At 37.5% G+C, this 71,938-nt stretch overlaps 5 protein-coding genes and 1 pseudogene across 5 annotated transcripts; 4 read left to right on the top strand and 2 right to left on the bottom strand.

Annotated features, from left to right (window-relative positions):
* Positions 1-1,221: 1,221 nt before the first annotated feature.
* Positions 1,222-5,684, top strand: LOC133709586 (uncharacterized). The gene is made up of 7 exons (XM_062135378.1): positions 1,222-1,481; positions 2,167-3,636; positions 3,731-4,414; positions 4,491-4,568; positions 4,652-4,727; positions 4,840-5,153; positions 5,287-5,684. The coding sequence occupies exons 2-7, from the start codon at positions 2,326-2,328 to the stop codon at positions 5,512-5,514; spliced, it is 2,691 nt and encodes an 896-aa protein (XP_061991362.1). The 5' UTR covers positions 1,222-1,481; positions 2,167-2,325; the 3' UTR covers positions 5,515-5,684.
* A 2,710-nt stretch (positions 5,685-8,394) lies between these two features.
* Positions 8,395-11,062, top strand: LOC133710043 (rRNA-processing protein fcf2-like). The gene is made up of 6 exons (XM_062136017.1): positions 8,395-8,574; positions 8,808-9,035; positions 9,154-9,214; positions 9,940-10,008; positions 10,147-10,262; positions 10,818-11,062. The coding sequence occupies exons 2-6, from the start codon at positions 8,809-8,811 to the stop codon at positions 10,924-10,926; spliced, it is 582 nt and encodes a 193-aa protein (XP_061992001.1). The 5' UTR covers positions 8,395-8,574; position 8,808; the 3' UTR covers positions 10,927-11,062.
* Positions 11,063-13,308: 2,246 nt separating this feature from the next.
* On the bottom strand, positions 13,309-16,437 carry LOC133709493 (pyruvate dehydrogenase (acetyl-transferring) kinase, mitochondrial). The gene is made up of 6 exons (XM_062135265.1): positions 16,075-16,437; positions 15,385-15,643; positions 15,114-15,294; positions 14,770-14,917; positions 14,468-14,681; positions 13,309-13,905 (listed from the first exon to the last, which is right to left on the bottom strand). The coding sequence occupies exons 1-6, from the start codon at positions 16,321-16,323 to the stop codon at positions 13,847-13,849; spliced, it is 1,110 nt and encodes a 369-aa protein (XP_061991249.1). The 5' UTR covers positions 16,324-16,437; the 3' UTR covers positions 13,309-13,846.
* Positions 16,438-44,231: 27,794 nt separating this feature from the next.
* Positions 44,232-46,355, top strand: LOC133711218 (uncharacterized; annotated as a pseudogene).
* An 8,089-nt stretch (positions 46,356-54,444) lies between these two features.
* Positions 54,445-58,777, top strand: LOC133708068 (novel plant SNARE 13). The gene is made up of 10 exons (XM_062133518.1): positions 54,445-54,862; positions 55,959-56,051; positions 56,525-56,618; positions 57,046-57,083; positions 57,316-57,413; positions 57,643-57,722; positions 57,821-57,877; positions 57,957-58,049; positions 58,146-58,220; positions 58,311-58,777. Exons 1-10 carry the CDS (start codon positions 54,786-54,788, stop codon positions 58,410-58,412), a joined length of 807 nt encoding a protein of 268 aa, XP_061989502.1. The 5' UTR covers positions 54,445-54,785; the 3' UTR covers positions 58,413-58,777.
* Positions 58,778-59,173: 396 nt separating this feature from the next.
* On the bottom strand, positions 59,174-64,403 carry LOC133708066 (probable sugar phosphate/phosphate translocator At3g17430). Its single transcript, XM_062133517.1, has 10 exons — positions 63,948-64,403; positions 63,299-63,602; positions 63,010-63,117; positions 62,073-62,104; positions 61,915-61,965; positions 61,331-61,392; positions 60,975-61,236; positions 60,092-60,357; positions 59,904-60,004; positions 59,174-59,786 (listed from the first exon to the last, which is right to left on the bottom strand). The coding sequence occupies exons 2-10, from the start codon at positions 63,392-63,394 to the stop codon at positions 59,631-59,633; spliced, it is 1,134 nt and encodes a 377-aa protein (XP_061989501.1). The 5' UTR covers positions 63,395-63,602; positions 63,948-64,403; the 3' UTR covers positions 59,174-59,630.
* Between the last annotated feature and the right edge of the window lie 7,535 nt (positions 64,404-71,938).

Raw genomic sequence — 71,938 nt, forward strand, 5'->3', positions numbered from 1 at the left:
AGCATCTCACCAAAATTGGAAACCTCTGACAAGTAAAACCTTTGCACTTAGCAAGGACGAATTAGGGCTTACCAAATAAAAAACAACACGCATTTATTTAGTTTCTTCCAATATTTTAATTTACTTGGTGATATTGAAGATGTCGCAGTTATCAAACACTCCTTATTCGTTAACAAGTATGCAACAAATGGTAATTAAACATATATAACTTGAGATTTCATATCCCAGCTATGCATGATTTTCATACAAATCTGATGAAAACAAGTCAAAAACCAAATAACAAGTTGGCCAAGAAACTTGATGGATAGTGTGATAGAGGTGGGGAATGAATCAGACTGGGTTTTGATTTCTCAAATAAGGAATAAAATGCTTTATTATTAATCCTCCAAAAAAAGGTAAAAGCTTGATCACCTATGAAAGCCTGGAGCTCCTAGCTAGAGACTAGCATCCATGCCCCTACAAGCAATGCAACTCGAGTCGTAGAGCGGTAAACAGAAATGCAAACGATGTGCTCATGGCGGCTTACGGTTCTAGCAAAATGGAATCGATCTCTCCTAGTCCTCTCACTACAAAACTATTAGCCCTCAAAAGAAGGCCTCCAATTTGCAATATGGATAGAGGCATTGTCCCTGTTATTGTTAAAGTAGACTGAGCTGAAGCTGCAGCATGCTAAACTCGTGAATTTCATTTACAGCTGCTAGACAGGAATTGGTGCTCTTGTAGAGGATATATATATATATATATATAACTTGTTGTCTTGTTGATGCCTTCAAGTAACATCAAATTTTATGCCCTCCAAGTGTTTAATAAATATCCTCAACCTATGCGTTACATTTACAACCCCGCCATGCTTCACCTATTTCATTTCTTAACCTATAGAACTGGATGCTTATTGAAAGCCTCGTTGGATTGAGTTAAAAATATTTGGGACATTTTCTTTTGGTACAACTTTTGGGACATTTTCTTAGAGGTAAAGCAGCAGAAGCCTACCCCAAAAAAAAAAACAAATAATAATAAAATATAAAAAGGGGACAGCTGTTTAAAACTGAGTGAGCAATTGACTCACTGAGTCAAACTCACAAATATTTTCTGTCTGAAATAAATAAAAAGAAAATAAAAACTTAAAAGAATAATCTCAGGTTTTACATTTTTCCTCAACCAATAACAAGTGGTAAAATTAAAAAATTGAAATTTATAATGCTTTCATTTGGCCAATGAAAATCCACCAAAAATAAGAGAAGCCCTAAAATCGGACGGGTTGAGCAGTCGAGTCGAAACCCATTCCACTCACGATTCCGAACGATCCCAGCTCGTTCTTCGCTTCTTCCTTTTCCCCCTAATTTCAATTTTTCCCACCAATAAAAACCCTAACTTTCCTTCAAATTTTTCCATTTCCGGACACAGTCGAATGCCCCCAATTTCAAATTCACAGCCAAGAACTCCCAAATACTTCGAAATTCGGTTTTTTTTTTCTGCCTCAGGTATGCAAAATCTGATCAATTGCATGTTATATTATCCTGTTTGAAATTTTCAGTCTTGAATTTGGGTGTTAGGAAACGAAAGATTTGTTCTTTCAGGCAAAAATTGAGTGCAATTGGGTTTAATATGATCTGAGCTAGCTACCTACATGCAAAGATTGCTTCTTTTTACCTTTATAAGTTGGTTCAATTTTTGGGGTTTGTTTACTTTTTCAGCAACATTGTTTTTTGGAGTGCTTGATTTAAGTTTTTGAAAAAAAGTAAACCAGCTCAAAAGGAGTTGCATTTTCTTGTGAAGTTTTCATTTTGAACAGTTAATGACATTGTTTTTGGGCAAAAGTTGGATTGGCATGTTGGTACCAACAACTAGTGTTAAATTGTGATACCCCATTCTGTTTATGAGTGGATTGTGTTCAGTCCCACATTGGTTATGGACTGAGTTAATCCGGGATATATTAGTGGTTACGGCGTGTTGCATTAGCAAGATCTTTTTCAGATGTTTGTGTTGATATAGCAAGGTCCTTTCCAGAGTTGGGAGAGCTATTAAATCTGAATTTACAGCTTGAATGGTTTTATCCTTGTCTGGACAGGATTTCTTGTGTATTTCTCATTGTGCTTGATGTACATTATGGTGCTCTTAACCTAATGACCGCATGCATAACCTTATTTCCACATACGTCTTGTGCAGATTCCTACTTCCCAATTGCTGTGGTAAACACCGACATCCACTTTGCTGGTGTCAGTTGGACCATGCAATGTTGTAAGATAGAGATATCGACTTCTGTTAGTGGTGATCAGATATGGTAGTTTTTGGCGTAAGTTCTTAAATATTGAAACTGAAGTCCCAATGCGCTCCTCTGGACTTGTTGACCCAGGATGGGACCATGGCGTTGCTCAGGATGAGAGGAAGAAAAAGGTTAAATGCAATTACTGTGGAAAAATAGTTAGTGGTGGAATATACAGATTGAAGCAGCATTTAGCCCGACTTTCTGGAGAAGTGACATATTGTGATAAGGCTCCAGAGGATGTATACATGAGTATGAAAGCAAATATGGAAGGATGTCGTTCTAATAAAAGACCTAGGCAATCTGAAGATGTCGGGCAAGCATATTTGAATATCCATCCTAAGAATGATGAAGAGGAGGTCGATGTTGGTTATAGAAGCAAGGGAAAACAGTTGATGCGTGACAGAAATGTAGTTGTGTCGTTGGCTCCTCTAAGGTCATTAGGATATGTTGACCCTGGGTGGGACCATGGTCTGGCTCAGGATGAGAAAAAGAAAAAGGTGAAATGCAATTATTGCGAAAAAATAGTTAGTGGTGGTATTAACCGGTTTAAACAACATTTAGCTAGAATTCCTGGAGAAGTAGCACCTTGTAAACATGCACCCGAGGAAGTTTATCTTAGAATGAAGGAGAATATGAAATGGCATCGTACTGGGAGGAGACAGAGACAGCCTGATGGAAAGGATTTCTCACCTATTGATATGCAGTCAGATAATGAAGACCAAGAGGATGACCAAGTGGACTCTGCTCTGCATCACATAAGCACAGAAAGATTAATGGATGGCGATAGACGATTGGGCCAAAATTTTAGAAAGACTTTCAACGGACCTCCCTGTACTGGTTCTGAGCCATTATACAAACGATCAAGGCTAGATTCCCTTTTCTTGACTGCACCTAAGAATTTGTCACCGCAATATAGACAAGCAAAGGTCAGAACAATTGCAAACAGAATATCCCGCAAGGAAGTTACTTCTGGAATTTGCAAATTCTTTTACCATGCAGGAGTTCCTCTACAAGCGGCAAACTCCAGATACTTCCATAAGATGCTTGAATTGGTTGGCCAATATGGGCCAGGTGTGGTAGCACCTACAAGCCAATTAATATCAGGTCGGTGTCTGCAGGAAGAAATTGCAACCATCAAAAACTACCTTGCTGAGTATAAGGCATCCTGGGCAATCACTGGTTGTTCTATAATGGCAGACAGTTGGCTAGACGCAGAGGGTAGAACACTGATCAATTTTTTAGCTTCTGGCCCAAATGGTGTATACTTTGTTTCTTCAGTTGATGCCACTGAAATAGTTAAAGATGCTTCAGAATTGTTTGAGCTGCTCGACAAAGTGGTTGAAGAGATGGGAGAGGAAAATGTAGTTCAGGTATTTAGTTTCAATATTTTTCTCACCTAATTCCCCATCCCAAGTTGTAATCTCTAGCTATTAACTTTGCTTGCTTCTAATCCCTCTTCTGCAGGTAATCACTCCAAATACTCCTAGTTATAAAGCTGCTGGGAAGATGCTTGAGGAGAAGAGAAAGAATTTGTTCTGGACTCCATGTGCCACCAATTGTATTGATCAAATTCTTAAACATTTATCAGACATACCTAGTGTAGCAGAGTGCATTAAGAAGAGCCAGAAGATTACAAAGCTCATCTACAGCCAAATTTGGTTGTTAAATTTTATGAAGAATGGCTTTACTCAGGGGAAGGAACTTTTGAGGCCTTCTATTACCCAGTTTGCCTCTAGCTTTGCTACCTTACAAAGCTTGGTGGACCATAGGATTGGTCTTAGAAAAATGTTTCGATCAAACAAATGGATTTCATCTCAGTGTTCCAGAGCACGTGAGGGGAAAGAGGTGGCAAATATTGTATCAGATGCAGGATTTTGGAAGAATTTACAGGTCGTTAGGAATTCTGTGGACCCAATGATGCAAGTTCTTCAAAAGGTTGAGAGTGGTGACTGCTTGTCAGTGTCGTCTATCTACAATGATATGTCCACTGCAAGTCTTGCAATCAAATCCATTTATGGTGAACATGAGCCTAATTGCGAACCAATTTGGGATGCCATCCAAAATCATTGGGACTCGTTAAACCACCCTGTATTTGTGGCAGCTTACTTCTTAAATCCATCTTACAGATATCGACCTGATTTTATGGCGGTAGGAGAAACACCGACTGTTTGTCAATTTCACCGTCGTGCTGATTTCTTTCCTAACCCACATTTTAATTGTGTAGCATAATATTCGTGGACTTACTGAATGCATTGCTCGTCTGGAGCCAGACAGTGCAAGAAGGATTTCTGCTTGTGCACAGGTAATAATTTTTTCATTCTGAATTTTTGTGTATCATAAGTTGTTCTGTTATTATATTCACTCATTCTGTGACACAACATCCAGATTGCTGATTATAGTTCTGCAAAAGCTGATTTTGGAACTGAGTTGGCAATTAGTACAAGAACAGAACTTGATCCCGGTAATACATTATATTGCCACGTACTCATTTGAGAATTCCAGATGTAGATGCATGCCTATTTATCTCAATCATTATTCCTTTTGGTGATACCTTTTCTTTTATGTTGTATTAGCTGCATGGTGGCAACAACATGGGATATGTTGCTTAGAGCTGCAGCGGATAGCTGTGCGTATATTAAGTCAGACATGCTCATCCATTGGATGTGAGCATAACTGGAGTATATTTGATCAAATGTACAATCTAAGAAGTAGTCACTTATCTCAAAACAGATCGAATGACCTCATGTACGTTCACTACAATTTGCGTCTTAGAGAACTACAAGTAAGAAGGGGAAACAGTTCAATCTCCCTCGACAATCCTCTGCTAGAGCATTTACTAAAAGATTGGATTGTAGACACAGGGAGAACCAACTTTCCAGAAAATGAGGTACTCCATGCTTCTATTTGACTTATCCCGCAGAGTGATATAATAACTCAATTTGAGTTGGATTTTTGTGAAGACATGGTAGCTAAGGAATCCTTAATATTTTCTGAATCAATTCCTTTGTCTTCCTTTGTAGGAAGTTCTATATAGTGAAATGGAACAGGTTGATGCATATGAGAACGACATGATTGACTATGAAGGTGGAACCCCAATTGCAGAGTCTAGAAACGGATCAGTTGAGCTGTTAAACTTTGCTGATCCAGATGTCGATCCTGTTGATGCATGTATTGCCACAGATGATGATTGTGATAATGATGATGATAATGGTGATTTGAACTATTATGATAATGACACGAGTTATTAGTTAGATTATAGTAGACCTCACTAACCCAACAGTAATGGTGGTTAGGCACCTGCCTTAGTTCTGTAATTATATTCGAATATATTAGGTTTGAAGTACTTTACGACGTGAGAAAGGCGTCTTTACATGTAATGTTAAGCAGGTTATAGATGCATCATTGTTCACTAACTCAACTGTTTTTCATTCATAATGGTGTGGCTTTGCGAAGACATGTATATGTGGAAATGAAAAGAGGAGAAGAGGAAAAGAATATCAATCCTGAGTTCCTGGCTATTGAGTTCAGATTCTCACTAGCTATCATTGTTCTCTCTTGTTATTGCAGTTTTGTATTCCTGCCTGTGTCTTGGTTATTACTTGGGAGAACGTTTCACAAAAGTTCAGTTCAACTTCTGGAACATCTTCGGCCATGTTCGTATTTTGTATGTTGTCTGAAACTTCCATGGAGGCCGATACACGTTGGAGAAACACCCACAACTATATTGAACCACGTCTCGCAGGAGGGAACCAAAGTGGCTTCAAACAAAATCAAAGATTTATCCATAAACATTTGATAAATTCTGTAAACGAAGAAGTTAAATAGAACTTACCCAGAAACATTTGATAAGTAAATGAAGAAGTCAAGTTGAACTTACCTAAGAAAGTAAGAATATTAGTAACATTTCTGTTCTCAATACGTCCCAAGTGAATTAGTCAGGGGAAACGATGGAGAATTTTCACTGTGGAGTTTAGCGTAAATCAGATATTAATGGTGCTCTGTGTAACCCTTTTTCCTTTTGTTTGTTCAATGTGAAAAGTCTCAAAATCATCTGTAGAATTGAAATAGTAAGATCAGAATATCTGAAATGAAAGCAGGATGTTCAATGTGAAAAGCCTCAAAACAAGATTTATTTGCTGGACTTGTTCGTGTACTAAACAATTGAGGACTAAGAGAATGAGAACCCCTCTCTTAATCCACGTTTAACAAAGTTGATGAAAATCAGTGTTATTTAAGATTACATATATGAGTTGTCTACTGCATTTTTTTGTTTTATATTATTGGAAATTTGGAATGCTTTGATTATTGATCTCATTAAATATAAGGTTCCTGACTACAGGTTCAAACTGTACAGAGCATGAATGCCACTACATTCTATGTTTTGTTATATTGATCTCATTCAATAAAAGTTTCTAACGAAGCTTTTTTTCTTTGACAGGTAGAATGATTCATTCTATTAAATGAATCAACCGCAACCGTTGAAATAGTACATACACCAAAGTAGACATAGGCGTACGCCTAAAGTAATACACACACTACTTCATGAACAATAACGCACAAAGTCTAAAACCAACAAAAGACATTTTCGCCTTCAAAGGGACATATAGGCTACCATTCACCTCTCGCCGAGCACGCAGTTGTGGTACAAAAGATAAATATTACTTCTAAGAAGACTGACAGAAGATCTTCAGGTAGGCTAAACTAGACAAACTAGACATACTAGGACACCACTAACCAAAGAAGAGTGTATAGACCAGGTCAAGCCCATATACCTCACCGAAGATAGTGGGACTAGTTAGAAAGACTGACAAAACAAAACTGCCTAACATAGTCCAAAGGAGAAAACCAGCCCAAGGCAGATCCAGCAAAGCTGACCTGGCCAAATCCAACCCACCACTAGCAACACGACCAGACATCGGCTCAACCACCTTCGTCGCCATTACAGAGCCGCCATCATCCCCTTTGACACCACCACCAAAGCACCACTAAGTACACATCAACTCAAACCCAATTGGGATTGAGTCGCCAGCGCACCAAGCCGCGCTACAAGATACCGCCTTCATCGAGGAACCACCGACGCTCTAGAAACCTGTGCCGCAACCGCCTTCACCACCAGCAAGATCGACAAAGCTGACCAACTCTTGCAAAACCAACAAGCCACAGACGAGCCTGAAAACAAAACACCACCTATCCGGCAGCCACACCACGGATCAGGGCGGCTAGAGCCGGACAACGATAAATAGTCTTTTTTGTACGGTTGATATGATATCCTCCTATAAATAGTCTTCATCCCATTTGATTTTCCAACAACAGACCCGAGTTGCTGCACTCTAACTCAATTTACCCTTCCAAATCATTCAATTAAACATTTTTTTTTTTTAGAATACATTCAATTAAACATTTAGATAACCAATTTTCTAAACAATGTCAGACAATTCTTTTTTTTTTTTTTTTTTTTTTTTTCAGTTTCTTCCAATATCGTAGTTCCGTTTGGTTACAAATAGATATTGAAGATTTCCCATAGTTATCAACTTATCTCATCTTTACCCGTACATAGTCCTCATATAAAGCTGATGACAACCGAAAAAAAAGATGTTAAAAGAAGAAAGTTTTCGATGAGAAAAATCACATCCAGTTGGAATGAAAATGCCTCTTTGAGACTGCGATTGCCAATGAATCAATGCGGATGTTATGTAGACACAAGTGCAACTAAATCATGGCAACAATAACTAAAGAAGGCATATATAGCATGACGAAATAGACATTAGGCATCTCTATATGGTGTTATAAGTTATAACATGGTAAAACACAAGACTTAGTATTGATAGAGTGGTGATAATGTCATATCACGTGATGTTCATCACACTAATTAAATTCTAAAATACAAAAAAATAGTACTTTATATCTAAATTAGTTAAAAAAAAAAAAAAAACTCTAAATAACCATTCAATCATCATCTTACTCAAATTTAATTAATAAATCAGATATATCACGTGACACAATTCTCATCCAAAAAATCGACTCATTTCAATGAAAAACAATAACAGGGGTGACTAATGTCACATGTGACACTGCCACAAACCTTTCCCTACCAAAAAAAATAAAATTCAGCTGTTCTTGACGAAAACCCCAAGATACCCTCGATCACCCCTTTTACCTAAACCTGATGCTTCCTCTTCAACGTTAACTTCCTCCGCCTCTCGAGAATTAACGATTTCTCTCAGCTCCGCCGCCTCCGCTCTCTCTCTCAGTTACCGACCACCTTTCGGGAAGCGGCGTCGTTGGCCTCTTCTCCGCTCACTGATTCAGTAAGATTCTTCTTTGTAGTAATTTGAATCCATTACTATCACAATAACCTCCGGAAATCATCTTATAAGTTTTCGGATTCTAGTTATTCTTCTCCCAATGCAAATTCTGCTAGTTATTCTGTGCTTCTAGTGTTGGATGAAATGGACTTCGAAAGTTGATTACTTGTTAATAGTTTCGGTTATAATTGGTAAATTTAAACACTTTCTTATCCATATTTGCATTGTGTTTTTAGAATGGCGGATATCAAAGCAGTAGTTGGTCTCTCATGGGAGCCAAAGATTCCGAATTTTTCATCGGCAACCAAACCTAGACTTGGAGTTGATGCAAAACCTCAAGAAACCAATCATCTTTGGAAACCGGCCACCCAGCTTGTGGATGGCCTCTTTGTGCCACCCAATAACCCCAAAACGCTGAACAAGTTGCAGAGGAAGCAACTCAAAGACACCACTGGCTCGAATTGGTATGTCAGCCCTTTGTGTGATTTGGGTCTTGTATTATCTTAGAAACCATTAGGGAATGCACAGTGATTGTAGTTGTTATGTTTGCCTGTGTATTCTGATAACCTATATATTATTCAGGTTTGACATGCCTGCACCAACCATGACCCCAGAGTTGCAGAAAGATCTCCAATTACTCAAGGTACGGTAGTATAGCTGCTGTTTTGTTTTCGTTTGTTAGTTTCCTTTACACTTTAAGTTGGAATTGTGCACATCCGTTGTTACTTGGCTTTGCCGCCTTTGCGCTTGCATTGTTATGTGTTTTCTTATTATCGGACCATTACACTTCATCAGCTGACTACTTGTAATTATAGATACATGTCTTCTGAGGTATTTCAGTAGATCAAATAAAATCCCCTCTCACGTTGAAGTTTGCATTTGATGTTACAAAGATGGTCTTGCTTTTAGTGTCACTCCTTGTCCATTGGATTTAACCAAATTTTGGCTTTAACCAAAATGAACCTTCTCGAATGTTAACACATTCTATAGTAAGTGGCCTTTTTCTTACCTATGGCTTTTCTAGCATCAGATGGCTTTCAGCAACATTAAACAAGGGGGCAGTTTGTTGGCCTAATAAACTCCGATATTCACTTTTGCATTTTTCCATGAATCCAGTGTTCAAATTCATCCCACTATTGATATCTCTTTGAACTTGCACCTTTCTATGACTCCAGTGTTCAAATTCATCACACAATTGATCTCTTTGAACTTACTGATGATGTGCACCTTTATACGCTTGTTGAGATAAGTGGTTCCTTTGTTGACTTCTGTTTGCAAGAATATTCCAGTTTACCTTGTCCACTTTATGCTTCAATTGCTGTTGAAATGAAGTTTAGTCTTGACATTTTGATTGGCTATTTGTTGTAGTTAAGGAGTGTCATGGATCCAAAGAGACACTACAAGAAGGGGGATTCGCAAACTTCCAAGTATTTCCAGGTTAGAAGCAATAATAACATTGCAATTAGCCAGTTTCAGGAATGTATTAGTGAATTTGTCTAATTAATTTCTTTTGTATTGAAGGTAAATTAATTTCCTTAATAATGTTATAACACATGAATCCTTCGTATTCATCAGGTGGGAACAGTGGTAGAGTCCTCATCAGAATTCTTCTCAGGTAGACTAACAAAGAAGGAAAGGAAGGCAACCGTTGCAGAGGAGTTGCTTTCTGATCCTGCCCTTGCAACCTACAGGTGAGATAGCAATACATATGACGATAATTTTATTTGTTCCCAAAATTTGCTCCTTAAAGCTTATACCCCTTAAATTTGATGGTATCCTCTCTTTTTTTACATTTTCAAGCATAGAAGTTGTATTTTAGTACTAAAAAAACGAAATGAATAAATATGTTCATTGATGAGTTGTCTCTTTGACATAATTTATGTAATTTATCTGCTGGAAATTCTCAACAAGGTTTCATAAGATCTTTTAGATGCTGAAGTTTATATCACTTTGATATATAAGGATAAGTATCAAAGTTCTAAAGACATGCTCCTTTTGATCCGTTATAAGGTATAATTAACTAAATATAATTACTGAAGAAAACAAGTGAAAAATGGTTGCTAATGCTTCCATGAGTTTTATTCATGTAGTAATCTGACTAATTGAGGAACTTGGGAGAACTAATGTGATACCCAGCTTATTACCATCATATATCTCTGACAGAATAATTTGATGTCCGGCTTTTGTTTATTCCACATGTCACTGTTTTTTAATGATGCTGTCTATTTTATGAATCCACCTTTCAGGAAGCGGAAGGTTCGTGAGATTGAAGAGAAGAATCGACCGGCTGATAATGAAAAATGGAAGAATAAAGGGAAGACGTCCTATAAGCGTGCAAAGCAAAGAAGGCACTAATGTATCTCAATTTTACCAGATTTTGAAAATTTATTGACACATTGTTGATGTTAAATTGTACCAATGTGGAACCTGTAGTTCAAACATTGTATGGGAAGCTTTTAAGTTATAATGATCATGTGTGGTTCATTTGCCATTTTCAACCTTTTACACAGTTCTATGGAGGAAATTTCGGGCTGGAGAGAGGGAGAAATCCTGTTACAGTCAGAGAAAGTGAGTCGGGTCGGGTAACCTATTTTATAAACAGATTGTTTTGGATTCGGAATTAATTGGTTGGAATTGAATTTACATATTTTGACATGTCTAATATCTTGACATGACAACCCTAGTCGTCGGCCAAAATGTGTTCTTTATTATGTATAGATACTTGTGGGACTCATTTGCGTTGAAGGCCATTAGCCTAGGCCAAATCCGCCTTACCCCATCATGGTATGCCATGTGGTCATATTGTTGCCGTTTTTTTTGTTTTAGTTGCGTGAGTTTTGATCACTTTCATATCAATTCACGATTCATTGCTAGGAAATTTTCTTACACAGTCTTATTTGGTGTTTTCATCAGTCATCACATTTGTTTGTGGATGAGATGACAAACTTGGTATAATTGTTGAATGAAAATAGTATTATATCCTGTGAAAAGCTGCTTCCAAAACATTTGTTATTTTTATGATGACTGCAAAATCTTCAATATCAGTATGTGATTAAGTGGAACTGAGGTACTGGAAGAGACTGATGGCCGATGAAAACATAAGTTTCAAGGCTAACTTCGTTCCATCGGATTACCTTTTCCTTCACTGAGAAAAAGGTTCAGCGCCACTGTGTCCGTCCATTTCAATCGCGCTGGAAAGGGAAATATCGTGGCCGAACCCGAGGATATAATGGCATGTCATCCCCTTGGCCAAAGAGCTCGCTAGAAGATGTGCAATTTTTCTGTTGAAAGCGCCACCCATAATATGTGTAATTGGAACTTTGTAGCGTCGTAGGTTGATGTGTTGTTGATGAAAATAGGAAAGAATTGTTTGAAACAAGGGAAGACATCCTATAAACGTGCCAAGCAAAGAAAGCTCTAATTTATCTCAATTTTACCAGATTTTGAAACAAGTCAATGACCTATAATAAGGTCACTTTAGTTCTATTATTTTGTTTATAGTAGGAGGAAGTGCTATAAATTTATCGGTGTTATTTCAATGTCAAAGGCTTAGTGCTCTTGATAAAACAAATAGTAGATGGGAATTTTTCTTGTGAATATGACATGAAAATTTATTTTCTTCCATGTTATTTTGCTTGTTCTCCTTCACTTACAAGATTAATTATTCATTCACTTGTCTTGATCGGCGCCATTGGCATCGTTAACCCTTAATTTGATTTTGGCATGCACATTTTGAGACAACTAGAGCTCTTCAAAACTATTGAGCTTGGAATATATATCACATTTTCCCCTTAATTTAGAACTGAAAAATCACTCTGATTGATTCTGAACCTCTGTCACAGAATCTGCGGAGTTCTTTGGTGAATTTTTCTACCATGTTCATCCTTGACTCTGACCAAGTTGGCAAGTAACCAAGGTAGTTTCTTAGTAGGGCGTGCATGTTTCAAAACAGTACATTGTTAAAGGAAATATACCAGAATAATGTCTTACGCAACAATGCCTAATACAACAGAACCTATCATGCTAAGCCTTCTTAGTCGTACTGTTGCCATTACTTTAGCTGCATGAGTTTCGTGATCAATTCAGATCGGTTCACAGTATAGTTATTCCTAACTGAATATGATCTTTTCTCATTAAAACATTTTCTTTCCTTTTCTATTTTTACAGACTTATTTGGTGTTCTCATCACATTTGTATGGGATCATAGGTAAGAATGAGGTGACAAACTTGGCATATGTTTTGGATGAAAATAATACCAAACTATATATGATGAAGTACTGCTTCCGAAACACTTGTTAGAGAAGTAGTGAACTACAATATTGTTTTGTCACCAACTAAAATTGAGATATTGGAAGATATTAAAAGATATGAAAATTTTCTTTTCAAAGCACTAGTCACATGTTATGTAATTAGAACTACGCGTAGCATTGATGGCATTTGTATGATTTGATGTTACTAAAAATAAAGACAAATGTGTGATTTTGTTCGAGTTTTTCAGTTGGGTGATGAAAATGGCATTTAACATTCATAGACAGATCTTGTTTCTTATCAACTTTGTATGAAATAGTAATTTATCAAATCTGTAACAAATTCAAAAAAAAAATGAAAATAAATGTCTTGCTAATTCCATTTTTTCACCTTCAAGCATAACTCAGAATAAGATTCCTATTCCAGTCTGCAGCAAATTCCATTTTTTCACCTTCAAGCATAAATCAGAATAAGTTTCCTATTCCGGTCTGCAGCAAATTCCATTTTTTCAAATTCAAACTCAACAATATACATCAAATCTCTAGCAAATTCAAAATACGCATTTGAAATGAATAGAATTACTATTCAAGTCGAGATTCCCAAGGAAAAGATTGAGGAAATTGAAATCCTCCAACACTCCTACTCCTTTTATGTTGCTTACATGAGTAAAGCACTTGATACCATAACATCAACTATGCCGAGTTACATATGCTATACACACATATAACATTGGGGTTACGATGCTTAGACCGTTAGATAGCTAGGCCAGTAAAACAACATTCAGTATTAGAACAGTCTCGTCTAGGACTGCCACATGACTTGCTGTATTGATTAATCCTCATGCACCTTGTGAGGTAGACAGACTATACACAAGAAAACTGCCAACTTATATTAGCATAAAGAAAAATCGACAGCTACTTATCCTCTATAATACAACGTACGTCATTCTGCATATAAATATCCCATGAATAATTAATTTGACAATTCAACTGTATCTTCCACATAGAATGGAATCATAGGCGGCTCATCATGGCAAAGGCTCCTGTGAATCTCCCAACCGAGACAAATGGAGGTATGCATCAGTCCCTGTATGATAGAGGACACAAATATATAAATGTAAGAAAAATTCTCAATGGATGAAGTAAAAAAAAAAAATATGACGAGTGATTTGAAAGAGAGATCATGAGGCAAGTAATCCTCACAGATAAAGAATCAGTGACAAAGACACGTAAATCTATAATTGAAAGAAGAGACAAGTAAAAACAAACAGATGACCAATGAATGACATAGACAAGTAAATTCTGTAATTATATTAGCTTTTGCCTTTTACTGAAAGATCTCCCTTCAGAATTCAAAGTGGAAAGCTGCAAACTAATAATAATAGGACTTCGATTGAACCATTGCTAAGCAAGTCAACAGGATGGAACATGTCGATGAAGCAAAACAAAATGACATGTGATTCTAAGAATAATTAAGAGGCAAGTAAAATCCATTAATATAGTCTATCCAACGGTTTTTATTCTTATTGTCAAAAGAACCCCTCAAAACTCGGGAGGAAAAGATGCAAAGAAGATGGCAAGGCTTTGACTGTGAAGTACTCAGTGTAGAATAATATGAATGCAACCATATTGAAAACTACTCAACTCACCGTATCCTTCCATAGAGATTATTTGCAGATCTCCTCCAAAATACCTAGCATACAAGCGGCTTATAGGAAGCCCATACCCATATCCAGCCATTGTAACTGAATCAGTAGTCCCAAGATCTGTCTGCTCATCCACATGGTTCGCTGCAGTGCTATAAAGATATGTGAAAATTTTGGGGAGTCCACTTCTTGGTATGCCACCGCCCTCATCTGAGACCTATGGATTCAGCCACACAAATTGATAAGCATTTTGGTCAAGTAACATACAATTGAATAGATAAAGAAATACTACACAATAACAATACCTTGATCGTAACATCTTCAATTCCATCAGCAACTATAATTCTAATAGGAGGTGCAACTTTGTCCGAGTCCATAAAACGCTCTTGGACAGCACGCAGAGAATTCTTAACCAACTCAAAGACCATAAGATGTAAGTGTGTAGGAACATATCTGTTAAGAAAACCACCACAACTTATTACTCTAGAGTCTTCAGAATATTATTTTGGCAGCTGGTCGGTTACTTATAAGTGAAGAAGTGGTCATATCATGGAGTAGGTTTCATGATACTATCAATTAGATAAAAACGGGAGCGATAAGGATGATGCTGATTAGAAACAGTCTGAACCAAGTAAGAAAATATACTTACGGGAAGGTAAAATCAGGATCCCCATAGATGTTGACGTTAGGTGCACTGCCATACTCATGAAAGCAAATCGAGCGAGCATCCTCACTGGCATTTCGTGCTACCTCCAGTGGAGACATTTTTGTATGTATGTAACCCACACAATGAGGAGGGGGATTGGGATTGTGCAACTCAACATGCTGGCCTGAGTTTAACTAGATTTTAGAACCCGTTAAAAAATAGTGAAATAACTAGGGAAACCAACTTAAAGATCACAGTCAGAAGGAAAACTTACCGATCAGCATGCGAATTCCAATTCTCGACATGTAGAAGCGGTCCAAAAATTGGTGAATCTCATCAAGATCCTCATAGACAATCTTTGGATTTACGCCTTTCTTCAACTGTTGAACACCTAAAGCCATCATGGGAACGACATTGTTGTGTCTCACCTTGATCGCCTTGATCATTTGTGTAAAATCCTTCTCATCATTTTCATCCTTGATGTCAGGAAAGGATCTCAGGTCGCGAAATGAATCCAAATACCAGTCTCGTACCTAGAATAAATAAATAAAATCACACAAACGTGAGTACATCCCTTATATCCTTGCAAATTGATGCTAAGCCTACCATTTTATCACCTCCCAATACCAAATTCCCCACCTTCCCTACAAAGTACCGAATCTCAAACAAGTACATTCAAAGGAACTTTCCCCTCATAGTTGATTGTTTAAGATATCACAGCACAATCACAATACTGAGACCTCAGATAAACAAATACATGAGTAGTTTCGAAAGCTAAAGATTCATCCTTTTCAAAGGTAAACAGACATTCTAGCGAAAAAAAAAAAAAAATCATTAGATTGCAATAAACTAAAGAAAAACAGAGCATAATATAGGGGGAGCCAAAATCCTCCATTCCAAGCAAAAGCTACATAAATTAAACTAAACAAGACAGAAGCAAAATTAAAGAAAAGAGAGGTGGTACCTTCAAGACAGCAGGTTTCTCGGACAAGCCATAAGGCAGAGTCTCGAGCTCATTAGCCCTCCTGGCAATCCTGATAGGCAACTCCTTATGCAGAAACTGGGCCGAAATCAACAAATTCCTCAACGTCGGCTCCGACCCAAACTCCATCATGTACCTCAAACTCACCCCCGTCTGCTTCATACACCCCCATCTCTGCACCTCGTCGATCAAGCTCTTCGAGAAGGACTCGCACGCCTTCTTCACCGCCATGATGGCTAGCTAACGAGCCCACCACGCCCTCCTCCCTCCTCCCTCCTCTCTCACTCTGGAAAACAATGCCACACTGATGACATAGAAAAGCAGAGGCAGTGAATTGGGGGGGGGGGGACCTCGGGGATTCCGAACCTTAGGTTCAGATATTATTTAACCAGAGGAGGTTCCATCACCGAGAGTCACAACCAACCCCAATTGATTTTTCTGTGGCTTTGCTTTGTCTGCCGAAGCGACATGTGGCGGTTGCGTCAGGTTCGGTGATTCGGTTTTCCCGTTTCGGGTTGAATAGGAGGGACAAAGAAACGTATGGACCCGTTTTATGAGCTGGAGCTCCGTGTGACTGTGGATTTATTATTTATACAAAAGAAAAGAGGATAGAGGGTGCCTAATTTAGGCAACGCATTATCTGCCTTTAATATTAGTTTCTAATTATTTATTTTTAGTATTTTTTATAATGATTTTAAGTTTCCGTTTTTTTTCTTTTGCTAATTTGTGGTTGCGCGTACGTATGTATAATCGTTCCTTTTGGAGCAACACTAGGAACTAGGAAGTCCATTATTGTAATTGTCACACATCCCTTGAATTTTTTTGTCCAAATATCGACATTTTGGTAGCCTTTGAAAAACATATAAACTATGTGAAGCGTTTTTTTTATATGCTCGTGACTTTCTTGAAATTCAACAAAAAACGGTTGCTTGTGTTACTCTTCTTAAATTTGCTCTTAATGTCGGGGATGTATATTGTCAAAAAGAAAATTTAGGTGGAACGAGATCCACAAGAGGATTTGGATTAGAATATTTGCATGAACGCTATTTAAAGATAGACTCATGAATTCACTTAAATTGTAATCATCAGATCCGCGATGATTAATAGTAATACACATTCTTCAACACAACATCGTGTATAAGTAACATAATTCTATCTCTTTTTGTTTAGTTCAAATTGAAATTTGAAAGGAATTCAAATTTTAAATTAGTTTATGTTTAGATCTATTTTTCGGTGTATTTTCTTGAATATTTCACCGCTTAAACTAATTCAAAATGTTTTAGATCTTTAATAGTAACGCTTACCTCAATAATTGCTTCGAGTCACCAATTCAAATTTTGCTATGACATTCGCGATTTTCCGGATTGGGTGAAAAATATATGGAGCTCCATCGTAGTGGACCCGTGGTCCTGTTCTAGTCACCAAAAGTGAATCTAATATGTGACCATAGATGTATTCAAATAAGATAAGGGCGTCACGTTTTTTCCATTGCGTAAATGGAATATGGGATTGAGATGGGTAAGACTAAGACATCTCATTTCAAAACAAGGAAAATAAGAAAAAAAGACCAAGACCAAGACATCGCACGCTACATTCTCTAATCATATAAGCATTGACATCACCCTTTTGTATAATATACGTAGGTTTCCAATTTTCTAATGATACACTTGCGTATGCTATATTATGCATTTTACCTATCGGGTACAACCTCATAAAAATTCTAGCAGGCCAAACCCAAAATCTATATATGATGTCAGTGAATATATCTAGGCCAGTCAGCTACTTCTGTTGTTTACGAATGCAACGCAACACCTCCATTTCCATTTCCTCCCAACTACGTCATCTTCATCCTTGCTAAGCTGAAAAGCTAAAAACGAAAGCGAAAACATATACTAAGATTGAGCCGTTCGCCTACTCATAATCGGTAACTTTGATTTGTGCCTACAAACTGTATCGATCTTCTGTGTTTCAGGTTGACTGTTTCTAGAATTGTTAAAAAAAAAAAAAAACATACGTCTAGAATTGTCTAGCTATATAACTTGCTTGCATGGGAAACTTAAAACAAATTGAGTTGATTGTATGACAAGATACTATCTGGCACCTACAAAAGGTAGTTCTGATTGTCTGCGAAACATATTTTTTAATACCTATAAATCTTTTTTTACCCTAAATGGTACTTCAACTATTGCGCCATTACCAAATATAATATTTCCATTAACTTTCCCGTTAAAGTCGCCTACGTGATATATTTTTTTTTTTTGGATAAAATTGTAAATGGTTCTCGAACTATTACAAAATATATTTTTTGATTCCTATAAAATTTTTTTTACCTCAAATGGTATGTCAAGTATAAGGCCTGCTCACCTAAGAGACAGTTTTTAAGGGACTATGAGGGACAAGTGAATCTGACGGCTGAAAATAAATGCACAATTTTAAGTTATTATAATTTCTGCTTTTATATTTAATACATGTGGTTTAGATGCATTTGTCCCTCACAGTCCCTTAAAACTGTCCCTTAGGTGAGCAAATCTGTGTCAAGTATTGCGTCGTTACTAAATATATTATTTACATTAGCTTTCTCGTTAAAGTGACCTATTAAATATGTTTTGGGTTTTAAGTGTTTATAATCAATATGTATCAAATGTTCTGTAGTTTAGGTTTAGGATCAAAATGTCTGCTCACTTAAGGGACAGCTTTTAAAGAACTGTGAGGGATATGTGAATCTGACAGCTGAAAATAAATGCACAATTTTAAGTTGTTATAATTTCTGCTTTTATATTTAATACATGTGGTTGAGATGTATTTGTCCCTCACAGTCCCTTAAAATTGTCCTTTAGGTGAGCAAACTTGTTATGGTCAATATGTAATGGATTAGTACGTATCATATGTTTGGAGTTTTCATCTTAGACTTGTGATCAATATGTATCATATGTTCTGTAGCTTAATTTTTAAAAAGATAACCAAGTGATTATGATCAATATGTAAATGAGCAAACGTATGATACATACTAATCCAGTACACATTGATTATAAACCTAAACTACATAACTTATGACACATACAAGGTTCCGCAAATCACACATGGAAAAGATTGTAAGTTCAAGTATCATCCTAAAAGGCACCTAATTAAGTGTCCAAACATTGTTAGTGGAAAAAAACTCAAACCATAATTAATAAAAGAAAAAACAAATATCCAAATTAGGAAAATGGATGAAATAGTTGGATAAGTGAGCTTTTCAAAAACTATAATTACTAAACTTTATCGAAAACCATAAGGTTCATGGGGCCTGAAATAGTAGGAAAACAGATCTATTTAAAAACCATAGTTACCAAACCTTATCAAAAATACAAATTACGAAAATGAATGGAATAGATGGAAAAATGGATGAAATAGTTGGATAAGTGAGCTTATCAAAAACCATAATTACTAAACCTTATCGAAAACCATAAGGTCCATGGGGCTCTGAAATAGTAGGAAAACGGATATTAAAAACCATAATTACCAAACCTTATCAAAAACTAGAAAATGTCTACACACCCGAAGGGTGTGAGAGTAGTGGGGTGTTATAATTTTTTTTTTTTTTTTTAAGAAAAAAAGTGGAGAGTTATAATTGTGAGAGTGGGGAGTTTGAAATAATTATTTTCTTTTATTTATGTTTTTTTATTGTTTTATTTTGCTTTTTACGTTTTTGTCCCTGATCTTAAAATGTGATCCATGATATTTTAATATTTGAGGGTTATAAAGGTAAAAAAAAAAATTAATTTTGGCTAAACGACACCTCTTCTCTTAATAATAACTAGCAACAGGCACACACGCGATGCGTGTGCAAACTCGATTTAGGCATTTCAGTATATGTAAGCCCACAAAAATCTATATTTTAAGTCACTATATGAGCTTCATTTTGTTTTTTCAATCCTAAGTCGCTCGCTTGTAATTTCAAATATTCAAAAATAAATATTAGAATTCGAATACGGGATACAACTTACAATTTAATTCAATCTAAGTAACAACTTGTAACATATCAATTTCCAATACACTGACATACAATCAATAAATAGATGTTATCAACTTAATAAAATGTTCCAATAAAAAAATTGTCAAAAGAGGAAAAATAAAAACAGCAACTATACAAATTTCACTTTACTGTTTTAGCCCAATCGTACTATATATCACCACCACTGAGTATCAAAGATGATCTCATATGACTATATGAGTAGTTCACAAAATTAAAGTGAGCTTGCAATAAAGAATGAGGAGATAAAAGTAGATTAGAATCCTAACTAAATTTGAATCAAAGTCATGGAAGATTTTGTCGAGCATGATGCATGGAATTGATAAATTGTAATAGTGTTACCCCTTGTTCCATAAACTCATTTGAAGCTGTGGCATCAAAGTGAACTCTCTTACTAAAGGATCCTGTAAGAAATTAATTTTGGCTAAACGACACCTCTTCTCTTAATAATAATATAGATAAAAGGAAAAATATACATCCGAATTAGGAAAATGGATGGAATAGTTAGGAAAATGGATGGAATAGTTGGATAAGTGAGCTTATCAAAAACCATAATTAATAAATCTTATCGAAAACCAGAAGGTCCATAGGGCCCTGAAATAGTAGGAAAACATATATCAAAAACCATTTTTTGAGTAAAAAGAGGTCAGCCCTTTATTGAAATTGAAAGATTACAACGATACGATGCAAAGATGCATCAACAATGAAAATAAGCAACACGAAAGGAAAAGATGCAAAAAGCATCTGAAATAAAAAGAAATATGAAAATCGCAATAGTAGCAACGTCGAAACGCCAGCTAATTTTACACTACGGATTGCAGCCGTGTAGTGAATTGAGTAGTCGGTGGTTTGACTACCCATCGAACTCCAATGCACAAATTGACAAAAGCCAACTTGGCGCTGGAATGAAGGCACTCTTCCACCTAAAGATCGAAGCCGGCCAAGGTTGTCAGAACATGGCCATGTTGGCAGCCGATCTTTTACGAACAAATACCATAGAAGTGGGTCCTGGATCCAATACCAGTAAAGCACAAGAACCCCATTTCATTGAGAAAAACAAACAGCCCACAGAAGATAATGGGGTACAGTCCAAGCCCCACATCCACCCGGATCCCAGATCCGAATTCGAATCCATTTGCCACCCGGATCCCAAATTTGGATCCAAAACTGTGGAGGCCCAAACACAGCAGCTCTTCTCCACCCAGTACAGGTCCGACCCAAGCCCAAGACGCCTTGAGCCCAGAGCCCACTGGATTGTCTCCCAGCACCACCCGTCGTCGGAGCAGGCACAATCCGGTTCCACCAACGAGACTCCACCTGCCTCCACCACCAGATGTAGCGCAGGTCCAGCCCACTGTGCCGCCGCGCTTCCATACCAACGGCACCCGGATCAAACCACAGCACCGCCATCGCTCGTCAGAAAAAAAAGACGACGCTCCACTCAACAAGCATCCGCTGAAAAGCACCAGACCAAACCGCCCTTACGACACGGATCGGATCTAGACACCTACCGTCGAGGAACGCCTTCAACCTCCCACGTTTGGGTCGTAACCGCCCCACATCGAAAGGAAAGATCATACGCTTCTCCCAGCAAAGCGTAGAAGCTCTCCCACCAGTGGTCGATTGTGAAGGTAAAGCCAACGCCGCAACCCACGAATGCGCTAGCCATGATTGCTCCGAGAACCTCAGAGGATGGTAAGAGACGGTCACAGCCGTACTCAATGGAGACGCCACCAAAGATGATGCCAAAATACCCCGCCGTTTAGGCTGAAGGGAGGTGCAGAGACGCCAGGCCCATTGGCGGCGCTCTCGTAGCCCTAGCAGAGCTCTGCTAGGTTTCATATATCCATATATCAAAAACCATAATTACCAAACCTTATCAAAATTATTTTTATATTAGAAAAACTCAAAACCAATCCAAACGCATTCTCCAGTTTTCCCTTCGTAGCTGATCTTTACCAAAACCTCTCTCTAGCCACGACATGCCAATTTGGCGATTCGCAGTGCAGGTGATCAAATTCTTTTTTATCATCGCTGGAGCTAGTCATGAACCCATTAACTTTTCCACATCCCAGAAATCCACATCTAGAAATTGACATCCCAATAATGAAAACTTTCACATGCTCGTGAACCGCCAACTGAGACAGTGAAAAATATGAACCATTGTTGAAGTCCAAACCCAGTAATCGTGCAATAATGTTATGAACTATGATAAGAAATTGGCATAGGGATTCCGGGTCAGTCATGAAATTGAAGAAAGGTGAAGGCTTTAGAAGACAGAAGAGTCCTCTTGCGACAGTGAGTGATCCATTGAACAGGATTCCACCCAAACCCGCCCAGCGATTTCCATCCAGTTACTCCCACCCAACCGCCTAGGATGTCTAAGCGCCCACCTAGGGCGTAGGCGCCCGCCCAAAATTAAACTGCCCACCCCCACCGATTATCCATTAGGCGAGGCGGATACTTATTGCCTAATGCCTAGGCGGTCTGGGTGCCCAAGTTTTAGAACACTGGATACATATGATACATATTGATCGTAAACATTTAAAACTCAAAACATAACCCAAATACATGGGCTTTAACGAGAAAATTAACGAAAGTACCATATTTAGTAACGATGCAATACTTGGTTGTCCGAATGATGACATATTGCAACCTCGTGGTCTCATGACCATGTTTCCTAGCCTCGTGGTGTACCAGAGATGATGTGGCTTCTTGTTAGATGTATGGAAGATATATTTAGGCATGATGGCCATACGTGTGTTATACGTAGCGGACGATGGCTCTGGTTTATATTGTTTCAATCTACTTATAACCCTTTTTCTTATTTCTCATGAATGAATTTCATATTATGATAAAAAATAAAGGGGGGAAATGATCATTTACCCAATTTTAGCTTAAAAATTGCCCACTTACCCAAACACTCTAAGAGATTGCCCACTTACCCAAACACTCTAAGAGATTATTTCCCTAATACCCAATTACGTATTTTCTTTTTCTTTTTTATTTATTTTTGGGATAATTTTGCCCTCTCCTTCTTTGTCACTTAGTGAGAGAAGTCATCCGAGACCTTGCCGGACTCCGGTGACCAGTGGCCGGCCGGGGACTCCGGTGGCCGGTGACCAGATTCCGGCGTCAAATTTTATTACCCCCCCCCCCCCAATAATACCCAGTAATCATATTATTGCCCCCCAATAATCTTATTATTTCCCCCCAATAAACATATTATTGCTTCCCAATAACAAGTTTATTGGGGATCAATAATTAGTGAAAATGAAGATTTTTGAATTTTGAAAGCTTTCGGAGGTTTATCCAAATAAATAATCTTATTATTGCCCCAATAAACATTTTATTGCCCCTCAGTAATCTTATTATTGCCTTCCAATAATCTTATAATTGTCAACCAAATCATAATAAAAAAAGCAATCACTACTGGCAAAATTTCCTTCCATTCTCAGAGTTCATAGTTTACCACAAAAAATAAAATTTGACCACCTAGAAAATGTTGTGTAGCAAAAAAAAAAAAAAAAAAAACACTAGAAATTGATTTGGGCACCCAATCGCCATCTTCGCCGGTCTCTTGCATCAGAAACAGTTCCTCCCAAGTACAACAACACCTGCATGGGTCTGGGGTTGTGGGTCGGAGGCGGCTCGGGGGTGCCATGGTCATGGCGGTGCGGTCGGGCTCTGCTTGGACGAAGCCGATCTGGGTTGGTTTCTTGCATTCGATCTGGAGAACTCGTGGTTTGGCTGGGGTGGTGATCCATAGCGCGGCGGTGGCGAAAGGATGATGAAGGCGGTCTGGCGAAACCGGCGGGGCGATGCAGTCGGCCGGAGGTGGAGAGAGAGAGAGAGAGAGAGAGAGCTGGGGTGGTGATCCATGGCTCGACGGTGGCGAAAGGATGATGAAGGCGGTCTGGCGAAACCGGCGGGGCGATGCAGTCGGCCGGAGGTGGAGAGAAAGAGAGAGAGAGAGAGAAACTGGAGGTGGAGATCGGGGGGAGGGAGAGAGAGAGAGAGAGTCTGAGAGGAGAGGGATGAGCTTCAATTTAATTAATAAGGGCTAAAATGTCAATAGATGTTAGATTGGGTAAATGGGGTTAACTCTTAGTGGAGTAAGTGAGCAATTTTTAGGCTTAAATCGGGTAAGTGGTCACGGCCCCAAAAATAAAAATAAAAAAACAATAGTAACGATGCAATACTTGAGATACAATTTGGGTTAAAAATTGTAGGTACCAAAAAATACTTTTTGCATTAGTTCAGGTATCATTTAGAGTTTTTACCCAAATTCTAAATACATGTCACGTAGGTGACTTTAACGAAAATAGAAAATTACTCATAAATGTCATTTTGAAACTTTATTTAGCTATTAGGCCACCTAGTTTTTTTTTGTCTTCATAAGGCCATTTCACGACCAAAACACGTGATGACTTTTTTGTGCTAGGACTATGTTGGTTTTTATATCCAAAATTTAACACATTTTTTAACCTAGTGGCTTTATGAGGGAAAAAAATAATTGGTGGCCTTGTGGCTAAAAAAATATTCAAATATGCACTTATATTATATGTAATTAACCCTAACGAAAAAGTTAATAGAAGTACTATATTTGGTAACAGCACAATACTAGAGGTATCATTTGAGATTAAAAAAAAATTATAGGTATTAGAAAATATTTTTCACAATAATTCAGGTACTATTTAGAGTTTTATCTAAATCTTTATAACAAACATTTACCTCACCTCGATACTTGCTTCCTATTTTCAGTTCTCCTGCTGAAAATATATGGAGCTCCGTCTTAGGCGACACATGGTTCTGTTCTAGTCACCAGACGTGAATCTAATGTGTGGAATAAGAAGATAAAGTGGCGCCCCTTTTCCATTGCGTAAGAGTGTAGGACTAAGACATCTCATTTCAAAAAGAAAGAAAAATGGGCCAAGACATCGCATGCCTCATTCTCTATTAATATAATCATTTACATCACTCCTTTGTGTAATATATACGTAGGTTTGAGATTTTCTTATGATATACTTACCTACATGTGTGTTATATTATGATTTACCTACTGGGTACAACCTCTAAAAATAGGTTTACAAATACTTAGACGATATAATATGTGTGATTGTGCTTCATTTCTAATGAAAGTATAGATGTCAGTTAAACGAGCGCCCAATATTTCAACATTTTCATAACGAAGATGAACTCCTAGATCCACCACTATTGATCCCCAGCCCACCTTGTTTCTGGTTCTTTTCCTTATCAAAATGGCATGCATTTGTATTACGATGACTCTGTAAACATAGGTGGATGATAATGCACGACTGATACACTAAACAAGTTCACAATTTTAAATACACTTAGGGGCCGTTTAATCCCTAGCCAATAGTGTAACTTATATCTTAAGAACAATCATGATCATTAAGAACACTAATACAATAGGCATGCTTGAAAACAGATTATTACAAAAGGAACCAAGATACATACCTGAAGCAGTAAAAGCATCAAACGCCATTGTGCAAGTCCGGTCTTCTGCAAAGCTCTATGTTCGAGAATACTCACAATGGGGCTGAGATTCCTTAGTACTCGTGCTAAGAGGATGCAGGGACCTTAGACTTATATAGAGGTTGATTATTAGGATTCATCCCATAATAGCAATCCTAATACTAAAGCAATTAGGTCCTCTATACTCTGTATCAATGTAATCACTTCTCATAGAAGTAAACTAAGTTTCCCAATACGATAAGGATCACAGATATAAAATCCTTATAGTTTCAGGGATAGAATCTTTAATGCAATCTTGATCACTTCATCCATAAGTAACCATATGCAATTGTTGAAATCATAACGTGAATAATGTAAGTCCAATCTTACATTCTCCCACTTGGACTACATTAATCACTCAACTGCACACAATTAGAACAATGAAGTAATCACTGAAGTGTGCACATGAAATTGCATAGAATCCAAAAACTTAGTTCAAGCTCTGTCAAGTTGCAGCTGCCAGAATAAAGCTGAGGAAAAGAGCATGCTTAGAAAAACATATCACTCCAAAACTACCAAACCAGAACTGCAGCTTACAGGAGCTCGATTGATACAATGAAAGTAGAATAAAACTCATACATATACTGTGTATATCTGTCCCTACTTAATGCATATGTATATGGTCCAAACTGAAGGATTTCGACTATCAAAATCATAAGCACAACTTTATAATGGTATGGATCATAACCTGACGTGCTTACATCTAAAGACCAAACTGAAATGTTGATATAATCAACTAGATCCATCCATCACAAAAATCAAATAGCTATTTGCAAGATTCCAATCAACACAGAAATAACACAAAAATAAAATAACATAGCTGCAGCAAATTATTTCTGTAATGAATACCATGGAATGACTTGAACTGAAACAACAATGATTCATAAATCTCAAGTTTCAGAAAAGACAATACTAAAAGAAAATAAGTTGGAACCACTACATGAAAAACAAAAACTGAAAACTGAAGATAAAACTCATACAAGAAAACTTAATGCTCCCACTGATCCTAGGCGTCTAAAGTTGGAAGAATTCCCATATCAGCTACATGTTTCTGAAAAGCTGCTACTGTTAACGCCTTGGTGAATGGATCAGCTAACTGTGAAAGTGTATCCACTTGAACTACTTCAATTTCCCTTTGCTTCACCCTCTGTCTAACACTATAGAACTTCAAATCTATGTGTTTAGAATTATTGGATCTTTTGTTATTCTTTGTGAAACACACAGCTGCAGAGTTATCACAATACACTCTCATAGGTCTGGTATTAACATAATCTACTAGCTTAGTTTGCATTAGAAAGTTTCTAAGCCACAGTCCTTGACACACACCGTCATAAACAGCTATAAATTCTGCTTGCATAGTAGAAGTAGCTATCAAGGTTTGCTTAACACTTCTCCAAGCTATCGCACCTCCAGCCATCATATATATATATCCAGAAGTGGACTTCAAGGAATCTGGATATTTTCCAGCAAAGTCTGCATCAGTATACCCTACTACTTCCAGGTTCTTCACTTTCTTGTAGACCAACATGTGACTTTTGGTCCTCTGTAGATACCTCAATACCTTTTTCCCCGCAACCCAATGCTCATAACCAGGGTTGGATTGAAATCTAGATAACAGTCCTACTGCATATGCTAAATCCGGTCTAGTACAAACTTGAGCATACATCAAACTACCAACAAGCTTAGCATAGGGTCTGTTATGCATATCTTCCTTCTCAAGTTCATTCCTAGGAGAATGCTTCTTGCTTAATCTATCTCCTTTAGAAATAGGTACCTCTCCAGGTGCACACTTTTGCATGTCAAACCTAGCCAACACTCTGTTTATATAATTCTGCTGAGATAAACCCAATAAACACCTTTTCCTGTCTCTCTTGATTTCAATACCCAGTACATAAGTTGCCTCACCAAGATCTTTCATATCAAAGTTTTTAGATAGAAAAGACTTAGTTGATTTCAATAAACTTAGGTCACTGCTAGCAAGCAATATGTCATCCACGTATAAAATCAGAAAAATAAAATGCTTGCCTACTGTTTTCAGATAAACACATTCATCAACAATATTCTCAGTGAATCCGAAAGAAGCAACCACAGCATCAAACTTTTTATACCATTGCCTAGATGCTTGTTTCAGTCCATAGATAGATTTCTTCAACTTACAGACCAAGTGTTCGCTGCCAGGTTTAACAAATCCCTCAGGTTGTTTCATGTATATGGTTTCTTCTAGTTCCCCATTTAAGAAAGCTGTTTTAACGTCCATTTGGTGTAATTCCATATCGAAATGAGCCACCATAGCCATAACCATCCTAAAAGAATCCTTTGTAGACACTGGAGAAAAAGTTTCAGTGTAATCGATGCCTTCTTGCTGTGTAAACCCTTTGGCCACCAATCTAGCTTTATACCTCTCTACACTGCCATCTGCATGTCTTTTAGTTTTATAAACCCACTTGCATCCTACTGGTTTATGATCTGGAACAGGTTCAACTAAATCCCAAACTGAATTGTCATACATACTTTGTATCTCAGCTTCCATAGCTTGTTTCCACTGTTTTGAAAAATTACTCTCAGCAACTTGTTTAAAAGTAATAGGATCATCATCTTCCCCCCAATCAAAATCAGTTTCTTGCAAATACACAACATACTCATTTGGGTCAATGGTGGATTTTCTCACTCTACCAGATCTCCTAAGTGGCTGATTTTGCTGTACATTATCATTATGTGGTTGCACAACATTATCTTGAAGTGGTATGTTTACAGGTGCTTCTAGTATTGGCTCAGCATTTTCTACAGCTAGGTGTGGAGATTGTAGAGTAGGCACTACAGGAATAGAAGGTAAAATTTTAACTGGATATGTGTTCTCTGCAGCAGTGATATCTTCAGTGATCTCATCAAACTCAAACTCTAAATTTTCAGGTTCCCTGTTGTAGAATACCTCATCTAAGAATTTTGCTTTATTTGTTTCGATAATTCTGGTGAAGTGATGAGGAGTATAAAATTTATACCCCTTTGATTTCTCAGGATACCCAATGAAGAAGGCACTTATTGTTTTAGGATCAAGTTTCTGAATCTGAGGATTATAAATCTTAGCCTCAGCTTTACAACCCCAAACATGAACATGATGCAAGCTTGGTTTTCTACCATACCAAAGCTCAAAAGGTGTCTTCGACACAGCTTTGCTGGGTGCTCTATTGCAAAGATAATTGGCTGTTTTAAGAGCCTCACCCCAAAGATATCTTGGCAATCCAGAAGTACACATCATACTTCTGACCATGTTCAACAAAGTCCTATTCTTCCTCTCTGCTACACCATTCTGTTCTGGAGTTCCTGGTGTAGTATATTGTGCTTTAATACCATACTGCTCAAGGTATAAAGCAAATGGACCCTTACACTGTCCAGCCTCAGTGTATTTTCCGTAGAATTCTCCTCCCCTATCAGACCTGACCACTTTTATTTGCTTTCCTAACTGTTTTTCCACTTTTTGTAGTTTGATCCTGTGAGGGGCTCAATGTTGATGAAGCTATAAGGGAGTGAACCTAACGAAGCATTGAAGTTTTGTATAAGTTTTATGAAAAAGTATAAATACAAAAGTGTTGAATTAAATTTTGTTTTTGCTCAGACTAAGTGTTTTCTGTTTTATTCATAAGCTTTCAATCATTCCAACAATCACAGAAAACATACATGAAGCAATAAGCATTCTGAGAAAAACTATAATCAACAATCATCAATGCAATAAAAGAAAACTGTAAAATTGCATTAATCCCCATTTTAGATTTTTGCTGAATGTTCCATGCCAAGCATCACATGAGAGCAGAAGACAATGGCACAACTAAATCACAAGGCCAAAATAAATAAAACATGGTATACTTAGATCAATCATCACCTAAAATGGCAGAAGAAGAAATCTATGTATCTGAATGTGTTTTATTCAATTTGCAATGTGCTATCTCTGTGTCTTAAGAACATGTAAAGAGGAGGCCTTCTGTGGAAGCTACAGTCATGTCCCTAAAACACAGAGTACAAGATTTGGTTTATGCATACTGCATTGGCTTACCGAGAATACTAAGGATGAAGTGCTATGACACCATCTTCCTTAATACCCTAATAAGTCATAAACCGAAAATTACCAGTTGATATTATAAGATTTCTTAATCTCATTCAGCCATTTAATCAACTAGCTGCCTACATATTGCAAACATCAGTAATTCATAGGGAGAAAACTGGAGTTGATGTTTACTGTGTAAGTACCAATCAATTGCTAATTCTGCATCTAAACGTATAGGCATACTCAGACGATATTTATTGAAATTGTAAAGCAATTTTCACAATTGTCCATAGAATGGAGTATCATCCAGATATGCAACATAGATACAAAATCAACAATTTATCATGAAATTCAAGTTCTGAGAATGTGTACCAAAGCAGAACTCACTATTTGCTGCATAATCTTATAAGCGGAAGCAAGAACATTATGCAGCCCTCTAGCCGAGACCATCCGAACCCAAAACACAGAGCCATTTAACGCCGTATGCCCAGAATCAGAGAATCCCAAAATTGGGATTTTGATGAACGCCAAGGTGCATACCCAGCAAAAACAAAATGACCGTTGTTGTAAAACATCGGTCAGATTAGTTTTGTTTTGTTATTTGGATTAACAGGCCAAGTATGGGCCTTGAGTTCTTATGCGTGAGTTGGGCCCGAATAACCAAAGACAAATTATTATTATTATTATTTTGTTAACACAATAAGAAAACGTTTTCTAAAACATGTTCTGTAAACCATAGCAAGCATACAAGGTTTGTTCTGAAGAGGTTCATAACGTCATGAAAGATGCTCTGATACCACATGTAACTTATATCTTAAGAACAATCATGATCATTAAGAACACTAATACAATAGGCATGCTTGAAAACAGATTATTACAAAAGGAACCAAGATACATACCTGAAGCAGTAAAAGCATCAAACGCCATTGTGCAAGTCCGGTCTTCTGCAAAGCTCTATGTTCGAGAATACTCACAATGGGGCTGAGATTCCTTAGTACTCGTGCTAAGAGGATGCAGGGACCTTAGACTTATATAGAGGTTGATTATTAGGATTCATCCCATAATAGCAATCCTAATACTAAAGCAATTAGGTCCTCTATACTCTGTATCAATGTAATCACTTCTCATAGAAGTAAACTAAGTTTCCCAATACGATAAGGATCACAGATATAAAATCCTTATAGTTTCAGGGATAGAATCTTTAATGCAATCTTGATCACTTCATCCATAAGTAACCATATGCAATTGTTGAAATCATAACGTGAATAATGTAAGTCCAATCTTACAAATAGCCCTAACCCAATCCCGAATCACTGACCTAAAAAATTAAAAGTCTATAATGATTTGTGAATTACAAGTAGACATGCTTGTTGCTCTAGTTCGTGCTCGTCTCATCTCTACTAATTTATGTGACAGTTAACAGTAGTATGTTGGAGATGATCGAAATCCTAGTATGAGTGGCTAGCAGGCCACACCAGAATCTATATATCATGCAACTGAATCTAGGCCAGTCAGCTAGTTCTGTTGTTTACGAATGCGACACCTCCATTTCCATTCCCTCCCAACTACGTCATCTTCATCTCATCAAGCTGAAAAGCAAGAAACGAACAAGCTTCAATCGGAAACACCTACTACGATTGGGACGTTCGCCTACTCAGAACTGGATCGATAACTTCGATCTTTGCCTGCATCTGTATCGATCTTCTGAAACCTATGTTTCAGGTTGACTGTTTCTAGAATTGATCAAAAACATACGTCTAGAATTGCCTGTCTATATAACTTGCTTGAGCGGGCAACTTAAACTAATTGAATTGATTGTTTAATTGAAAAGTTACCAATTTGGGTTGAGGCATTAAGCAAGTAATCCACTTGCTGCATAAGTAAATCTCAGCAAGTAATCCACTATCTAAGATCAAGGTCCTGGGTTCGAGTCACCATGGGGGTAAGAGTGAAATCATTTGATAATCTTTTATAAATAATAATAATAAAAAAATTCCAGCTGGAGTAATGTAATAGATAAAGAACAAAAACACAAGGTCGATCAGTGCGCAATTGTCGTCTGCTAATCACGGATTAGATTCGATAATAACCCGTCGATGAGATAACCATATCGATCACAAGATAACCATATCGATCACATTAGTAGACTTGCTTCATTACTGTTAACAAAATTTTGCATTGGAAATAATATGTATGTCTTACTTTGTGGGCAAGTTAACAGAAAACAAGCCAGAGTTATAGATCCTGATATGTTTGTTTTCAAGGTACTACTTCAATCAACAATATATATATATATATATATATATATATATATATAGGATTTTTCTTATGTGCGGACGTCCGTACCGAAATTTCGGTATAGATTTCCGGTTTTCACCCACTTTCCGATCACATATTTTGATCTTAACCGTTCAGTTTTTAGGTCCTAATATATAGATCATCTTTACAAAATTTCAGCCAATTTGGTGATTGTTAAGGCATCCAAAACTGCAATTTACACGAACGAACCGAATCTGTCGAACCGGAACCGTTCGTATACATTGTTGTAATTTGCAGTTTTGGATGCCTTAACGATCACCAAATTGGCTGAAATTTTGCAGAGGTGATCTATACATTAGGACCTAAAAACTGAACGGTTAATATGTAAATGTGTGATCTGAAAGTGGGGAAAAATGGGAAATCCATACCTAATCCTTAGGTACGGACGTCCGCACCCAAGAACCCCTGTATATATATATAAAATAGTAGCTAAAGTTTTTTGCATACGGTATTGGGTTTATCACGTCTGGCTTTGGGTTTAGGGTTTATAACTTTATATATAAATATATGGTCATCATCTAGTTAGGGGAATTCTACTTGCACCTTCAAATTGTGTTCTTTTGTCAACTTATTTTAGTGGTAAAAGTTTAAAACCATCCCAAAGTCACCACATACTAGTTATACTCATCCTCGCTCATCTCTACTTGTTTGAGCCCAAAAGTATTTTTGGCAAGATCCCTTTAGGGGATGTAGCATAGCGGGCCGATACCTGCGGCCCAAAAATAAGTCTACTTGGGTTTGAGTTACAGCTTCACCCATTCCGAGATCCATAAGGAAAACGAGCCCTTATTGGAGTCAAGTAGCGGAGATTGAATAGGAAACTTCAATAAATAATCCTTCTATGGCAAGGAACAAGTCGAAACCCTAAGGTATAAATACCAGGTTTCAAGGACGAATCAAGGACAACTCTTCAATCAACTAATCTCTCAGATGATCAAAGTCTCTCCGAAGCAAACCTACCTGCAACCTAGTTGCAACCCAGCGAAGCAAGGGTAACGCCCTAGCAACCCAGCGAAGCTAAAGTCACGCTTTAGCAAAACCCCGTGCTTTCTCCTACTTCCCAGTGATTGCTCTGCTTAACCTACAACGTTAAGTATCGATTCGGTGAACGCAAGAGATCACAACCAAAGCCCTTACCCGTAAGGCAAGAAGTCCTTTTCCGGAAGGCATAGAAAAGAACCTGGTGACGAGGTTGGTGCTCTCCTCGTCCACAGCGTTCGGTAAGAAGTCAGGTCAAGGGACTCCCCCGACGACTGCACCCCATGGTGCTGGCATGCCCGTGCAATCACAGCAGCAAAAGAGACTGTTTGCAACCAGACTGGTTTTGGAGCCAAACTATGATTAATTCTTTGACACCAAACTATGATCTCCATTTATAGTAGTAGTGTTTGGCTCCAAAACCAGTCTGGTTGCAAACACTATAAAGTTCATTATTTCTTGTTGAAAATAAATGAATATCGTATATCTATAATTTATCTGTAAATCTCATCTAAGGGGGGTGTATTAATTTAAGAGTCTACAAGATTTTTTTTTGTATTTTAGAAGTCTATGGGTATTCAACTGAGATTTTAAACAGTCCTTTAAAATCTTGATGTATTCAATTAAAATTTAAAATTATCCATTTAAATCTGCTGATATTCAAAAGTATACCGATTTTTAAGGATTTCATTAAATGCTGGATTTTGGAGGATTTTATAGTGCTTTTTATACATATCAAAACTCAAAACAATGAGATTTTGATGGATTCTTTCTCACTCAAAAAATGAAGAAGCTCTTCACCAAAAAAAAAGAAAAGAAAAGGCAGGTCTCAATAGGTGACACTCATCAATTTTGTCTTAGACTTATTTTCCCACTATCTTCCTCTACCTCTGCTCTCATCTAATAATTTTTTATTTTATTTTTATCACTATAGCTCTAAAAGCCTTAATCCTTCTAGCTAATTAAGCTCACTTTCAATGGTATTATTAAGATGATACATACACACATGATTCTTTTGTAAATTAGATATGAAATAAATTATGTCATTAGTTTACTACTTTATTTTTTGTGTAACATTTTGGCTGGTTAATTTTCTCTTATTGTTCATATATCATTATACACAACATAAAGAATGGTAGATTGCCATACTTTCTTGTCATTGATATAGCATTGTAGTTGGATCCATACATCCATTGCTTAATTAAAGAAGAAGAAGAAAAAAAATTAACCTACCAAAAACACCATAAGGATTTGTAAAATCTAAACAAACACTAGTAAATCAATCCATTAGAATCAATCAGAGTCCATATAGAATTTAAATAATCTGTGGATTAAGTAAATCCATGGATTATAAAAACTCAAACAAAGTCTTTTAAAATCTGAATTGAATACACCCCCCTAAGATTCATTGGGGATGAACAATATAATTTATCTATACTTTTCTCCTTAGGCTTTGATAATATTGGTTAGTGGACTAAAACAACTCTAAAAGAAGGATGAGAATGGTAGAAGAAAAACAAAAAGTTCTAAGAGGATAAAAGGTGGTATGGAGTTGGCTCAAATCATCTAAAGGCATTAGGCCATTTATATTATTTGAAGCGACACTTAACTTTTCTAAGTTACTATTACTGCACCCAGACAAATCATCAAGAAATTGCTTTATTTCCCCACTTAGATAATTGGATGATAGATCTAAAGTTTGCAGGCTACAAACATCTCCCCATATAATTTCAGAAGTGGAGTAAGTAAGTTGAGAGGTAGAGACATCTACTCTCACAAGGTACTGAACTACTGGTATTGATTATCCATTGAGACAATGAAGAGATAAAGTCATTGGTTGAGAGGTCTAAGAACAACAGTGATGTAAAATTTAATGTGGAATCGATTGAAGAAGGCGATGCAATTCACAGGCACGCAAATGCAACTCTAGCAGTGCAGGGAGCATATTAACAACATGTAGCCAATTAGTTGTTGCCTTGCTAAGGTTCAGTAATCCCAAACCTCGGTATTGCAAGGAAGAGAGACTAGACACCCAGTTTAAATATGAAACCCATGGATTCATATAAAAAGATGTTGTAAGATCAAGATGGCGTAGATCCATGGAAGCGATTGGCGTCCTTGTTATTATGTTATTCTTCTTCTTCTTCTTTTTCTTTTGAACGTTGATTTTTTTTTCTTTTAATGAAGAAAAGTTTAATCTAATTATAATGAGTGTTTCTATTGGGACCTCCAAATCTGCTCAGTTGACCTCACTCTATTTTTTTTTTTTTTGAATGAAAGTACGAATTTTATTGAAGACTAAGTAGTATGAGCAGAGTCATACTGCAGTACATCGAGTATAAGACTAGGAGGCTGGTGGAACCAGACCTCTTGTTGAGAAGTTTCAAAAGCAGTAGCAGCAAGTCTATGTGCTACTGAATTACATGTACGAGGAGCATGAACAAGTCTTGCTCCTGGAATACCCTCTATAAGAAGCTTAATATCATCCAACAGAGCCCCGTTTTCATCTAGGTCATGGTCTGCACTGCTAAGCAGCTGAATTGTTTCCAAACAGTCACTTTCAATGGTGACATTTTGCAGATTCAAAGACTTAGCCAAGTCCAAACCCTTCCTAATGGCAAGAAGCTCTAATTGTTGTGGTGAGGCTACATGCTGCACCGTGTGGGCAAAGGCTGCCTTAAAACTTCCGTGAGAGTCACGAAGCACCCCTCCAATTCCTCCCCTAGTTATCTGAGGCACAAAAGCGCCATCCACATTTAACTTGCTCTGATCCTCACATTCCGGCTTCCAGCGCTGCTTTGAGCCCTTAACACCATCACCAGCAGTTATGTTTGTGTTCCTGGCTTGGTGGAATTCATCTAGCCATGCCATAGAGAAGAGAAGCATGCTAGATGCAGATTGTGTTATCCCATTCCATAGTTGACTGTTTCGGTTTTTCCATAAAGTCCACAGAAGCATGATTAATTTTTCGAAGGTAGCCAAGTTGAGATGCAGTGCACACTCCAATAGCCACTCTTTAAAATCCATAGAAGGTAGTAATGATGCTTGCAGATTTAGGGGAGGTGCAGATAACAGCTCAACCGCAATAGGACATTGACAAAATAAATGGGATGTATCTTCTAACCTGTAATTACAGAGCAGACAATTGGCATTCCCTGTATAACCCTTATTGAGCAAACTGGCTCGAGTCGGTAACAAATTATTTGCAGCCCTCCAGATGCAAATCTGCACTTTACCTGGTACCCGAGCGTTCCATAAAGTTTTCCAAAGCATGGCAAAGGGGTCTCCCCTTGAGGTACTTGTCAAGACATCACCTAGCACCGTCTCACGTGCAATCCAATAGGCAGACTTTACCGTGAATATACCTCGTTTGTCAGGACTCCAACTGAGGCGATCACTCGACACACGTCGACTTAGAGATATAGAGAGAATCCGGCTAGCAATTTCCGGAGTAAAAAGAGACTGGACTGTAGCTGGAATCCAACTTCTATCATAAGAGTTGATCAAGTCACTAACTAATTCAAATTCAGTATCTACCGGTCTTTCCAACAGTGGTTGTGAGCAATTGGGTATCCATTTATCATTCCAAATACTCACATTAGTGCCATCACCAATCCTCCATTTCACCCCTGCTTGCAATACCGGCCTACCATGCATAATACTTCTCCAAGAAAAAGATGGAGAGTCACCCATGTCTGCATCCCAGAAGGTACAATGAGGAAAATATCGTGCTTTATATAATCGGGCAATAAGCGAGTCCGGGTTTGAGACAATCCTCCAACCTTGCTTTGCAAGCATTGCAAGGTTATAAGCATAAAGATTCTTGAACCCCATGCCTCCTTCTTGCTTTGTAAGGCACATCCTCTCCCAACTACGCCAATGAATTTTCTTTTTTTCATCCGTATCTCCCCAAAAGAATGAAGCACACAATTGGTGCATCTCATCACAAAGACCTTTAGGTAAAATATAACAGTTCATAGTATACAATGGCATTGTTTGAGCAACAACTTTGATCAGAACTTCCTTACCCGCATAACTAAGAATCTTTGACTTCCATCCAATGAGTTTTTTGCTGAGCTTCTCTTTGATATATGCAAAAATAGCAGACTTTGATTTCCCAGCTCTCAATGGGAGACCAAGATATCGGTCATGTTCATCAACACGCTGAACCTCTAGAATGGTAGCAAGGTTGGTTTGAACCTCTTCATGTACATTCCTGCTAAAAACCACACTACTCTTTTGAAAGTTTATTTTCTGTCCCGAAGCTTCTACAAAAACATTTAGTATTTCTCTAAAACTGACACATTCCATGACAGTTGCAGATCCAAACAGGAAGCTATCATCAGCAAAAAATAGATGGTGTAACGTAGGGGCCCGGGGACACATTTTCAACCCCATAATAGAGCCATTTGACACAGATTGTGTAATGAGAGCTGACAAACCCTCCGCACAAAGAATGAAGAGGTAGGGTGAGAGGGGATCACCCTGCCTAATGCCCCTTGTAGGGATATTTTTCTGAGTAGCTTCACCATTAACCAATACTGCATAACTAACCGACATCACACAAGTCATAATCATATTTACCCAAGCTGTTGCAAAACCTAACCTGGTTAACATGGCATGCAAGAAACTCCACTCAAGTCTGTCATATGCCTTGCTGATATCAAGCTTCAAGGAAAAGAAACCTTCTGCCTGAGTTGTAAGCTTGTACATAAAATGAGCGACTTCTGTAGCAACTAAAGTGTTATCAGAGATGAGTCTTCCTGGAACATAAGCACTCTATAATGGTGAGACAATATCTAGCAAACACCTTTTGAGCCTGTTTGCAACCACTTTGGAACAAATTCTATAAATAACATTGCATAGTGCTATAGGTCTGAAGTGAGAGGCATCAGTAGGGTTTTGAATTTTTGGAATTAAGCATAAGTGTGTGAAGTTAGAAGCATCCCAAGCTTCTCCTTTCTCTAGAAAATTTCGAATAGCAATGCACACATCCATACCTACTATGTGCCAATATTTCTGGAAAAAAAAATGGGGACATGCCATCCGGTCCCAGACTCTTTGAAGGGTGCATCTGGAAGAGTGCATTCTTGATTTCTTCATCAGTATACGTTTGAAGAAGGGCTTTATTCATCTCAGGGGTTACTTTCGGTGAAGTGGCAGAAACAACAGCATGTATAGCCTCCTCATTTGTACATGTTCCCATAAAGACTTGCTTGTAATGGTCTACCAGCAAGCCCCGAACAACTACCGGATCAGATTGCCATTCTCCCAAGTCATCAACTAAGCCCTTTATCAAATTCCGATTGTATCTGTTGGTAGCTTTCCTATGAAAAAAAAGCAGAGTTTCTATCTCCATCCTTGAGCCACATAGTTCTACTACGTTGCCTCCAGTACTTTTCTTGCTGAGCTAGTAGCTGGCTCAGTTTTACATGAAGCAAACGCTGCTCTTCATATTGCATGGGAGAGTAAGGCTCCTTCATTATATCATTGAGCTTCTCCTGGACCACCCGCAGCTCCACTTTTTGTTTTTCAAATTCCACACTATGCCATTGAAGGAGCTGTTCTCCTGTATACCGAATCTTCTGCCCTAACTGATGCAAAGCGTTACCCGTAAGAGGGCGTGACCACTGCTTCTGGATGATACTTACACATTGATCATGCCCATGCCACATCTCCTCAAAACAAAAACGTTTTGGAGGCCGTTTGAAAGACTTCTTCTCTTCCTTCACTTTGACCAAAAGAGGACAATGGTCAGAGTCGGATGGACTTAGCGTGATAACTCGACTATATGGGAATCTTCTTCTCCATTGTTCACATTGAAAGCCCCGGTCAAGTCTCTCTTTTGTGAATTTGTTTGACCATGTGAAACGACTTCCAACATATCCCATGTCGAGCAAGCCACATTGTGTCATTGTTTGCCGGAACATTAACATGGGAGCAGTGGATCGTCGCAGACCTCCAGACTTGTCTCCATTGTTCATGATTTCATTGAAATCACCAACCATAAGCCAAGGTAGGTTGCACCCTTCAGCAGCAAGTGCTTGAATAAGATCCCAAGTTCGTCTCCTCTCAGTTCGTGCAGCAACCCCATAGATGCCAGTAAAACGCCAAATCGGCAGTCCACCCACCGTCTCCGCAATGGCAACATCAATATGATTTGGGGAGGAAGATCGAAACTAAGCATGAAGGTCCGTATTCCATAACAAAGCTACTCCTTGCGAGTCTCTGCCTTGGGGAAAACAAAGATTTCCTTTGAATCCTAGACGCTCCTAAAGAGAGTCAATGACGTCTTGTTGCGCAAGCGTCTCTGCCAAAAAGATCAAACTTGATTTTTTGGCCCTTACCAAGTCAATGAGAGCATGTTGAGTTTCACGATTCACTACTCCTCTACAGTTCCACACAAGGATATTCCCCTGCAACATAGGGAGATCGAAAAACTTGGACGAAATTCCGGTTTCGTTTGGCGGCGGCGTACACGGCCAAGCTGGCTGTTGACGGCGCTTAGGGTTTCTTGAATATGTTAGTAAAGGATGAAATTGGATCCTGAAGACATACTAGTTCACATGATTGCTATTAGAACTTGGTCGAGAAAAAAAAATAATGAAACAGAAAACAGTATATGCAAAATTAATTTACTCGTGATCACCAGATCAATTTTTCAATGTTCAAAAAAAAAAAAAAAAATATATATATATATATATATATATGTATATATATATATATAACTGACATATATAACATCTTATAAAATGACTATTAAGGACAATAATTATACCCAAAAAAATATTATATTTAATTTCTCTAGACTTTCCAATTCAATAATATTATATTGCATTCTTTATTATTTTCCTTATCTATTTTAATTTTTCAATTTCACTACATACTCATTAAAGCTTTTATATATATTTAATAATAATTAAAACTATAATCAAGATCATGTGACATAAAAATTCCTATCATCATATATGTTGAACGCATATTGGTGAGGGATAACAAAAGAAATCATTTTATGACCTAAATCCCAGCCTATTCATTATATTTACAAAAAAAAAAAAAAAAACTAGCAGTAAAAAAAATCTAAAAAAACTATTAAATAATTAATCATGAGGTACAGAAAATAGAGAAAATAATTAAACATTAAGAAAAATTACTCTTGATTTTTTTTTTGCACATCTACTTTTTTTTTTTAACCAAATCATTCATTCATCTCAAGCCAGAATGACACGGATACATACATTCCCTTGCCAACTCTAGGGCAAGTTTAGGACGTGGTATGCTAGCACCACCCATTAGACAACCAGTGCTCACTTATTCAGCGAGCCTATGAACTATGAACATACATAGTAAATAGGCACAAAAACAAAACAAAAGTGCATAGGTCCCTAAAAAAATAGGGTATAACTTAGAAAGAAGAATTCTATCTAATTTGGAGGCCAAACAGACCCAATAGTAGCTCTAGGACCAACACTTAGCCCAAAAGACAAAGTGAAGGCCCGGGCCTATAAACCGCAGCCCTACAGGATATGTAGCCAAGGCCCAACAGTGAAGCCCAGCCCATCATCTCTCCACAACGCAGAGCTGTCGAGCTTTACGACGCCATCACTACCCGATGCCAGCACCGCCCGACGCGAAAGTCTCCCGACTTCCTCACCGCCCGAAGCCATCACCGCCTAACGCCATCGCTTCCGATCTCGCGCCCAACCCAGAAGCGAGGTACGATCTACACCACAGTTCGAAACCATTCGAAACCCGGCACAGGCCGCACAAAAATGCCGTCGTCTGGAGCGAAAAACTAGCCGTCGCCGTCAAGAGTGAAAAACCAGCCGCCTCCTCGTCATGAACCTCAAGCCCTAAGCTGCCTCGATCCGAATAGGTACAGCTACCACCATCAAAACCTCAAGCAAAGACCCCATAGGGCTAGACCATGTATCGCCCGTTCGACAGCATCCCCACAACGTCAGGGAGACGCCGGAGAGCCACCGGACGAGGCTGGAGATGCCTTCGCCGCCGCAAAGCTTTAGGGTTCTCAGAGAGAATTCTTTTTGTTTGCTATGTATGAAATTTGGATATTCCTTTTTTTTTTTTTTTTTGCACATCTACAAGAGAAAAAAAAAAGTAAAAAAAAAAAAACAATTCTTTTTTATTAGAAATTAATTTTTAAAGCCCAATACCTTGTGTTTGAGTTTCTTTTTTATTAGATAAGAGATTTATGTAATCTGGTTAAGGAATGAATATGTAATTAATAGTTTGTTTGCAAATTATATGAGTGAGGTTATTTCAGGAACTTGAGTGAGGTTTAGTGAGTAAATTTAGTATTTGAAAATTTGATAGGAGGTGTAAAAAGCAAGGAGGTCAAGTGAGTAAATTTGGAGGTTCCAATAGAAAAACTCAATTATAATTTGTGATGAAAATATATATGTAATGCCATATCATTGTACACATCATTTGGTGTTGTGTTGACATCATTAAAAATAATAAATTCATACCATTAAATGTTTTTAAATCTAATGGCTCACAAGATGTATAACAAAATATGTAAAATATGGTGTCCTATCATCCCAACTCTTTTAGTATTTTCACATGCTATTATTACATTCAGTACTCAAAATGATAAGTATCAGAGTCTAGAAATATATATCACCAAGGTCAGTAGTGATACCACCATTGAATAATATGGAAGCAATCTTATATCATTCATCTGCTAATGTACATCTTATTTTCAAAGACGAGAAAATGAGGTATTTTGAGGCATTAGCTTAGCCCATCAATTATTAACACTTTTGTTTATCTTAAGATTGAGGGATTGAAACATGCAGCATGAGACCTTGGTTGACATTGAGAATGAGGAAAGACGAATACCATTAGGCCAAAAACTCGTGATGTTATTGAAACTTGTTACGTTAGATCTACTAATTAAACTTGTTAAGCTAGAATCGTATGTGTTAGTTTCACTTCAAGTGGGTAATATTGCTACGGGATTTACCAACAACAGACCTGAAGATGGCAAGAAAAGGTCACCAATTAAGTAATACGATTCACATGCACAAAAGTCTCAATCCAAAAAACAAATACATAGATAAAAAGATCAAGAAGTTGATCGACATGCATCCGTAGCCACAAGTTGGATAAAGTTCGAGTTCTTTAATTGATCATCGGATTGCAGTTCAGAAACTTAAATGAAAACTACTAACCAAAATGTTGTCTTAACGAGCCGGCCACATAGTCTCTTCAGTAACAAAGATATGTAACAATGCCAACAGCTTTAATAAAACTAGCTCGCATCTCTCTGATGTTACCACGAGCATAGATAGGCTAACCAATTGTGAGTTCTACTGCACAGATTGTAATGTCTGTTTCCACGATGCAACAATCACTCACTAACAATCCTTTCTCCGAGTTACTTAACAAGTCCTGTCTGATGAATTGAGCACAACCCCAAGCCGAGGTCGAGGGACTGGCACCGAACCAGCGTTTACACGCTAAAACAGGTATAGAGAGAACAAGTTAAATTGAGAAGTATGCATATATATATATATAGTAAACCTGGTGAAATAAAAAGACAAACCCTCGTAATTGATACAGCCGATGTTTACCTTTGGTAGAATGATGCTTCCCATTGATTTGATCTAGGATTTGTATGGTAAACTCTGCCAATATTTTAGAGCCTGGAGGAAGAGATTTTAACTTGGCCAATTCCACATAAACAGAAATATGACCACTACCATTTCCGAACTTAGTTCCATTGGGATAGAGTTGTAGATTCCTGCAAATGACCAACAAATAGAACATATGTTAATTCTTTAACCAAGTATAGATATAACATATACCGGAACCCCTAGCCCAAACCATACAAGAAGCCCTAGCCTTTGGTACAGAGTTGACGAGCTACAGAGAATATATTTGAGTAATTCCATTTTGGAGATCGGAGAGGATATATAATCAACAACTACCAGGCTGAATTATCAACTTAAGATACTTACCATTCGCAATAATAGTGGTCTGCAAAAAAGAACGGATTTGAGGTATAGTGTTCATCGGCCAACTGTGAAAAGTTGGAAATCCTCCAAGCATGCTTGTGCTTAGTGACATCTTTGATCATAGACACTAGACACTCTCCTTTTCCTGTTCTTACTTGTTTAGAAACAAAGACCTCCGCGCCAAATTCACAAGTGTCATCAATTAGATAACCGTTGGAGGCATCAGTAAATTCTTCAAGAGGAAGAAACTGATCGAAACCAACCGAACCACCGACAATCGTCCTATAAAAGACATACTTCTTCTCCTTTTTATTGGCATCTAAATGAAGCATGTACAAACTAGCTAGGTTAACAATTAAAGGAACGTTGATCAGAAGATTAGTGTGTGTGTGTATAGGCAGTTGCTCTAATGAAAACCTCTAAAATGATGACTTTACGAGTATTTTTAAATTAAGTGTTGTGAGATCCACTTTTCGATTACATTTCGGTAAACCGTTGGATGTTTAGATGTTCATGAATAGACTACTTATGCAAATTTTTAACTAAATTGAAAATCGTTAAGGTACCAAACTAGATCAAATAAATGGACGAATCAAATTTGTCAAATTTGAACCCTTTATGTTCATAAATGATAAATCACGATTATAAAAATATGATCTAACGATGAATATCTAAATGTGTAACGATTAATTTGCCGAAATGTAATTGAAAAGTGGGTCTCAGAACCATTACTTAGAAAAGTTTCTTGAAATTCTCATTAGAACTTATTCGAGCCCACACTCATATATATATATATATATATATATATATATATATATATATATATATATATATATATAAACCAATGGATGAACTGAATTTGTCCAACCTGAACCGTACTAGCTTTCAATGTCTTAATGATCATCAATTTGGCTGAAAATTTGCAGAGATGATCTATACATTAGTATTCAAAATGTAGATATGTGACCAAAAAGTGACCCTAAACTCTAAATGCGCACTTTAATTTTAAAGCGGAGCTCCGCTCTAGATAGGATCTGTGTGTGTAGTAGTAGTAGTTAGCTAGATCTATTTGAATACGTACCCTCTAGAACCAAGTAGTTGCTCTTCTTCTGATTAAGCAAAAACAATCTGAAATCAATTGCTACGATCTGGTCAGGCTCAATTGGTTTTTCTTCAGCCATTTCTAAGTAGAGAGAGATGTGGCCTCCCACATTCCTCTTTTTGTTTCCATTCGGGCAGAGCACTAGTTTCCTGCGTCCATGTGCAATCAAACATGTATTATCAGCCAATTAAAGGATGCATATATGTTGAAGATGAGAATCATATACATGATGCACCCATTCACAAGGTATATAATGACACTATACTAATTTTAGGGTTCCATTGATTATTATTTTCTACTGCACTAATTACCATCTGTATCCTCCAGCTTCAAAGTCCCCTACTTCGCATCTATCCATTAAATTTCTTAGCAAAGAAAAGGATCGTATTTTTACGGTGTGGTGAATCGGTCGTTCATCTGATGTTGATCTCAAAACCAGGCCTGCTGCAAGTATTATTGGCAACAGTTAAGAGATGAAGTTGTATAAATTATAACCCAAATGATAAGAAAGAGAAAGATATTTAATCATCTTACCATTAAAGTCATCATGTAAGTCCAGAGGCTGAAGAGTAGTAGCCTTTTCTATTGGCTTCGACCCGCCAAAACACTGAAAAAAGCGGTCAAGAATAGCCATTGCAGTTAGTGAAATTGAATAGCCAAATTATTCGATGGATACAGGTTTGCGACAAAAGCAACCAAGACGAATTGACAACATATATAAGTGTTGGAGATGTAGGTGTTGGAGATGTTTTAAAATTTCTATATGATAATGCATCAAAAGTCGGATATAGATTTGAGGAAAAATAAAGTAAAGATAAGAATAGTATAGCAGCTAGCTTACGGAAGTAGTGTCCTGTACAACTCACCAACCTACTTCCTAATTTCTAGGGGGTGTAAAATTTGGACTTCAGAAGAGATCAGTTGATTAGTTGGTTTTTAAAGATATATGTAATATATCTTAAAAAATCTCAAGAATTTGTTTAGTTTACGAGCATTACTTGAATTGTAATATTTAGTTCACTTGCAAGTGTTTTGAACAGTATGTAATGTATAGCCAAAAAAGGTTTCTACTCATACCTCAAATAAATATTATTATTTTGTTATTTTTTCTTTCTCTTCCTCGTCTGTTTCTTTCTGAAAATCAGAACTTGGGATAAGGCAAATCGAAGACAGTGGACGTTCTCTATTTCTTTTTGAAGATCAATTTTCTCTTTCTTGCTCTATCTTCCTCTCCTGTTTGGACTGTCTATCCATGTTCTTCACTTTTTTCTTTGTTCTTTTTCAAATACGGATCAACCATCGATCGCCAGCCATAGACGTATGACATTGGTGTAAGTGTATTCATCTTGGCTTTTGTATTCATCCCATGTTCAGTTTCTGTACCCTTCATTAAGTGTACTCCATGGCATTGGAGATCAGTGCGCCAATAGAGGAGTTGAACAGTTACGGAGCGACTGAGGGACTTTTCGAGTGCTGAAGGATATTGCATAGAAGTCGGGGCGGGAACATGGGATTTCTCGTTTGTGCCTCGCGAGGAACAGACCAGAATTGTGTGTGAAAAGGTTAAAGAAATGGAAGAACTAAGACAAGGTTACGACATTGTTGGTGTCTACCAGGGTAATTTGATAGGCCGAGGTGTTTTAGAATTTTGCGACAATGGACCTCCAGTTAAAAACTTTGTCTCTTTAGGAGGACCTCATGTGTGTATTGCTTCTGTGCCTCTCTGCGGTTCTGGCATATTTTGCATTATTGCAAACAAGCTAATCAAAGGGGAGATCTATAGTGACTATATCCAAGATCACTTGGCTCTCAGTGGTTCTGTTAAATTGCCAAATGCTATGACTGATTATTTAGGAAGGTGTAGGTTTCTTCCAAAACTCAACAATATATGAACTCCCTGCAGATGAGAGAAACTCTACTTAGAAGGAAAGATTTAATAGCTTAGAAAACCTGGTGCTTAATTATTATGGTTGAGAAAGACAATGTTTTGGTACCTAGAGAAACCTCGTGGTTTGGATATTACTATGATGATGCCTTCAACTCAATTCTAGGTCCACATGCAGCAGACTGATCTGTACATTGAAGATTGGATTGGTTTGAGAACATTAATGGATGAAGCTGGAAGGCTCAAATATATACATCAGTGTTTCAGGAGGTCATCTTGGAATCTCCAAAAGTGATATGAAGAAGCTTATGGTGCCTCACTCAATAAGTTCAGCAACGCCAACAAATGGAAACAGTGAGGTGAACGGACTTCAACATGGAGTTGTGGGACGCAATGAGGAGCGCGTATGATCCTCAGTTTGATGAGAAAGCATCGACGTCACTGAACTTGGTCAGTGTGTTATGTATATGCAATCGACTAAAATAAGATTAGGGTTTTTGTCCATTTACCCAATTTTTAGAGATTTTTTTCCCACTTACCCCATTAAGTTTTTTTAATTCCCTCTTACCAAAAACACTCTAAGAATGTCTTCCCTAATACCCCATTAAGATTTTATTTTTTATTTTTTATTTTTTTTTAATACCATTTTACCCTCACCCCTTTGTTACTTAGAGAGAGAGAGAGAGAAAATGGAAGAAAGAGAAACCATATGAGACTTCGCCGGAGTCCGGCCAACTTTAGCCTGATTCCGGTCACCGGCCGCCGCCCACTGGAATTTGCTGAAAATCTCACCGGAAAGGTTTTTTTTACCCCCAATAGACATCTATTGCCCCTAATAAAGGGGCAATATATAGACCTCTATCGTGCAAGTAATTAAACTTGGTAAGAAATCTCCAAAGATTTTGATATTGGTATTTGTTTGTACCTGATTTTAGTATATCGGCCTATAAGATCTTGGTCGATAGTTAGGGAGATATTGCACATTATCGATATAATATCTCAATAAAGTTTCATATTTTTAAAGAGATTTTGTTACACATTGACTATTAACTTAAAATATTCTTGCTACCATCAATTTTATTTAGAGAATTTAATATTACTCTTGCTACCAGATTTCATGGGTTGAAACTCAATATATTTTCTTTCCATTTTTGGGCGGATCCAATTCAATTAGTTAAGAATGATAAATTTATTAAAATTGTGTACAAAAAATTCTTTACACCACAACACAAACCATATTGAAATGTGAGGATATTTGTAGTTCGCCTACGGCCCTAACAAACTCAGGGCCAGCCCTTATGCCCCTTGATAAGAGATATTTTTCATGACTTCAAACCTACACTATGTCAAAAAATAAAAGACAGATAAATTTGTCTCTGTCAAATTTGACCTATTGAAACCACGTACTCTGTTATCCATTGTGGCAAAAACATATCGGTTGGAAGGTATTCTCATTTGTAATTTATAGATGTTGGGCCTCCACATGGATTTTGACACCACTGTTAGAAATGCTCTAAGAGCATCTTTAGCAATACTAGCCATTTTTGAGTCAAATTTTAGCCAAAGTAGCTAAAAAGTCATTTTGGCTAGCCATTTTAGAAATACGTCTGCATCAGTACTCTCTATTTTATATAGTTTTGAATTTATATTAGTTTTTAAATGAAGATTAAATAGTTTAAATGTATTTATAAATTACATAAAATAACTTAAAATGAATGTTTTGTTTAAGGAAAACTGAATTGGGAGAGAATTGAATCGTATTTTCATTGATAATAGGGGCCCTCTTTATATAGAGGATTACAAACATAGAGATAGAGTTGTACATGGAAACATAATCGTACATTGATTGGATATCTCCTAAGATTCTCCGAGAATATCTCTAATATAAACCCTATTTCAACTAGAGCAAGTAATCTCGAGTTTGGGCCAGACACATATTCTGGATTTACTTGAACACTCCCCCTTGTGTCGCCCAAACGTGGTGCTTCTCGTTGCCTCGTTAAAAACCTTGCCGAGTAACAAAACCCCAGTGGGACAAAAATAACCTCGGTCGAAGGGGAAAAGGAGCACAACATACCATTCACATTTCGAGACCATACATGTAGACGTCTCCCCCTGATGACTACGGTCATGGGAGTTCGGATAACTTCCGCAAACGATGTTACCAACATGTTCCTCGAAAGTGGAATTTAGGCAATGACTTAGTGAGCAAGTCTGTCACACTGTCCTCAGATCGAACCTAGTTCACTTTGATCTTGAGAAGAGTCTGTTGTTGCTGATTATACTTGGTGTGGTCACTTTTGATGTAGCCTTGCTTCAAAACAAGCAGCATTATCCTATATGCTCGTAGGCTCATCTGTGGTAGACTTCAAACCACAATTGTTCGAACATGCATAACTATGGATCCAATCCATATACATTCACGAATCACTTCGTAAAGGGCAATAATCTCTGAATTGTTCGAAGATATAGCGACTAGGGTCTGTTCTGTAGACCTCCAAGATATCACAATCTTTACCCATGGTGAACACTTAACCAGTTTGGGAACAACCTTCGTGTGGGTCAGAGAGATACCCAATATCAGCAAAACCTTCCAAAACACATGTCATTTTGGGATGGGGATAGAGGACGCAGGCCAGTGTTGGCGGCCTTCCTGGTGTGTGATGGTTCCAAATCCATCATCTCTCTGTAGGGATAGAATAAACTCATATCAATCGTACATCTCAAGTACCAAAAAATATTCTTTACACCAATCCAATGGCGTCGCGTTGGCGCAGAGCTATACCTTAGCTAACAAGTTCATGGCAAATGAGATGTCTGGTCTTGTGCATTGAGCTAAGTACAATAATGCGCCTATTGTACTTAACTAGGGCATTTCTGCCCCTAGCACATCTTCGTCATCATCCTTCGAACGAAGAGGATCCTTTTCAGAATCAAGACTACGGACGATCATGGGGGTGCTTGAAGGCTTGACCTTGTCAAAATGCCTAAGCATCTATCAACACGATGCTCAAGTTCCAAACCGAGACATAATCGTGTTCTCCCATAATCCTTCATCTCAAAATCAGATTTCAAGTGTTCAGCGGTTTCTCTTAACTCTTTAAGGGCTTCCAATGAAGATCATGTCCAACATGAACCGCGATAGAATCCGAAACTTGTTATGGAAACGCGCGGGCATATCCCTTCTCAATCAAGTAGTCACTTTAGTGAGCGTTTCAGTCTTATTGTAAACGCGCTCCGTGGTCTTAGAGCCACTTGACTTGGGTAAATGAAGTTCACCATGAACCTTCATGTATATTCCGTATCTAGATCTCATATAGATGTGTAGTGACCACATTTGTAAGCTGCATGTTCAGTTATTTGGAAACTACCAAACTGACAGGGTAGTGGAGTGCAATGACATCCATTACGAGATAATATGTCTCATCGTAGTCGATTGCAGGGCGTTTTGTGAGAAGCCTTTCGCCATAAGGCGAGATTACCATATCTTTTTCTCACTACGCTTTCTAACGAAGACCCATTAGTCAACAGATTTTATGTTAGGAGGTGTTGGCATCATTGACTCAAAAACCTTCCTCTTCGTTAGAGAATCCAACTTAACCTGGATCACATCTTTCCATTTAGCTAGGCTAAATCTCTCTACGTTGGCATTCATTCATCAACGGAGCGTGGTTCGATATCATCTGACTCAACAAACTCATGCGCAACGAAATGCGCAAGTACATCATCAATTATGATGGAGTTTCTATCCCACGTCTCATGTACACTAGTGTAAGTTTCATAGAGCTCTATATTCTCAGGAATAGGTTCTGACGTTGAGGCGTCCCCCAACGATAACCATAATCCGGAAGATTCTCATGAGACGGATTTTGAGTGTCGATGATCAAAGGATTGGAATGTGCCAAAGTATCCTTCGAACTCACGGGCCTCCCACGCATCCTAGCTGGGGTCATGGCCTAAAACGCCAGAGTGCCACTCTCTTTGGCATTGGCCCCATGCCTACGGCTGTGTAGGGTGGCGCTACGTCCTCTCATAGGGACGTCCATCCTTGCAGGCATGTTTGCAGCATATTTGTGTGATCTCGTCACTTTAACGGGGATCGAGATGAGACATAGTGGGGACAGGCCACGACAATTCCTGTCGTTCCTGCTGAAAATCCGTGTTCTTATCTCCTCCTAATGACGGGAAGACTGTCTCATCAAAGTGACAATCCGCAAATCTAGCGGTAAGGAGATCGCCTTGCAAGGGTATTAAGTGGCGGACGATTGTTGGAGTCTCAAATCCAACGTAGTTGCTCATTCGTCTGTAAAGACTCATCATAGAGCGTTGTGGCGGCGCAATTGGTACATAAATGGCACACTCAAATATGCGTATGTACAATACTTGTACCCAGTCACTAACTGTAACGCAGAGGTAGATGGAGTGGCGGTGGGTCGTAGACGAATTAGCATAGCTGCATGCGATATTGCATCACCCCAAGCGGATATAAGGAGATTGGTGCGCATTACCAATGTCCTAACTACCATCGTAGTCATTTTCGCGAGACCATTTGGGTGTGTTCATGAGAATATGATGTCCAACATCAGTCCCATTGCAATATCCATCGAAAGTCTTCGATGTAAACTCTCTAGCATCGTCAAGTCCAATTGACAGAATAGGATGATCCGGGGAGTGAGCCCGTTGTCATATGATATTTGCTAAGAGTGTAGCATAAGCAGCATTATAAGTGGGCAATGGCACAACACGTGACCAGCGTGTTTGCGTGTCAACCAATTATCATGAGATATTTAAACGTCCGCAAGTTGGTTGAATCAGTCCACAGAATACCAATGGATTCTATGTAAGAACAAAATAAGTATTTTCATATCCTTTGCATAGGACGGTCTCAGTCCTAATTTTCTTAAGGAACGGCCTTTGTAAAAAGAGCAAAAGGCTTTAGAAGCAACCAATGAGGATTTTGGTTGGGCCTGAGCGTCTGAAACCCTATTTGAAGCAAGTTGGTGATTGCAACATTACCTGGCCGCCATCACCATGATAGACGCCATTCATGGTGTCATGGATAGGGACTGTGCCAGCCCTAGGCTGGTGGTGGACGGCGGCGGTCACACTTAGTCCAAGAATCAACCTTTGATTCATGCTTCATTTCGCTCGAGAGAATGGATGTCCGTGTGAAGTCTTTTGTAGACGGATCATCATATCATGACTAGGATGATCTATCCTGTCGTGACAAAGTCAATATGTGTCTAAATCCAAGAGATCTTCTCTCATAACTTATATTGGATTAATAGCTCAAATAGTGACATAGAGTCCACTAGAGAGACACATAAACTTCTCTAAGATGCGCATTTGTTCGCAATCATTAGAGGTATTGCAAAGGAACTCATTTTCGTTCTCTACATGCGTTTTCGCATGGAATCCGTTGGCTATTCATAGGGTACGATTTTCCCTAAGAGCGTAGAGAGTTTCTATGACAGTAATCAAGGTGTCATTTGGCAAGTGGAACTTGGGCTATTCCATGTCCTCGAATTAATACCGATGGCCCAGCCATCGTAGTCACAAAGTCATATGCTCAGAATCAAAATTGAGTCATAATGAAAAGAACTCGAAATTTTATTCATAAGCCAACAGAGTTACATCATTGTCTCTTTGACCAAAGAAAATCTAATCCAAAATGTTAGCTAATGCAAAACAATGGTAGTCGTCTAACTTCTTTCTGTAATTCCAAAATAAATGTGACCAGGTGAGTAGAGAAATGTCGGTAGAGCAAGGCTCGGCTTGGGTTGCGGCTTGGGCTCGGCTTGTGTCGGCTTGGGCTGCCTCCTCCATTTTCTTTTCTTTTTTTCTCTTTTCTTCTCTTTTCTGCCGGTTTTCTGCAGAAGGTTCAGTCGGCCGGTTCACTCACTTTTAAGCCGGTTTTTGTGATTTTTCTTCCGGTTCCTGAATCGTCAGATTGAGAGGTGTCTGTTGACAAAATTTGGTTGAAATGAGATGTCCGAAAGATGGTGAACAGGTGGAATATTTGCTGCGGGTTGTATCGAGCTTCTGGTGGCCGGTTCGGTAGGTTTCCGGCCGGTTCTTGGGGTGGCGCCGCCGGTTCTGGACTCCTGGGATCCAGTGCTACAAGGTGTGAGGTGGAGGCAGAAAAGGCTTCAAGGTTTTGTATTCGGATTCAAGGATTTTAGCTTCTTGAATCAGAGTTTGGCTATTTGTATCAGGGTTAGGGCTTCGTGCTGATAACGTGTTTAAGGAAAACTGAATTGGGAGAGAATTGAATCGTACTTTCATTGATAATAGGGACCTCTTTATATAGAGGATTACAAACATAGAGATAGAGTTGTACATGGAAACATAATCGTGCATTGATTGGATATCTCCTAAGATTCTCCGAGAATATCTCTAATATAAACTCTATTTCAACTAGAGCAAGTAACCTCGAGTTTGGGCCATACACATATTATGGATTTACTTGAACATGTTTTAAATTATAGAAAGCCTCATCTCGCTCTCTATATTTAGGAGCGAGATAGCTAAAAGTTATAATGGAGAGCCACTTAGGAGTCTGATGCAGCTGCTAAAATAGATAAAAAGTCAAACATGCTCTCCAAAATAGCTAATGAGCCAAAGTAGAGAGTCTGCTAAAGATGTTGTAATGGCGCAACTCGGAGTCTCTACTATCTCGTTCTCACCTGCACAAAACTGTCCAGATCAACTCTGACAATGAAGCTTTGGCAAGTTGGACCTCGAGGGCAGATTGATGTCCTATGAGAAAACAACAACAAATCAATGCTCAATTTTATGTTCGGCATTCGATGTTTTATTGTTCTGTGAGAGAGAAAAGAAAAACAAACAAACAAACATAATGTAGGTTAGGGAGGCCCAATTTTATGTTCGAGAAAAGAAAAAAAAAAACAAACAAACAAACATTCTTTTCTGATGCAGCTGCTAAAAGAGAGAAAAGAAAAACAAACAAACAACAGCTATTGAGGCCCAATTTTATGTTCGAGATTCATGTTCTGTTATGGGCCGATCGAGAAGGAGAGGCCCATGTGGATGTGGGTGGTTGATGGGTCGGGGTTTAGGTTGATCATTATATTTAGGAGATAATCTTAGTGACAGGTAGATCATAAATCATAATGTAGGCAGGTAATGGTATTATGATTTGCCCTGTAAAAATGTTTTAATAAGAAAATAGTACTTAAGAAGCTCAGACAGAGAAAGAGAGAGAGAATATATATAGGCTATAGCGGCGGGTAGCTGTTTAAATTCCAGCTAGTCTTCAACGATACAGCCTGACAGCGCATTAATAAACAATCCATTTCACTAACAAATGTTGTTTCTTTCTAGTTCTCCCCACGCACTACGTCTTTTGCTGTTTTTGCTAACCTAAGCCGCGTCATACACCTTCATAATCTCCCCATAATTTAAATATCGCGATAAATTCAATTTATCGTGAGCTTATGATCCCCATTGTTTCCTTTCTTTATTTGTTTTTTTTTTTCTCATATCGATTACATCGGAATATTCAGAAATTATTGTGATTTATACTAAGAAAAAAAAAATTAAGGGAGTTGAGCTTATGAACCAGGCGTCTAGCCCTGCCCGGCTCTATCAGCAAGTCCTAATGATTTTTGTTTATACTAAGAGCGTGACATGTTCATTACTAATCTGCAATCACATGCTCTGCAATCTGCATGTGTACGAAAAATTTTGTTTAAAAAAAAAAAAAAGTGGGTAGTTATTGCAGAGGAAATAGATTCACTTATTACAAAGAGAAAATAGTGGGAGAGAAAAGTAGGGGTTGTGGAATTATTTCTTTTTAATTTTATTAATAAAAATCTATTTTATAATTGTCCTAATTATCCTTGTGATTTAATTTATTCTCAAAATTTTTTAATCTTTTAAGGTTAAATTTGTCAAAATTTTCAATTTTGGCTAACAAAGCCTCTTTTCTTAATAATAGTGTATATATATATAAATCAAACAAATTAAAATTAGTGAAAATTATCATCTAATAATAATGAACATATTTTTAAATATAGAAATCATCATATATTGTTTATCTTTTAATCGGATGCTTTATCTGTTTTAGTCTTCATGTTCTTTGTGTGTAGGACCTAACAATAACTTGTATTTTACATTCAAACATAATCACAATTACATTTTCACACGCGTAATTACAATCGTAATAAGAATGCGACACAATCATAATTTGAATGCAATTAGTCAAATCTAATGGACCAACGGAAACTTAGAAAAGACCCAACGGAAATTTAGAAGACCAAACCTCATTATTAAATGCAGTTTGTCAACTCCTATAAGATGCTCATTAAGCCTCCTATATTAATTTACAGGAGGTTTGTATAATTAATATATCGCGATATTTTGTTACGGTCCAGCATTTTATCGGCTCATTTCAGCTACGAGCGCGCCTCTTTTATTTCGCGAAATAATAATTAATTACATCGTTTTTGACTTGATCGGAAAGAAATAAAGCAGCAACAAAGAATTTCGGATCAATTACCAGACAGCGATTCTCCCTCAATCAGCACTCTTTCTATTCCTCCCAACTTTTTTTTTTTTTTTTTCTTCTTCCCCAAATTGTCCCTTCATTTTCAGTATCACCTTTTTGACCCCGTGAGATCCTTCTCCAGTTGGTTTCTCAAATTTTTTTTGTGTCTGAAGAAATCAGCACCGGGAAGATTGCAGTTAGGGTTTCGGAGTCAAAAACCTTGAGGGCGAATCACATTGCAGATGCTGCGGAGGTCTTCGGAATCGTAGACTAGACGAAAGGGGCTTAGGGTTTTCTCCGGCGGATTCGATTGTTTTAGTCTCCGGCGAAAATGGCTAGTAACTTGCCGATGAGCCCTCAGTTGGAGCAGATCCATGGTGAAATCCACGACAATTTTCGAGCCCTCGCGTATGTTGTTTCACTTTGCATTCTCAATTTTTATCCCATTAACTCAATAAAGATATTTCCTTTCTGCTTGTTTGAATTAACAAGTACCGATTGATTTTGTGGTTGTGGAATTTGGTTATCGAATGAATGATTACAACTTGGAAGAATTTTAGTTTAATTACAGGATATCAGGATAGGTTAGCTTTTTTTTTTTTTTTTTTTCTTTATAGAATCGAATTGTCTGTTTTGTAATTCACTGATTTGTATTTGTATATTTATGCACAAGTTAGATTCTTGTTCAAAAACTGTAGTAGTAAATCATATTCAATTACAATTGACAGAATTAACTCTCGGGCCGACTAATTTAGAGTGGTTTTCATCTAGTGTTGAGTGGCAGTGATTCCTCTTTAGTGTTGGATTAGTGATAAGTCATTGAGGAAGAATGAAGGCACACTTTTTTCAAACTTGTCAATCCTTGATATTCTATTGACTTGCGGGCATAATGCAATTAGGTTGGTTATTCAGGGAGATCAAACACCCAGAATTTTCTTTTTTCAATGTTCTTGGTGATTCTTATTATATTCGTACTTTCAAAAGGGTTTCCAAAGTGCTGCTAAAATGTTTTGTGACATCCCCTACTGGAAAACCCATGGCTCGACAATATTATATACTTTCCACAAAGTGGTGAACCAGGGAGATTGCCATTTGGCATTTCTATTTATGTTTACAGTCTACTAATTAGGTGGTTACTCTCTCATGGTTGTATCTCAATTCTAATCTACTTCTAAGTGACACTTGCACTATTTATTACCGGAAACCATAGTGATACTATATATATATATATATATATATATATATATATATATATATATATGTTAATCTTTCTTGTTTATGCGATGCCAATTTCATGTGATCCTTGTTCTTATACACCATCGTACATGGTCACTGTTATTTTTCTACAATTTGTTGTTCCTAAACAGAAAGAATATCTATTTGGAGTGTCAATTTGTTCCTTTTGTTTGGGGGAAGTGGTTGGATTGTTGCAATACATTCTTGTATCCATTTCCCAATAAAATGAGTTTGTTGTAATTACAGTGACTTCCTCTTTCGTTTTCAGAAATGGCTTCCAGAAGCTGGATAAGATCAAAGACTCAAGTAGACAAAGTAAACAGCTTGAGGAACTTACAGGAAAGATGAGAGAATGTAAAAGGTATGCCACATGGGTTTTCTCTCACCTAATGTTGTTTTGATTATTTCCAGTAGCTGGGGATCTTGGAAAATCTTAATTTAGACAGAGAGATGGGATGTTGCCACATTTAATGCACTGTTCAGAAAGTAAATGACTTTATCCCTCCAAGATAATCAACAATCCCATTAGATAAACGGTAGCGTTCTAGAATTTTAGGTACTGATGAAAAAAGAAAAATAGGTTTGGACCATGAGTGCTTCCTTAGTATAAAGATATCTAAATGTGAGAGACTTTTATTAATGGCTTGTATACAAGTTATGCATCCTGCTTTTAGAGTCCCATTAACTTTTGGGTCTGAATGTCTGATGGAAGAATTCAGCTATCGGTGGATTCTGACCGTGTCATGAGAAAAAAGTTTTAAAAATCTAAAAAAGAAAAAGGAACTACTTTAGAGTATAATCAGAGAGTATGATCTCTTAAATTCATTGTTTCAGATTGATTAAAGAGTTTGATCGTGAAATGAAGGATGAGGAGGGCCGAAATACTCCTGATGTGAATAAGCAACTCAATGATGAGAAGCAATCAATGGTCAGTTATTATGAACCCTGTACTTTGTAGCTTCACATAACGTGTACATGTACAATGAGCACATGAATGCTTGCAAGCTCTTCATTACTTTTGAACTGAGAATGAAATGAGAGCAATAATTGTTTCAGATTATTCCTATATGTCAATTTTATGTAATGAAATACCATCCCTGCGAAATAGGCCCTATTACATTTATCCAGTGATCAATACTTTAGATCTTGTTTTAGTCCTTATCTATTGGAAAGCTGTAACCTTCTGTGGAGTTCATGATTGTCTCCTTGATTCTGACATAATAATAATCTGTTTAGGAGGATATAATGTGGCAATTGGTCTATTAATGCACAAGATCTCTGTATGCACATGCTCATTTTTTTAATTGTTTTGCTGCTGTAGTAACTGCACTTTATTGTAATACTTCGTTTTGCAGATCAAGGAGCTGAATTCATATGTACAATTGAGAAAAACGTAAGTCCAGCTATCCATTTTATACTAATATCCATTAGTTAAACTTGCACATGCTGGAGTTTAGTTTGTGTTTAGCCTACAGCCTTGAGGAATTATATTTTCACCGAACAAACATTTGAATCCACAAGTTTAGTATTAGTATAAAAGTCTGTGATTCTAAAAACCATTTTCAGTCTTCATGTTCTGGTATCCTAAATTTGAAATTAGATCTCATATTCTAGCTGATCTGCAGGTATATGAATAGCCTTGGTAACAAGAAAGTTGAACTCTTTGATATGGGAGCAGGAGTTAGTGAACCAACAGCTGATGACAATGTTCAAATGGCATCAGGTGAGATCTTCTCTCTCTAAACATCCATCAGTTTGGTTTGATATATGTATAGCTTAGCTTTTGCCTATTTACTTCTCTTGCCTGTAACCGTTAATCATCTTATGCTATTCAGCCATGCCCTTTTTGTAATCAGTACTTTTAATGTGAATCAGCTGCTTTAATTATTGCTCTTTTGTGAAAAGAATCCATGTATCTGACTGCATTTTCCTTGGGCATATTTTTCTGATAGCTATGTCAAATCAAGAACTAATCAATTCTGGGACGAAAACAATGGACGAGACTGACCAGGTCATTGAACGGTCTAAAAAGGTGAATAGCTAGCTTTTTACCAAGAACTTATATATCAAATTTGCATATTGACTATTGTTTCCCTTCCCAGCATTCTGAACTCTCTTGTTGTTCCATAGGTTGTTCAACAGACGATTGAAGTTGGAACTCAAACTGCTGTTACCTTGAAGGGCCAAGTAAGTATATGCTCACCTGCTACCTCCGTTATCTTTTATTTAAAGAGTTTAGCCTAATATGGTTTGAGTCTTCTTGCAGACCGATCAAATGGGCCGCATTGTCAATGAGCTGGACACAATTCAGTTTTCAATCAAGAAGGCCACCCAGCTTGTGAAAGAGATCGGTAGGCAGGTCAGTTGAGATCTTGCCCCCTAAAATATGTTCTAATTGTGACTTTTTCTATCTGAAACTGATTTTTTGTTAATTTTCCTTTTTCAATATTTTCAGGTGGCAACAGATAAATGTATCATGCTTTTCCTTCTGCTTATAGTATGTGGTGTAATAGCAATTATTATTGTGAAGGTATATTCTATGATTCATCTAATTACCTTGAACTAATACAGCACCTGTCTCTGTTCTTAACTCAACTATAATGCGTGGCGAACATTTCAGGTTGTTAACCCTAACAACAAGGACATCAGGGATATCCCTGGATTGGCACCACCAGCTGCAAGGAGGCTTTTGTCTGTGAGTACTGGGGAACAGTTCAAGTAGATTCCTCCTCTTTTACAAGAATTCAATTTTTCCTATCCGGTTTTCTTATTCTAGAGGATGGAGAGGAAGCTCAGAGGAATGCGTTTGTGGGCATTGATCGGTCTTTTCATTTCATTTATAATTTATTCTTGCCTGAGTTGTGCATATTGTTTGTGATTCTCTATGTAAATCACATGCTGAGTCATTTTTTTTTACTTTGTTTTGAATGCCACCACGGTTCTTTCTGTAATCTTTCCATGATTATCTTAGTTAATAGAGAGAAGATGATGTATTTTACTCGGTCCAGTTACGTAGCCCTTTCAATGTGTATGCACACTTTGTAATTCCAATTTCTACCTGGTGAATGTGGATGTGATGTTGCCAAATTTACTGGATTCTACCTCTTGAAATCTATTCTGAGAAGAACAAACCAAAGTCTAAATTGCCGTCTGCTGGACTGGATGATATACCATAGTCTGCACTCTGATTTGTATCAAGGTAGGGTGAGAAATTATGCTGATTTTAGACTGGGCGAATGAAATTAGAAGCCCCAATTTTCTACTCTTTTTTATTACTTGAATATTTAAGTATAAATTTAATTTACAATTATTGAGTTCTTATTTCTTGCTCAAAATTTTCTTTGATCATGCAATGTTTATTTTAAGAATGATTTTTTAATATCAATTAGACAAAAATATAATTCAATAAAAATCTCCAGACTCCAGTGCCGTGAATTTACGCTAAATTGTAGAAACATCTCTAACATAAAAGCAATAAAACAGTTCATGCAAAGAATATAATTCTCATATAACCAGCAATCATTCTGTAAAATATGGGACTACATAATTTACCGTTCATGTTTTAACTACCAAACCCCCACATTCAACCAAGAAAAAGAACAGATGGAAAAAAAGGGTACCGCAGGATAAATGTTTGATTTCTAATTTACCGTTCATTTGTCAAAGACATAAAACCCCTAGGCTTTCTCATCAAGAGCCTTGACAAATTAATGGTGAGCTTCTTCACCCGACAACTATGGGTCCTAAGCTACCAACTGGAAATTTGAACAGGCAAATCATGCATACATCTTCGAGAAATGAATGTAAAACAATGAATTGCCCCTGCAGCTCCGTGTTAAATCTTCCCTGGAAAGAATAAAGGGTCTAAAGTGCAAAAAGAATTCCCATGCTTTTACTCCGGATTTTCCTTTTTCAAACATCAATCTCCTGGCTTAAGGAGTCATGCACCATGATTGCCACTCGACGAGCGTCCCACGTGAGACAACCTTGATGATTGAGTTAGGGGTGTTTCTTCGTCCACATTCATATCAGAGGATAAACCCCCTCCATTATTGGGCACAAAGATATCAGAAGACTTTTTCTCCAACTTCCAATCCTGGCCAGCATGGAGAACACAAGTGTTAGATGGTATATACTATAGGGGACAAGAACACCAAACATTTTAATAACATTGGCATGTCAGGGAAGCAAATGAATTCTTGAGAAAATAAACCTTCGAGATTCTGTCTGGAATAGTGTCAATAGGCAGCTGAGATGCAGATGCACGCACATCCTTAACCTTTATGTAGTTGTACATGACAACACCACACAATGCTGCAGAAGAAATTGACCAACTCGTTAACTGAAATTTTAAAATCTATAAGTCTAGTATACTTCCGATGTATATGAATGGAGAATTACCTATTGCATAACCAATTATGTTCAGCCTGGTTATGATCGACTCTGGAAATATAACAGTTGAAAGGGCAATCAAAATCCAGTCTTTTAAAACACCAGCAACTCGAATGGTAACTGCTCCAGTTCTACCAATTACTAAGAATATGGAAAAGTTCAAAGCCAAAGCACATAGAGCATTGGAGAAAAAGATCCAGAAGTTGAACTGAATTTGTGAAACTTCCATTGCAGGCTTCTCAAGTAATAACCAAGGCACAGACAGGAATACAAAACTGCAATAATAAGAGAAAAAAATGACAGTGAGAAGCTGAAGTGATGGAATGCCTGTCATTTTCCCTTTTTCATTTTCACATGCACCAATGGAAAATCACCTTGGAAATTAAACTGCGTTAAATCAAAAGCATCTGTTAAGAACACAATGCAGAACTCATCATAAGTGTGTCAAGAGAAAGGAACAGTGTTCCCATGGTACAGATGGACCATGCATATAGAAACTGCTAGTAGAATTATCACTTTTTAGATCCACTAAACTATGAATCTCAGCCAAATGATGTGAATTACAGATTCAGAATACAAGATTTACAGGACTAACAAACTCAAGCATAGCCTAATGAACAAAATAATCCTAAACTGAGTCTGTATCTTAAATCAAGATTGTGATGGATTTCCAAAGGATTAAACTATCACTTCTTATGTTCTTCTCCATTACCAACAAAAATAATTCTAAACCTTAGTCAATATCTTATATCAAGAATCCGATGGGTGTCAAATGATTAAAGTGTCACTTCATATGTTGTAAAGTGTCACTTCATATGTTGTTCTCCTCAAAAGAGTACGTGCAATATGGCAAATCTAATCGGATATAATTGCGAGCATCAAAATATGATACCTGCATGGAGCTATATAGTATAAGCTGGTGATTGGATTTAAAGTCAAACCCTTCTTCTGCAAAAGGACTTGTGTTAAGACCAGCCTAAGGGCTTCTGCAAAGATGCCCGTAACCTGGTAAAGTGTACCAACTACATTAAAATGAATCTCCCCGTATGAGGAAACGACAACTCCAACACTGACCAGCAACATGTTTGAGAACACGTCGCACCTTGGTTTATCAATGCCACATAAAACAGCCATGATAAAAGTAGCCACCGGCACTGCAATGTGGCATTTAAACACAAGTTAGATTCTATAAGCAATATTAATGTAGTAAGATGCACGTGATGAGTCTCTGTACATGTGTGCACGTACTTAGAGCTTTGAGCATTTGGATGAAAGCCACAGAAATATGCAAGTAAGCGGTGTTTCCAAACCTGGAATCACAGAGAAATATGTTACAATAAAGCTTGAACTTTATATATTTAAATAAAGCTTGCAGTTCCTTGTCTCGACTCTTAATAGGTAGAACACATCAAAAATCAAAATTTCTGTTCTTTGAGTATTTCTAAAGCAGGTAGTGTATTCATGCCTAAATCTAAACTCAAAGTCAACATCTAAGGAACATTGTTCAACAGGGAATCCAAACAAAAGTTTCTTGTTTGACCACAAAATGAAAGATAAAATTGCTTAACAAAGTTCCTGGTAAACAGATTCAGACAAGTATATGTATGTATTTTCTAAGAAATTTAATAGCATTATCCATAAGAAGAAGCATAAGACTGGATAAAGTCAAATCCACATAACTGCAAGCCTTCATCAAATATGACAAGAACTGTCCAGGTTTTCTCCCCTCAGTTTGAACAGTGAAGAAGATTAGATGCATGCTACGTGTTCATGTCCATTACAGATATATTACCCAAACCAAATTCCAATTATTACTACATTTCGGCACTTACCAAAGACTTGAAGCAAAGAAGGCACTTATTGGTATTACACATGTTGCATATCTGCCACATGAAGAAACAATTAGAAAAACAAAATTGGACCCGAGAGAGAGAGAATTTTAAAAAGGAACAAAAAATTTTGAACCCAAGCAATAAACTAAGTCCCTTACATTTCGAATGTCATTTTGACAGGAGCTACAACCTGCAAAATTAAAGAGAGAAGTAAGAATTGACCAACAATAAAGAAATAAGTCGCCATTGATGCAATGTTTCGATAATGCACAACAAAAGTAAATGGCAGAGAACCAGCAAACTGAGCACAGCACGTGTAGCTATCCTACTTTACGCCAATCTACAGCAACATGAGCTTGAGATCCAACACAGAAACAAGCACACATATCCCATATGCTCACTGAAGAGATTTTAATAGTGGCTTATAAAATCCCAAGTTTTATAGAAATCCCAATAAATCGTCTCATTCTAGCAACTCACAGAGTCTTACATGACTTGTTCCACCACAGACTAACTTAATCCAGTACCTTTTCAGCAGCCACCCTCTCTCATTCTAAGTAGAAAATGTTTGAACTTGATACAGACGCAACAGTTTTAAAATCACTTATGTACGAGTGAAGTTATTAGCTCCTTGTAAGATCAAATTAGGGAAATAATAAAACACTGTAGATAAGGATTTGAATGGACGGAACATAACATCAACAGAGGCAAACCCCAAATGATTTGAAGCTCAGACAGTATCTTGGGGTAATGAAAGTGATGTGAACTATTAAACAGTTACATACATAAGAAACTCAGAAACAAAATAGGTGGTGCAAGTATGAATGTGTATTTTCAATGTTTATAGTTTGGCAATGGGAAGAAGTGAATGGTGGGAAGCAATAAATCAGGCAAACAACATGGCATCACTGAAGCTGCTACAAATGATAGAGAGAATGACAACTAGAGTACTAAATGAAAATACAAAACATTTTACCCTGTCTACATGCCAATCTACCTACATAGAGGTATCCACTATCAACTACTATGACAAAAAGTGATTAACACATATACGAAAGCATATACGTTACACAAAAAGTAAGAGATCAGCCGTACCTTGAAAACACGAACGAGAAAAAATGCTACCAATCCAGAAAACCCCATATGAATCATCGTAAGTGTTATGGGCAATGGAAAATTGAAGTATTTCGGAGACAGAACCCACTGCAGAGAAATAAATACAGAAGATCATCAACAAAACAAGGAGATTATAGCTCAGGGCTTCAGTTTGGCCCTATAGAATATTGTTGGTTATGTAACAGATGAATGACTACAACATAGATAATATAAACATGCAAACAAGTAGTGACAATATGTATCAAACCAACAGCCGAGGAGGCATTACCTTGTTGTACAATATAACTCCAGATGAAAGCAGAACATAGATCAGTAGGTAAAAATAAGTCAGTAGCAACGGTCTGTTGATCATCTTGCCTGACATTTATGCTTTTGACAAATGAGTAATGTATGAGTGTCTTTGGCCTTCAGACCATCTTACGCAATTCTCACGCCTCAAACTACAAATTAACTGCAAGTGCTACCCGGTGATCCAAACCCAGAGGAGGGCTCATGCCCTCAATTATAGAACTTGTGTGAAGATCAAATCTTGCAACGGCTGCTCCGATTCAGATATCTAGAATGCTTCAAACCTGAAATCGAAGGCACAGTGAGCAAAATATTCTTGCTTGAACCTAAATTAAAATGGCTCAACCTAAACCAAACAAGAAGTAAGGCACCAAATACATTTACTGATGTAATCGACAATGGTACAAGATCAGCATTAAAGCATTTAGAAGCTGGAATAAGCATTTAACAACTAGAAACAAGCATTCAACAACGATTCACGTCATACTCATCGAGAACTAACAAAACCAGTCAAACAAACTAAATGGCAGATCTGAAACGGACCCAACAACGAAATGAGACAAACCCAATTCAGATTCTGATCTAGCAAACAAAACCCACATCAAAATTCAATACCCACAAGGCTTTACCTCCAGAGTCAAAATGCCCTCCCTTTGAATCTGAGCAAGAACGCTTCTTTTCAGAGATCGACGACTACCCAGTTGGAGAAAACACAGAGAGAGCCAGACACAGAGTCAGAGAGAAATAGATAGGGGTCGAATCAGGGAAGCCCAGTTTGAAAGAGCTGAAGAGTGTGGTGGTGGGTGAAAATGGCAGCAATAAATATATGGTCTGGGAAAGCTAAGAAGAAGAGAGATTGTGAGGTTATCGATGAATCAGAGAACGTGGGGTTTGCCTGAATTAGAAGAAAGAGGCAAGAAATTTAATAACAAAAAAGAAGGGCCTTCTCTTCTCTCAGTGTGTAAGAAAAGAAGACAAAACTCCACAGCCAAAAATCCCAAAAAGACCAAAAACGTTTTCTGGAGGAGCTTTTATATATCCGAATATTAGTACTGTCTGTTTGGGACTGCCTACGGATTATTAGGGTGAGTTTTTCTATTACTAGAAAGCCGCGAGTTTTCCCATAGGACAGCGTCTTGTGCTTAAAACCTGAGATGAATTCATAGGCCTTACTCGTCTGTACCACCATCGCATTACCCATTTGCCCATTTTCATCACTGCTAATGCATTTCTCCTAAACACGCCCATGTGAATTTTGCATATTTTCTAGTAAAACCTATACATAGGCAGTTACTACTCTCCGGCTCCTTCATAGAAGTGATAAATCCCATGTGATTTTTTTTGCCCATCTGTATTCTCGAGAGGAAATTCAAGTCAAGTATTAAGGTCATTCGGCAAAATTATATTAAATGATTTATCGACGATGATAAAGTTTGTAACTTTAGTAGTTAGAGAACATTTATGCGTAAAGAAATGGAACCCACTGACTTTCTCTATTCGTGTATGCTAACAGGTTAATAACACATTTAGTTAAGATCAAAATGAGTAGAAAATTATAAAAATAATAAGATTTTCGTCTATTCCATGACAGTTAAATGACTAAATGAGTTTTGATTTACTTGATTTTTGTTTAAAGTTAAACTAGCAAATTATGATCTTAAAATATAAACGATTTTGATTGTATGACTACACAATGAGTCGTGAAAATGAAGGGCGATAGTTGGTGTATGAATTTCTAATAATTTTCTTAACTTGGGCTTGAGGTTTCGTGTTCAACCCTCTTAACTGAAAAACGTCAATTATCAAAAATTTGTTCCATGCATACTTCCCAATTTAGCATTAGAATAAAGCTTAGGCTTGGTATTAATATTATCCCTTCATCCAAAGTTGCCAAGTTGGCTGGCTAAACTAGACCCTCTATATAGAACATTTAGTGTAATCAGCAAAATTGTGGTTGGTGCATATTTTGGTGTTTGCTCTGGCTGTATATGAATTATGACATAATGACATTCTAACTACTACTACTACACAGACCAGTACAAATCCCCAAATGGTCAAAATGCATAGTCAGCATTCATCATTGAGCTGCGGAGGTCTCCATCTTCTTATGCTCACAATATATACAAACGCCAATAAAGTGAATAAACACGTTTTTGATCTTTCACGACTTCTTCTGCACCGCACCGACTCCTTCCATGTTTAGTCACTCTTCTTCATCACTTCTGCTGCTGATTCATCATAATCTGTACAATAATTCACTTCACCTGTTTACCTATACATCAGTATCTGTAATGGGGAGGCGTATCCCTTTAACGATCCGGCTCTTCTAAAGTGAGCAAGTTATGAAATTTGTGAATTTCATAAAATCTCTGACTCCATTTAATCTAATGGCTCATATATATCTACATCAATTTACAAAATTTTGAAAATTTCTCTTCCACATTAACGTTAATGTTTTTGAAAATATTGACGTGGGGAAAGCATGTCGGCTGATTTTAGGTCATATATGTTCTTCTAGTCACATTGTCACTAGTCACATGCATAATACCACTCATGACCTATGTATTTTGAAGAGGTTTAATGCCCCTTGTAGGCAGCGGAAGACTCCTCGCATCATTGAAGTTAATTGGCATCCTCCGTTATTTGGTTGGATCAAGATAAATACATATGGAGCATGGAAAAGTGACTTGGGGAAAGCAGGTTATGGTGGCTTGTTTCGGGATTATAAAGGTGTTGTTTTTGGTGTTTTTTGCTCCAATTTGGATATGCCTAGTTCTATTGCAGCGGAGGTCACAGCGGTTATTAAAGCAATAGAATTAGCATGGGTCCGAGATTGGAAATTCATATGGTTGGAAGTGGACTCTACACTTGTTCTCAAATTTCTACAATCTCCTCATCTTGTACCTTGGCAACTTCATGTGGAATGGGGAAATTGTTTGCATCGTATTTCTCAAATGCAATTTCGTTCTACTCATATGTTTCGTGAAGGGAATCAAGCTGCAGATACACTAGCAAATTTTGGAACTACTTCCTCAGGTTTAGTTTGGTGGGATCTGGCTCCGCCTATCATTCATAGTTTTTGTAACCGGGACCGAATGGGTCTTCCCAATTTCCGTTTCTGTTGATGTTGTCAAGAGGTTTGGTGTAGTTCCCCCTCTCTATATTTATTTTTTATTCAATAAATTATCCTCGTTTCGTTGAGGTTCACCAAAAAAAAAAAAACAAACGTTAATTCCGTGCATTTTTTTCCTCTTTTTTTCTTTATCCAATCTTCACCTTTGTTCTCTGCTTCCAAGAACCCGGGCTTCCATGGATCTCTGAGCAAAGCAAAGTTGCGGAGAGACGTCATGGATCTCGAACAAGAGGACTCTGCTATTACAAAAAAAAAATCAAGGGTTTAAACATTGAAAAGTCTATAGTGTGATCTCTATTTAGACCTCGGTTTAGCCCATAAGCAGACGTTATGCAAGTTGATGAGAGACGAGGGGCTATAATGAACCGTTGGAGTCAGATAGATAATAACTCTTACTAGTCAAATGAATAATGGGGTGGATGAGTTGCGCCCTTTGAAGACTGTGATTGATTATTGTCTTCACCTTCAGGCTGGTTTTTCAGAGTGTATTATCAGCCATGTGTTTCGGGAAGTTAATACGGTTGCTGATGCACTATCAAGATGCAATTTATCTGCTGAGATCGGTGCCATCTACTTTGAGCAACCTCCTCCACAGATCACTAGTTTTCTGTTAGATGATTTGTGTGAAGTCCTTAGATACATGAAAGTTGTAAGTTAGGTTGTGTTTTTTTTGTTTCTTTTTGGGTCCTTTGGACCCCCACTTATCCAAAAAAAAAAAAAAAATTTTGAGGGTCTAAAATTGAGCTATTCTACCCCCTCATTGCTTCAATTGGAGGGCTTTTGTTTAAACAATCAAAGCTTGGAGCTTTAAATCAAATTCAATCTGGGGATGATCAAGCGGTGGAATTACATGAGAAATGCTGAAATGCATGTGTTTTTCTTCAAGAAATTAATGGTCATTACGATGATACGATTTAGAATCTTGGGTTGGACCACGATACACCAAATACAATGAAACAAACAAATGACAATTGGAATCATCTCCTACGCCAACACTACACCACAAAATTTCATTTATAGCGCTCAAAAAACGCTATCGTATCCTACGATAGCGTTTTAGTAAACGCTATGTCTGCCACAGCTATAATAGATCTGAAGTCTATCATAGCGTTTCTGGAAACGCTATTAAAAGATCAACATTCATAGCGTTTTGAAAGCGCCGTTGTATAGACTTTTGATAGCACTTCATAAACGCTATGTTAAACATTCCATAGCATTTGGCGAACCACTATATTAAACAATCCATAGCATTTACAAAATGCTATAACTGCATATGCTACAACATATAAAAAACGCTATTATTCATCATTCAATAGCATTTTTATGGTGACACTGTCCTATATTTGTTGCATAAATATGTACAATACATTGTCACAACATCTTGAAAATACAATGATAAGTTTTCACATCAAAAATGCACAATTTTCATTAATAATATCAAGAGTGACAAATATACAATGTGACATCCCTAAATTACTTGCAAGCACTTCATATCTCATCCAACAAGCAAGTATTTTCCTTCTATATTAATGATACAAATCTTGCTAGAATTAACCCACGAACAATGGTCTTGGGCTTTCTTTTGATTGTCCACATGAAGCTTAGCACAGTGGTTGATGACATGCTAATTTCTTGAACACTGTGTACAAACAAGTATCGTTGGTTCATTGACTAAAGAGTTACTAAATGAGGAACAATAATTATAATTAAGAAGCTATAATGACGAAGTGACTGACCATTTCAAATTTAATTACCTTGAAAGAACCATTCACTTTTCAACTTCTCAACCATTCCAACTCTTGAGCTATGTCTGCCAAAAAATAGAAATAAAATAAGTTACAACAACAGGCATGCAAATAATCAAAACTCTAACATATCCAAGTTCTTTACAGGACAATAAGTGAATCACCGTAGTTTGGGACGTAGCCTCAACAAAAAGAAGAAACAACAGCCTCCTATTAGTTGATGAGAGACGAGGGGCTATAATGAACCGTTGGAGTCAGATAGATAATAACTCTTACTAGTCAAATGAATAGGGTCTTTCTAAATGTACCCAGCAAATTTCTATTTAGACCCAGCAAGTTTTTTACACCCAATAAAAAAATAGAATTTATAATTGTACTCAGCAACTTTTCCAATAATACCCTCAGCAAAACTCACACCCAGCAAAAGTTATACCCAACAAATCTCACACCCAGCAAACTTCTAATATAAACTGTTTTGGGTTTCACTGAGCCTGGGGCCGAATCCCAACCCTAGTTCTCTCTTGCGGTGCTCCTGTTTTTCTTCACAGAAAAGATAAGATGGTACGATTCGAATGTAATTCTTCGATTCATTAATTAATTGAATGAAATTGCTTTTCTATCAACAAAATCCTTTCCTTCCTGCCCATGTCCTCTCCCAGTTCCATGGACAAACGAGCATTGGATTGTAGGTGAGTAATTCCAGTGACGGACACGGGGTTTGCAAAAGATGAATTAATATATTAGTAGCTTGTGCGTGGTCAAGATGAACGTGGGGTTTTGGGGTTTTTTCTTTTGTTTAATTCAGACTACAAATCGTTTCATTTATGAAACATTCACAACATTTATGCATCCAAATATGAGATACGTACCCTTAAACCCTCAAGGAAAGACCAATGAATCAATAGAGTCAACAAAACGCTGCACTATTTAACTGCAGCAAATTAAAGAAGTCAAGGAATTGCGATGCCGTTGATGAACCAGGAAAGCAAGTATATGCTTGATAACCCACAAGAATCAGTGTTCGAACCAAATCAATGTCCAAACTTCATTATGATCCCGGCATGATTAGACCACTTAGAACACAGCTAGCACGCATTAGAAAAGCCACCGATATCAGTAATCAGTCTAAATCCAAGGTCTTCTTTTCACTTAAATAGAAAATACGTTTGATGGTCTGTATCAATGATTTTAGTTAGCATATCACGTTCCCTATCAATCTCCCTGCATACATGGCTCAAAGGCACACTGCAACAATCAACATCAAAAGTTGATGTGGAGATAATCCAAGTTTTGCTGGGTGTGAGATTTGTTGGGTTTGACTTTTGCTGGATGTGAGTTTTGCTAAGGGTATTGTTGGAAAAGTTGCCGAGTATAATTATAAATTCTATTTTTTTTATTGGGTATAAAAAACTTGTTGGGTCTACATAGAAATTTGATGGGTACATTTAGAAAGACCCAATGAATAATGGGGTGGATGAGCTGCACCCTTTGAAGACTGTGATTGATTATTGTCTTCACCTTCAGGCTGGTTTTTCAGAGTGTATTATCAGCCAAGTGTTTCGGGAAGTTAATACGGTTGCTGATGCACTATCAAGATGCAATTTATCTGCTGAGATCGGTGCTATCTACTTTGAGCAACCTCCTCCACAGATCACTAGTTTTCTGTTAGATGATTTGTGTGAAGTCCTTAGATACATGAAAGTTGTAACAGCCATTGGCTGAGGTTAGGTTGTGTTTTTTTTGTTTCTTTTTGGGTCCTTTGGACCCCCACTTATCCAAAAACAAAATTTATTTTTGAGGGTCTAAAATTGAGCTATTCTACCCCCTCATTGCTTCAATTGGAGGGCTTTTGTTTAAACAATCAAAGCTTGAGCTTTAAATCAAATTCAATCTGGGGATGATCAAGCGGTGGAATTACATGAGAAATGCTGAAATGCATGTGTTTGTCTTCAAGAAATTAATGGTCATTAAGATGATACGATTTAGAATCTTGGGTTGGACCAGGATACACCAAATACAATTAAACAAACAAATGACAATTGGAATCATCTCCTACGCCAATAACTTTTGCACAGGTTGTGTTACATGGTTTTTCTAGATCCCAGCCAAAGTCCTTTTGAAATGTAGCTTCATGGACGGTCTAAGAATCTAAGATGCCCTATATGAGTTTTGAATCTGAATTCTGCTAATCTCTTCCGGTTAATAAGCAATGCCTAGGTAATACAGTACTGTATAGGGGTACCTGATAACTTGTTTTCTTGTTGATAGGACAAAGTGATCTTGTTGAAGCTTAATGGAGAATTACATGATCGATCGTGTTGATGATGAGTTGAAAGGCATATAAGTACCCTGTCTTTTGAACATGTTACATAATACTGAGCTAATGAGTAAGCGATCATATTCATGAATTAAGTAAGCACATCGAATATGATATATTTTGCTCCTCTTATTAAAAGTAGCTAGATGATTGCTTGCGCATCAAGCATCCAACTCGAGAAACAATTGAATTGACATCAACCATGGAAAGCAAATCTATCCTTCATGAAATTGCCAAATCTTACAGTTGAGGTTGACAATCTTGCGGCCTTCCCAACATGTTATGGAAACACAGGGGATACCAGAACCAAAAGAAAAGGAAAGAACGAAAAGGAACCCTGGAGGCCCTTTATTTGATTTGGGCCTTTCTGTTGTTGCCTCTACTGAACTCATTTCAAAACTTTACCCTCACTAGCTAACTTCACAATGACACCCAATTCATGTGTGTTCAGAAAGTTTTCTTGTGGTCATCAGAAGTTGTTCTATATCTTTGATCTAAAGAGAAGAGATGACTTCACCTTTAATTCTTAAAGTGCTCCAACTCCAAGTTCTGGACAAGATATATAACCATAAAATAAGTGATTATATGATTTATATCAATGGAAGTGGGCTTGTCACTGTGGTTTCTAATGGGAATGGAATGAGTCCCTTGAACAAGAACTTTTGAGGGTGACAGAAAATAACAAAGGAATACGGTTGGGTACTTAATTATCTTATATATTAGATTCTAGATACTCAATTAGGAGCTTGAAGGAGACAATACCAAAAGAAAATGGAGGATTAAGATTGTATTATGCAATAATTATATCATCATTATACAACTTGATGCCACCCCCTAACAACCATATATCACTAAACAAAAACAGATTGTGCTGTTTCAACAACTGATATGCAATTTGTCAGCAGTGCACAGATGATTCCGCCGCGCAATAATCATTCAAATGTTTTCATCCACTGCCACATCTTTCAGTCTCAATGCAATTTAAGGTTAGACAATCAGTTATCCATTGTCGGATAATTGTACTTGATTGCCTTTGAATTTGGTGTGGATCGAATAACTAATATTCTTGTGTCATATAATTGTGTAACTTGCATATAGGGTATTTTCGATATAAAATTTCACATTAGCACGCTCTCAATATGGGTAAGTGGAGGACAATGGAAGGCCAAAACCCCAAGTAGCAACAACTTCGACTTTCTTTAGCCCAACTTAATGCAAAAGAAAATCCATGCATGAAGATGAGAAGAAAGCTGAGAAATAAGACCATATTGGCTTCTTCCTAACCAAGCTTGGCCTATAACTACCAACATCAAAGATTCTTGTTACAAATCATTTGGTTTCTCAACTTTGGCTCCATAACATAATTGGAGGCAAATCTATACATGCGGCGGGTATAATATACAGAATTATTTTGGTAATCCAAAC

The sequence above is a fragment of the Rosa rugosa genome, chromosome 5 (genome assembly GCF_958449725.1).
Source record: "Rosa rugosa chromosome 5, drRosRugo1.1, whole genome shotgun sequence".
In the NCBI taxonomy this organism is placed as follows: Eukaryota; Viridiplantae; Streptophyta; class Magnoliopsida; order Rosales; family Rosaceae; genus Rosa; species Rosa rugosa.

What these genes read in the sequence shown, in the direction of transcription:
- LOC133708068 (XM_062133518.1), top strand. Translation starts at nt 54,786, where the DNA reads ATGGCTAGTAACTTGCCGATGAGCCCTCAGTTGGAGCAGATCCATGGT. An exon ending in CAATGTTCAAATGGCATCAG is followed by an intron (nt 57,414 to 57,642) that starts GTGAGATCTTCT and finishes TTTTTCTGATAG; the next exon opens with CTATGTCAAATCAAGAACTA. An exon ending in TCATTGAACGGTCTAAAAAG is followed by an intron (nt 57,723 to 57,820) that starts GTGAATAGCTAG and finishes GTTGTTCCATAG; the next exon opens with GTTGTTCAACAGACGATTGA.
- LOC133708066 (XM_062133517.1), bottom strand. Translation starts at nt 63,394, where the DNA reads ATGTCAGGCAAGATGATCAACAGACCGTTGCTACTGACTTATTTTTAC. An exon ending in TTCTTTGCTTCAAGTCTTTG is followed by an intron (nt 61,393 to 61,914) that starts GTAAGTGCCGAA and finishes CTGTGATTCCAG; the next exon opens with GTTTGGAAACACCGCTTACT. An exon ending in TACTATATAGCTCCATGCAG is followed by an intron (nt 60,358 to 60,974) that starts GTATCATATTTT and finishes TTATTATTGCAG; the next exon opens with TTTTGTATTCCTGTCTGTGC.
- LOC133709586 (XM_062135378.1), top strand. Translation starts at nt 2,326, where the DNA reads ATGCGCTCCTCTGGACTTGTTGACCCAGGATGGGACCATGGCGTTGCT. An exon ending in GAGAGGAAAATGTAGTTCAG is followed by an intron (nt 3,637 to 3,730) that starts GTATTTAGTTTC and finishes CCTCTTCTGCAG; the next exon opens with GTAATCACTCCAAATACTCC. An exon ending in CCAACTTTCCAGAAAATGAG is followed by an intron (nt 5,154 to 5,286) that starts GTACTCCATGCT and finishes CTTCCTTTGTAG; the next exon opens with GAAGTTCTATATAGTGAAAT.
- LOC133710043 (XM_062136017.1), top strand. Translation starts at nt 8,809, where the DNA reads ATGGCGGATATCAAAGCAGTAGTTGGTCTCTCATGGGAGCCAAAGATT. An exon ending in AAGATCTCCAATTACTCAAG is followed by an intron (nt 9,215 to 9,939) that starts GTACGGTAGTAT and finishes TATTTGTTGTAG; the next exon opens with TTAAGGAGTGTCATGGATCC. An exon ending in CCTGCCCTTGCAACCTACAG is followed by an intron (nt 10,263 to 10,817) that starts GTGAGATAGCAA and finishes TCCACCTTTCAG; the next exon opens with GAAGCGGAAGGTTCGTGAGA.
- LOC133709493 (XM_062135265.1), bottom strand. Translation starts at nt 16,323, where the DNA reads ATGGCGGTGAAGAAGGCGTGCGAGTCCTTCTCGAAGAGCTTGATCGAC. An exon ending in TTGAAGATGTTACGATCAAG is followed by an intron (nt 14,682 to 14,769) that starts GTATTGTTATTG and finishes CTGAATCCATAG; the next exon opens with GTCTCAGATGAGGGCGGTGG. An exon ending in AATCTCTATGGAAGGATACG is followed by an intron (nt 13,906 to 14,467) that starts GTGAGTTGAGTA and finishes TCTATCATACAG; the next exon opens with GGACTGATGCATACCTCCAT.